We start from the raw sequence: 72,089 nt of genomic DNA, 5'->3' as shown, positions 1-72,089 counted from the left end.
TTTTCTGCCTCTTGTTATTATTAGCAGCCCAGAGAATGCTTATTTGCCTTAAAGGGAATTAGAAATTTAAAAAACAAAGAAAACAACCCCCATTTCTGGAAAGTATTTAAATATTTTGCATCTAAAGACGGAAAAAGGGTCTAGAGCTACCCCACAATTGAACTAATTACCCATAACCATGATTGGAAATATTCTTTTCAACCAAATTGTTATCAAGACCAAACTTCCATCAAAACCGGCATATTTTCAACCAGATCAGATGGCGCCAGTATAAACAAGGCTATGATAGGCCCTTCTTGTAATTAAATTTTTGTACACATCTGGAAATACTTCCTAAATTCTCAGAAGTAGGAATGCTGAGTCGAACAATATATACATTTTAAAGCTTGAGGTCTATTATCCTGCCTATGGAATTTTATTCCAATCTATGCGTTTATTAGACAAAGTTTTTGAGCACCTTCTAGGTGCTATGCGCTGTGCCTAGGACAGAGACAAATAAGCTGCCTCCTTGGCTGCCAGGGGCTCATGGTCTGGTCCCAGCAGCCAACAGGAGGCTCAAGATATTGTTAAATGAAAAACGGATGAATGGATGAATAACTGAATGAATACCAGTTGACTTGTGCTATGTAACACACTGCCTCACTGGCTTAAAACAACAAACACTTATTATCTTTCACGATTCTGTGGCTGCGTTGGGCTGTTCTTTTCTGAGCTGACCTGGCCTGACTGATTGTGGTCAGCTGGTGGCTCAGCTGGGGCTGCCTGCCCTAGGATGCCCTCACTCCCAGATCTGGCATGAAGCAGACAGCTGGTCTCCGAGGGCCTCTGCTGCGTTGGCTGAGCTCTGCTCCGGACATCTCATCCTCCAGGGGATTAGCCCCGGCGTTTCCAGCTGATGGACTCAGGGTTCCAGCGAGGGGGGAGAGGCCAGTGCTGAGGCACGAGCACCTCTCACATCTCCGCTCGGGGCACGTCACGTCTCACGGCTGAGCCCGGAGTCAGTGTAAAAGAGCTTGGCGGTAGGGAGGGCAACATGGCAGCCACCTGCGCAAACAGTCTGGAAAGTAGCTTCCGATGCTAAGCTTGTGGTCTGTGTCCATTTACTTAAGGGCCTGGGTCATCGCTTCTGAAAATACGCTTTGGGCCTGGGACTTTTTGCCAACACGTGTTCGGCTATGCCTTCAAGGAAAGAACCTAACGTGTCTGATTCTGGAGGCAGGGCTAGAAAAACCATTTCTGGGAAGGCCTCGGATGCCTGATCACGGCTCGGTGTTCTGACCTTTACCTTAACAAGTAGAGAATGATAACTAGGTGTGTGCAGACCACCAGTGACTTATCTGATCTCTCCTCACGAAGGCAGAGAAAGGTGAATCGTTCCTCATGCCCCACCTCAAAGTCCAGAGGCACCCCTGACCCACTGTTCCACCTGCTCAGCCCCTGAGAGGTGATTTAATGTGAAATTCCTTAGCACCAATTAAAAATTTGCCTCAGGACAGCAACAAGAGAGACCACTTGGGAAGAAAAAGGGTGCCTCCCATAAAAATCTTTGTGCAGATCTTTAAAGAGTGGTTGCCAAAATGATCCCTTCGCTACCACTTCCAGCCTGGAAATCGCTGCCTGCTTTTAAACACACGGGGCATGTTTGAAACAGGAGAAAAGAGTTGGTGGAAATCTCGTGCATTCTTTACTTAGAGGGCATAGAGGTTAATTTGGGAAATAGTTCTCTAACGGAAACCAGATTTGGGGAAAGTTAAGAAACAAATTTAAAAATCTTGTCTCCGGTGGGTGAGAGGGACACAGCTTGAGGGTGTGCACCGCGCCCCGCCCCCCCCAACTTTTGGGGTCAGTTAGGCGAATAGGTTCATCTTCATCCCAGCAGTTTAGCTCTCCCTTCCTCCTTCTGGACTCAGGGTTCAGAAGACTGTTCTAGGGGTATGTGTTGTCTGGATTGTTTGATTCTGAGAAAGTTTTTGACAATATTATATAGAATATTTGACAATATTATATAGTTTCCCTGGAAACGCAGATTCAACCAGGTGTAGTTTCTAATCTTTCCCTTTCCTGCCCACCCCCCATACCCCCCACCATCCTACAAGCACCCCCACCCCCCAACACAGCACTGCTGCATTGTCACCTCAGGAAGAATGTAGAAAAGTGCTTCTCTATGTATGAGTGATATACTTCAATAAATTAAAAAAGAAAAGTGCTTCTCAAATGATTAGGGATAAAGGACCAGTTTTTTGAATTTCCAATCCACTGCAGAAGAATACTTTCATAAAATACAATACAAATAATTAGAAATACTCTATATGTGTATATATGTATATATATGAAGACATTAATAATACAAGTCCAAAATTTTTAGTATTAGATTTAACAGACATAAAAATACTCTGTTAAATTGCTATAAAAGTTCTTAATACTTCCTCTCAATTTCTATGCTTAATTTGTTGCAAACAGTTCACAGTCTGGCAGAACATCATTTCAGTGGTGGAATGAAGGGCTTAATAGAGGCTCATTCATTCATTCGCCCATTCATTCATTCGTTCATTCATTCATTCGCCCATTCACTTATTCTTGCACATTTATCCAGCCTCTGCTCCGTACCAGGAACCCTTTGAAGCACTGCCAGTTAAAGATAAGACAAACAGTCCATCCCTGGGTGCAAGGAACTCCTGGTCCGGGGCGGACGTGGAAATAAGCAGGCCCTGATAGTGGGGTGAGACAGTCATGTTGGTAGTGGACGTGAGCAGGGGGGCCCACGGGAGGAGCAGCTCATCCAAGTGTAGGGGGTCAGGGAAGACTGGCTGGAAGAGGTGGTATTTAAGCAAAGTCCACAAAGACGAGAAAAAAAAATTAGTTTGGTGAAAAGAGGGGTTTGGGAGGGTCCAGGGGATAGGAAGAAGTACCTCCCTGGGAGAGGGCGTGGCTGGGTGGTCTGCCTGGCTGGAGCTCCGGAAGAGGGGAGAGGGGGCGGGGAGCTGGAACGCGGGGCGGGGGTTTGAAGGCTGGGAGCCCCTGAAGGCCTTAGGCAGGGAAGCTCCCATGACTGGATGTGCATCTTACAGGGCTCTCCAAGACCGCTTTGTAGAAAGGCTGGAGGGAACCAGGGCCCGAGGCAGGAAGCCAGCCCGGGGCTGTCTCTGCCACGACGCTGAGACAGGGCCAGCTTGGGGGGGAGCCGCGGAGAAGGGCCCGGTGGGCGGGCAGAGGAGGGGAAAGCGGCACTGAGTCGGCCTCCTGAGCCAGGCCGGAGTGGAGCTGGGCTGCCCGGGGCCCGGGGCTGCAGTTAAGGGCGGGGCTGAGCACGCCTCCAGGCAGCTGCTTCCTCCCGCCAGCCCAGTGCCCTCGGGAAGCCGCCACCCGCCAGGGCCGAGAGCCTTCCTGGGGCTTCTTAGTGAAACCGCTGGCGGGAGCGGATATGGCTCAGGCACTGGGCACTGCCTCCCACGTGGGAGGTCCCAGGTTCGGTCCTGGTGCCTCCTAAAGAAGACAAACAACAAGCAGACAAGGAGCGAAAACAATGAGCAGACAACAAGCAAGACAATGAGGAGACAGTGAGCAGGGAGCAGATGTGACTCAAGCAGTTGGGTGCCCACCTCTCATATGGGAGGTCCAAGGTTCAGTCCCTGGTGCTTCCTAAAAAGGAGAAACAAGCAAAAAAGTGAGCAAACAGATGAGGGAGCCGTGGGGGCTGGGGGGGTGGTGACCTGCTAGGAATTACAGCAAAACAGTAATGGCCTGATCGAAAGAAAAAGATTTGCTACACACTGCATTGGGGGGGAATAAAAGGTCAGAACAATAGGTTTGCAATCCTCAAAGCTGGAACTCCAGTCTCCCATTTTTTTAAAAATTATTTTTTTGAGGTACCGGGGTCAGGGATTGAACCCCGGGACCTCTTATGTAGGAAGCCACACTCAACCACTGAGCTATACCGGCTCCGCCAGATTGGTTTTCTTGTTTGCTTGCTTGTTTGTTTTGTTTTGAGGAGGTACCGAGGGATCAAACTTGGGACCTCGTTCATGGGAAGCAGGTGCTCAGCCACTTGATCTACATCTGCTTTCTCTTTTTAACTTTTAAGCACCTGCTACAGCCACCCAAAGTGGAGTGTCTGAGTCATAAACTTGAGCCAGGCACTTATCTCTGTCTTTGTTTCCTGAAAGAAGCTTTGGCCCAAGAACAATCTGTTTGATGCTAGAACCACACAAGTACTGCCAGCATCAGTTAAATGATGAATCTTGCACCGATAACTCATTTGGTGTTTATGAGAGAATTGAATCACTCTACTGATTTATTTTTAGATGATAAGAGGACAAAATTTGGGACTGTCGAAGGTAGCACAGCAGAAACGGGTAGGGGTGGGGCTGGGGTTCCCACCGGTGGACCCTGCCTCCCCTTCTCCCCCTGCGCAGGGTGAAGCAGGCTCCTCCCTGTGTCACCTATCCAGAAGAGCCAGGGTTTGGCGAGTGCAGCTGAAACTACAGAGTGCTCCTGACTATCTGCTCTAATTGTTTCAGGAGCAAATTCAGTTCCTCGAAAAAATTTCTGAGTCAGTTCACGGAGCCGAGCTAGCACCACTGGAGAGCCATGGGTGGGAGAGGGGCTTCTCTAGCTAGATGTAAGCGATGGGCCCATTAAGTGTCTCTGCAGCTGGGTTTCAAAGTCTTAGCACCCATCTGGGGCAGAAAGGATTTTGACTAGACTTTTTTTTCCCCTTTAAAAAAAGGTCCATGAATTGCTTGAGTATGTTTTGGGTATGTATCCCCTGTCTCTAGATTTAGGACCAACACATAATAGATGCTTATTAAAAGTTTGGCTGGGGGGAGTAAATATGGCTCAAGCAGTTAAGCACTTGCTTCCTAAACAGGAGGTCTCAATTTGATTCTAGGCGCCTTCTGAAGAAAACAAACAAGTAGACAACAAGCAGACTATGAGCAAAAAACAACAAGGAAGTGGATGTGGCTCACGTGACTGGGCTTCTGCCTACCATATGGGAGGTCCCAGTTCCATCCCTGGGGCCTTCTGGTTAAAAAAAAAATAAAAACAAACAGGTGTGCCCAGTAGTGAGCCAGTGCCCAAGGGGCAAGCCACACAGCAAGATGATGACACAACCAAAAAGAGAGCCAAGGGAAGAGTTAAGGCTAGACGCAACAGAAACCAGGAACTGAGGTGGCACAAGTGACAGGGACCCTCTCTCTACATCAGAGGCCCCGAGGATAGAATCCCAGTGAATCCTAGAGGAGAAAACAAAGAGAAGACAAAAAGAGAAACATGCAGAAGATCACCCAGCAAATGGACACAGACAGCAAAAACAGCGGGGGCGGGGAGGGGAGAGGGGAGAAACAACAGCAACAACAAACAAAACGATCAGACAACAGTTTAAAAAAAGAGTTTGGCTGGATAAATAGATGGATTGCAATTGGTTAAATGACAATGGGCAGGTGATGACGTAGCAGGTGCCATGGCTGCGCCCGGCTGGCTAGCTGACCAGGGGGTCTCTCTGGCTGCCCCAGTTTCTCCTGCCCACACCCAGGGGGAGCCCCCACTCCAGGCTGAATGGTGGGAGTACCCCAGCTCTCACCTGAGACACGCTCCACAAGGCTCCCAGGGCTCCTCTGACAGGAGAGCTCCTTACTTTCACAGATGGCTGGCTCCAGCATGCTCTCTCCGTCCACTGCTGCTGCCCCCTGTCTCCATCCCCACTGGAGTTTCTTGAGATCATCTCTCAAACCAACCATGGGGACTTGAACCTTTATCTCAGGAACCCAAACTGAGACAGACGCACAATGTCTTATCTCCCAGTGATGGCAACCTCATTGGAGAGGACGGTGTACTCTCCCTCCCAAGGTTTTCATTAAAAAATTTCAAACATGGGAAGCAGACGTGGCTCAACTGATAGTGAGTCCGCCTACCCTACGGAGGGTCTCGGGTTCAAACCCAGGGCCTGCTGACCCGGGTGGTGAGCTGGCCCATGCACAGAACTGCTGTGCACAAGGAGTGCCCTGCCACGTAGGTGTGCCCACCCGTAGGGGTGCCCCATGCACAAGGAAAGCCGCCCCGTGTGAAAAAAGTGCAGCTCACCCAGGAGTGGCACTGCACCCATGGAAAGCTGACGCAGCAAGATGACACAACAAAAGAGACACGGTTTCCAAGGCAACTGACAAAAATACAAGCGGACACAGAAGGACACACAGCAAATGGACACAGAGAGCAGACAATGGGAAGGGCGGGGAGGGGAGAGAAATAAATAAATCTTTAAAAAAAAGTTTTTTTAAACCAAAGAAAAATTGAGGGAATATATTATACATGTATATACTTCAGCCAATTTCACCAAACAATAACATTTTTCCCACAATAGCTTTATGTCTATCTATCCATCAAATAATGTCCTTCATCGTCCTCAGAGAGAAATATTTATAAGACAAACATAATGCCTTTCTCTTACAAAACTGTGAGGTATTTTTATGTAAATATATACACAGTTTTTCCACTGTTTGAAAGTAAGTGGAAGACTTCAAGAAACTTCCTCTTTAAATCCTTTAATACTATTAGAACAAGAGGCAGCCTCTTAGATAACCACAAATTCCATTATCATACCCAAGAAGTTTAACACTGATACAATAGTATCTAATATACAGTCCACACTGATATTTCCCCAGTTGTTCCAGCAGTTCCCTTTATAGCTGTGGGACAATGTACCTTTCTGTGTACCAATAGCCCCTCCCCTCACTGGGTCTAACACAGTGCTCTGTTGGATATGCTGAATATCCATTAAATTCCATGGGAGTGGATGTGGCTCAAGTAGTTGAGCACCTGCCTCCCACATGGGAGGTACTGGTTCAGTACCTGGTGCCTCCTGAAAAACCAAAAATAAACAGCAAACAAAACAAACAAAAGACCAACTCAAGGAAGTCAATGTGGCCCATTGGCTGAGCGCCAGTTTCCCACATATGAGGTCCTGGGTTCAATCCCCAGGAGGTACCTAAAAAAAAAAAAATCCAGTAAAATTGAACAGAGTGCAATGGATTCCCTAAGAGCAGGAGGTGGAGAATTTAAATCATGGGCCTCTGGAAATACCAGCCATGAGAGTGTGGAACCTTGCAAGGCTCTGTCTCCTAGTTAAAATAGAGGAGGGTGCAGATTTGGACACCTTCACAGACCCCCACCTTCTTACCCTTTCCCAGAGAGCCCTGTAAAGGAAGAGCTAATTACCCTTATCTGGCAGCCTGAGCTTGCACCTCTCAGCTCAGTTCCTAATTTCTGATGCTCCTGCTATTACCAGGAACAGACTTGGAATTTTGTTTTAATTGAGAGGAAAAGAGAGGGCAACCCGGAAGCGATGTAGAAATTCAGTGACTGACCTTGCTATTCAGTACTGGCTATACAAATTGTGGGACCCAGTACAAACCTTGTTGAAAAATTACCGAGTTTCAAAAACAAACAGGGCGGTGGACTTGGCCCAGTGGTTAGGGTGTCCGTCTACCACATGGGAGGTCCGCAGTTCAAACCCCGGGCCTCCTTGACCTGTGTGGAGCTGGCGCATGCGTAGTTCTGATGAGCGCAAGGAGTGCCGTGCCACGCAGGGGTGTCCCCCGCGTAGGGGAGCCCCAAGCGCAAGGAGTGCGCCCCGTAAGGAGAGCCACCCAGCATGAAAGAAAGTGCAGCCTGCCCAGGAATGGTGCAGCACACACGGAGAGCTGACACAACAAAAAGAAAAAAAAAACAGATTTCTGTGCCACTGACAACAACAGAAGAAGACAAAGAAGACGCAGCAAATAGACACAGAGAACAGACAACCGGGGTGTGGGGGAGGGGAAGGGGAGAGAAATAAATAAATAAATCTTAAAAAAAAAAACAATAACAAAAAACCAAGTGTGGGGAAGTGGACTTGGCCCAGTGGTTAGGGCGTCCTGCAGAGGGGAGCCCCATGCACAAGAAGTGTGCCCTGTAAGGAGAGCCGCCCAGTGAGAAAGAAAATCCAGCCTGCCCAGGAATGGCGCCGCACACATGGAGAGCTGACACAACAAGATGATACAACAAAAAGAGACACAGATTCCTGTGCCACTGACAAGAATACAAGCGGACACAGGAGAACACACAGCGAATGGACACAGAGAGCAGACAATTGGGGGGAGGGGAAGGGGAGAGAACTAAAAAGTAAATCTTTATTTAAAAAAAGACCAAGTGTGGGACCCTGATGTATTTGTGCGTTGGGTGGATTCCCTGAAGCCTTTTCAAACTTGAAGGTTTCCACAGAAGGTAGTGAAGAGTGACCAAAAGCTTGATGATCTTGTGGCCATTTGAAGAAATTAAAACGGAGAGATTTAACCCAATGCCAAGCAGGTCAGCAATTACAACGTGTAGCTTCCTGAGGATAACTGCATTCCCAGTTCTTATCAAGGCAGCTGCAGCTACCACCTATCCGCTGTCACCTTGTGGCAGGATGTCGGGTCTGGGAGGTGTTTCCTGCCCTAACCTTACTCTTTATATATTCAGACATTCCTGTATGCCCTAATCCCTCCTTGGACAGGGCTGGTTCCATGGAGGTCACTCTTCTTCCTGGTTAATCAGGGCAAGTTGTGTCCTGCTCTGCCTCAGTGTCCCCCCTTTAGCTCCTCTGTTCACCTGGCTATTGCAGAAGCAGTATCAGGGGAAGATGAGGTTTTCCAGCCCCGGGATTCCTTTTCTACACTGATACAATTACCAGAAAAGGAGAGTACAGGCTGAGGCTGTCTTTGCATAGTAACGGGTCACAGTTTTGTAAGAGAAAGGTGTGTTTGCCTTGAAGCTGCTTCCCTCCAAAGCCGCTGAAGAGCAGAAGAATAGCTGCTGCGATTTCAGTCCGGGAGCCAGGTACCTGGGAGGAGGGAGAGCAAAGAGGGGAAAAAATGGTGCAGGGGACCTGGAAGGAATGGGGGTGATGGGAGGAGAGAACCAGGGAGACCAGAGCAATAAGGGCCTCCGGGGGCCTCTGTTTTGCACCAAAAGGGACTTGCTGGGCAAGAGAAGTAAATGCTTTGCATCTTCTTTTGTACTTGACATCTACACTCATATCTAATTGTAGAACTTCTTCTCAGCTATTGGTCTATCTGCAAATTCCCTCCCAGCCTAGATGGGCGTAACTAAAAAGATAAAGGACATATCCTTGGAGGCAGCAAAAATAAACTTGAGGTTGTGGTCGGAACTTGACAGCATCCTGTGAAGAGTTGGTGGCCAGCAGTGTGCCCTGCACGGTGGTGGAAACCCCCTGATGGAAGTGTGAGGTCCAAATCTACTGTGAGGCCATGTCCCAAGTCACCGTGGTAGAGATACAAAGCAGAGATTGGGAAAAAGTAAGAATTGCCATAGGGAGCAACTAGAAATTTCTCTTCATCAACGAGGAAATGAATCCCTCTTGGTATGTCTGAGAAGCAGCCATCTACTGGAAGTGTCTGGAGAGGTCATTTTCCTTCTCCTGGAAGGCAGCACACACAGCCATTCTTTGGCTGTTGCTACATCCCCGCCCCCTTAAATGATCATCACAGTTTAGAGCAATAGCCAGGACTCAACGCTTGCGTGAGCTGGACTGGGCAGGGACACGCTGCTTGTCCCTACTGCAGGGAGATTTCCCATGTGTTGTCCTTCTCCGTAAGGCTGGGAGGAATTTAGGACTAGAAAAGAGAAGAGGAGGGGTCCAGGGTTTTGGAGTGAAGAAAGGGGCTGGGGCACAAACAGATGTGATCACTAGATTCACAGCAAGACCCTCTGAGGCCGGAGCTGCCTTCCTCTCCGAGCCTGGCTCCTAGAGCTGTGGTCAGAACTTGACAGCATCCTGTGACGAGCTCCACGATACCTGGGCGTGAACTGCCTCCAAGAGCCAGTTGACCTCAGGAAAGGTGGGCAATTAAGCCCAGGGGAGTGAGAGAGAAGGACAAATTCACAGCCAGTGAATGAGTGATAGCCATGACGGTGGAAAAGAGAGGCAGGGCAAACCCACAGAGTGACAGCAGAAAAATACCATCCTACAAAAGGAGAGGCACGCTTACCACCTGAACTCCAGCTGAGAAACCAGACAGCTCTCAGAAGGGCTCGGGGGTACCAAGGAACAGGACACAGGCAGGGAAGTGGGCGGGGGGGGGGGGGGGCAGGACAGCCGTTACTGGAAGGCCCCGTGCCCAGCCTTAGCCGGGGACCCCCCCCCCCCCCCCCCCCCGCGTGTAACCAGCGCCTTACTCTGAGCCGGCTGGTGCCCTGGGGTAGACAGAGAAGCCAGCCAGAATCGCTGCCCTCAAGGTTCTTACACTCTGGGAGGGTGGAGGGAGGCGGCCTAAACCACATGAAAGAGGAAACCCAAAAGTAAACCTGCCAGTTACTACAAGCTTGCTCACCCCTACTCGTGCTGCCCTGAAGAGGACACTCATGGAGGATGTGGGGACAGATAATAAGTGCTTAAACTTTAAAAAGGAGGGGAGGCAGATGACTATACCTGCAGTTCACCTGGAGGGAAACGCCGTGCCCGGTTGTCACGTTGTGGGGCGGATGGGCCCCAGAAAGTCTAGAAATGGACGCAGAGCTCGCTTTGAGCCAGGGCTTCCTCGGCAGCCTGAGCTCTGGGGCAGAATTCCCGTCACTTCCCAGACCTCCACCAAGCTCTGTGCTTGGGGGCAGGGGACAGGCAGGTGCAGAGCCAGGAGAGATGGAGAAGGTCCCTGCACTATGGCTAATTGTTGCTTGGCTGTGTTTTAGTTTTTATTATCCTGGATGGATCCCGCAAACCTCTTCCTTTCTCCACCTGGCCTTTGCAGGGAACCAAGTGGAGGCCAATCCAAGGACACGCAGCTTATGCTCACTGAAACCAAGGGGTCTGAAGACCGAGGGGCCCCCCAGCTTTGCTCCTGGAGGGTGGTGTGGCGCTTTAGGCTCACCGCTCAAAGGGTGGTGGGCAGCCCAGCACCAGCTCCAGGGAGCTGATTAGACCTGGAGTCTCTCATGCCCGGCCCAGAACTACTGAATCAGAGTCTGCATTTGACAAGACGCCCCAGTAATTCAGCACATTAAAGTCTGAGAAGTGCTGGATTAGAGCACAGCCTTACAAGTCAAACAGACCTGAGGCCCTTCCAGGGCTGTGTGCCCTCAGACAAGCTGTATAGCCCCTCTGAGCCTGTTTCCACATCTCTAAAGTGGGTGTAGAACAGAACCTATCAGATAGGGTTGCCTTCAGAGTTAAATAAAACCATCCTCCCCGTACACCTCGTAACCCAGAGTGCAGCCAGAATCAGTGTTTATCAGATTAATAATGGTGTTTTAATTACTTTCTGGCCATGTGCACTTGAGGCAGTTATTTTATCTTTTTCTTGGGTTGGACTAAGGACACTGTTTACTGAGCTCTTATATTAAGTTCTTGCTTCATCATGACCCATTTTCCTTGGCTTAATAATTGGTAGAATTACAAAGAGCCAAAGGTGGAAAGGAAGCTTGTGATTATCAAGTGAGCCTGCCCTCTTCACAGCCCACCCGAGGCCCAGGAATTGCCTTGCTTGGGATCACAAAGCTAAGAGCTGGCAGAGCCAGGTGAGAACAGCATTGCTGAATCCCCTGTCCAGAAACTCTCCACCAAAAGAAAAATCTAGGTACTCTGGACTCCAGTGTTTATCAAAAGAATCATCTCGTTTAACCTGCACAAAACCCTTCCATTTCAAAGACCAGGAAATGGAGGCTCACAGAGCTAACTGACGTGCCCCAGGCCACGGAGCAGCAAGGGGCAAGTGGGGTGAGCTCTGGGTGGAATCTGGTTTGCTGGCCCCTCCGTTCCCAGTGGCACGTCGGCTCTCTCCCCTCCCCCACCCCCACCTGGTACTACAAGCACCTCGTAGGAGAGGGAGGCAGGTGCGTGGGTGCTTCTGGGTATCAAATGTTCTGTTCCTTGGACTGGATGGTGGATGCAGGAGTGTTCATTTTATTATTGCTCTTTAAACTGTACAAATAGGTTTTCACACACACAGGCATTGTACACCCACAACGAAAAAACAAACAAGAAAGAAGAAAAAGGGGATTCACTCAGGTGTTTTGAATACAACCCAGGAGTGGTCTCACAGCAGGAAGAAAGGGACTTGGGCTTGACAAAAGAGCAGGAAGGAAAAAAAAAAACCCACAAAAAAACACTTTAGGGATTAGCCTAGGAGCCATTCCCTGCGGTTAGGGCTTTACCTCAGGATTAGAGAAACTCGTGCCTGGCAGCGCCAGAGGGGCAGGGAGGGTGGGAAGGAGGGCTGGGTGTGGAGAAAATGCTTTCTAAAACTGGGCTATGAGTTCCAGGTTAGGGTAGGTGGGTTAACTTAATCTCTTAAACTGGTTTCCCAAAATAGCAGTGGAAAATATATATGATTGTATTAATGACAGGGTCATTTATTATTGAAAAATTGGAAACCACCTAAAAGTCCAACGATAGGGACTAATTTAACAATGCAGGGCACCTCCATGTGATGGAAGATTAAATGGCCATTAATAACCTATGACATTGGGAAGCAGATGTGGCTCAACTGATAGAGCATCCACCTACCATATGGAGGGTCCAGAGTTTGATCCCCAGGGCCTCCTGACCTGTGTGATGAGCTGGTCCACGCACAGTGCTGCTGTGCGCAAGGAGTGCCGTGCCACACAGGGGCACCCCCGCATAGGGAGCGCCACGCACAAGGAGTGTGCCCCGCAAGGAGAGACACCCCGCGTGAAAAAATCACAGCCTGCCCAGGAGTGGTGCTGCACACACGGAGAGCTGACGCAGCAAGATGACACAACAAAAAGAAACACAGATTCCCAGTGCTGCCTGACAATGCAAGTGGACACAGAACACGCAGCAAATGGACAGAGAGAGCAGACAATGGGGGTAAGGGGAAAGAAAGAAATAAAAATAAATATTTAAAATAATAATAACCTTTGGCATTGTGGTCGTAAGGACGACGGTAACTACAGGGCTGACCCTCGTTTCGGTAAGAGAAGCAGAATACCTTACGACATCCCTTGCTGTGACATGGAAAGATGTTCACGACAAGTTAGATTGTAAAAACAGCTTATGATGCGAAGGGTGCAGCATGATTTCAATTTTATGAAAAATGTCCAATAATGGGGAATTGGTGAAATAAATTGCTTCACGTGTGAGGCTACCTGGAGAAGCTCTGCATCCATCACACACAATGGTGTAGATTTCTACTAGGTGACGTGAAAGATGTTCATGGCATGGGACCTTTTTAAAGAAAAGGCAATATTTGCAATATGATTCCATACAAACATACACTAATACAACCAGAGCAATGGTTTTCAACTAGGGACAATTTTGCCCCTTAGAGGACCTTTGACAATGTCTGGAGACATCTTTGCCTGTCTTACCTAGGGGTAGAGATGGTGCCTCCCATCTAGTAGATAGAGGCCCCCCACAACAGAGAATTATCCAGCCAAAATTGTCAATAGGGCTGAGGGTGAACAATTAGAAATTACACACATATGTAAAATATACATACACCTACGTGCAGAGAAAAAGACAAAATTTAGGAGGAGGGACCTGATGCTGCTCGAGGACTTGGGTATCTGCTTCCCACACAGGTGGTCCCGGGTTCAGTTCTTGGTGCCTCCTAAAAAACCAAACCAAAACAACAAACAACAAGCAAACAAATGAAGGGACCAACCCAGGGGAGCCAATGTGGCTCAGAGGTTTGAGTGCCAGCTTCCCACATACCCCAGGACCTTAAAATCAAACAAAAATGTAGAAGGAAATACTTCTGAATGTTAATTGCTTTTCTTTGGCTGTCGGGTGGATTTTTTTTTTTCATATCTTGATTTTCTAACTTTTTTTAAAACGAGCATGATTAAGTATGGGTTAGGGGGCGGGGAGAAAATTATATAGTTACAATTGTCTTAGAAACGGTTCCATTAAAGACAAGCAGCCGAGGGGAAGAAAGTTTGGGAGGGGAAGGCTTTCCTGGGGCTCAAGTGGATGTCACGTCAAACTGGGCCTCTCGGGGAGCGATTTCTCTGATTCTGCAGCTGGGCTAAACAAGCAGTGCTGACACCCCTGCGGGGACTCGCTTAGGTCTGCGGGTCCCTGCAGGAGAAGCCGCAGGGACCCCGGGCAGGTGGGCCGTGAGCAGGAATGTGAACCTAAGGGGGCAGGTGCAGGGCGCGCTCGCGCAGGCCTCAGGCCGACTTTGGCGCGGATATTAACGGCGGGGCCCTGATACCCCTCACCTGCTCCTCAGGCTGCTGGAGGGCTCTGTTTGCTCTTTGCCCTTTTACAGGCCAATAACACTGCAGTCTCAAGTCTTCTGTAGCCACCTGGGTCACGGCGCCTTATGGGAAATAAAGAGATGGACAATAGTGTCCCCGCTTCAAAACAAAGGCTCCAGCAGCTGCCTAGCAACTCTTGTATAAGTTCCCTCCCAGGACGGAGGAGCAGACATAAACCATCCCATAAAAAGAGGGCAAGAGCGGCCCAGACAATGGCTGGAAACGCACAGAGAACCTCCTGGCCAGTTTCCTGAAAGCAGGGATGAAGAACCAGACAGAGCAAAACAAAGGGCCACCTCCAGGCCACCTCATAAACCCTGGCTCCTCAGGGAGGGGAGGCCTGTGCCCTCCTGCTCAGCCCTTTTCTAAAGGGTTCCAACGTTTGAAAGAGCCCGGAAGGCTCCCGGGGGTGAGCGCTGGTCAAGTCCCCCAGCCCCCCTTCCCGCCCCCCGACACCCCTGACTATAGAGAACGCAAGAGCTACGCTCAGCTCCTTCTCAGTGCATGCTGGAGAAATCTCTTTGGGTCCCGAATTCTCCAAAGCAGTGCCATGGGAGGCAAGAGGCTCTGGACTGAACAGTTCCGTGGACGTGTGGCTTAGATCAAGGATGGCAAATGGCTTTCAATTTCCATGACAACTCTGAGCGGCTGGAGGAGGTTGTTTGGATTGCTGTGCAGAGAAGCAGCCTGCGCTGGGCTGACTAGTGTCCCCGCCCCTCTCCCAAATTCACGGGCCCCTGAAACCTCAGAATATGACGTTTTTGAAAATAGGGTTTTTGCAGATGTATTGAGTTAAGATGAAGTCAGACTGGATTAGTGAGTTTTAACTCCAACATGACTGGGGTCCTTGCTGAAAGAGGGACGTCTGGACCCAGAGGGAAGAGGCCATGTGAAGAGGGAGGCAGAGATTGGAGAGTGTGGCCACCAGCCCAGGAACTCCTGGAGCTCCAAGGGGCCAGGAACGCTGCTCGCTTAGAGCTGTGGAGGGAGCTCGGCTCCGCAGGCACCTGGATTTCAGACTTCCGCGCTCCGGGTCTGTGAGGGAGCACGTGGCTGTTGGAAAGCCTCCGGGCTTGTGGTACATTACGGCAGCCCTGGAAACTAAGGTAGCCCTGGAGACTCCGTCCAGGAGCCAGGGAATCTGCTGAGATTGCTTAGCTCTGGCTGAGCTGAGGGTGTGCCTGGAGAGTTGTGACCTGGTGCTAATCCCTTACTGCTTTAGAGCTAGCTGTTCACCCGGTTATTTCCAGTTACATTACTGGTAGTATTTTTACAGATTACCAGCATCTGAATAACCTTGTCAAAATGCAGATTCCCAGCCCCCATAAGCTGCAATGCAATACCTCAAGGGACTTATCATTAAATGCACAATTCAACAGGGAGACCGATGTAGCTCTGTAGTTAAGTGCCGGCTTCCTACATACAAGGTCCTGGGTTCAATCCCCGGCCCTAGTACCTCAAAAAAAAAAAAAAAAAGGAAGGAAAAAGGAAAAGATATTTAGACCCCACTCTAGAGCTCCTAATATAGAGTGTCATAGAGCTGGCACAGGAATCTCCATTTCCAACAAACACTCCTAGGTGATGCATATGCACCCCAAAATCTGAGAACCACTAACCTGGAAATATTGTTCCTACCAGGACTGTCCCAGCTGAGAACGCCCTTCAGTGCACCATTCTAGATTGCGTTTTGGTGGCTAAAAAAATATGTCAACACATTTTTTGATACTTCTTCCTTCAAAGGGTGGATCCTAATTCCCCTCCCCTTAAGTGTAGGGCGGGCTTCGAGAATCACTTAAAATGAATAGAATGTGGAGGCTATGACGGTGTGTGACATTCACAAGCACGGCATAAAAAGCATAGTGTCTTCCTCCTCTTAGATCGACTGTTGGGGGAAGCCAGCTGGATGTTGTGAGGACACTCAGGCAACCCTATGGGGAGGCCCATGTGGCCAGAAACCGGCCATGTGAGTGGACCATCTTGCAAGCCCCGGCTGGTATCTTGACTGCAACCTCACAAGAGACCTGAGCCAGAACCACTCTGCTCAGCAGCTCCTGAATTCCTGACCCAAAGAAACTGTGAAGTAATAAATGTTTGTGGTTTAAAGCCTCTAAGTTTTGGGGTGATTTGTTATGTAGCAACAGATAACTAGTGCAAGAGTGAAAAGTCTGTTTCCATTGATTTCTCACAGAGCTACACTGTTAATTGAGTAAGTTACTCTTGGACCCGCGAGCTTAATTTCTCTAAGAAGGTGGCTTTATGTTCCTCCAGCCGGACCTCTGGGCAGAGCTACCGGGAGCCTGCAGGTAGGCTGTCCCCAAGTCATTGGAGTCAGCCAGGCTGTCAGTCTTTCCATGAGGCCCAGAGCTGTGTTTGCCCAGGAAGCTTTGTCTGATATTCCACCTGTGTGTACATACCCTCCGCCCTGCCTCTCAGTATGGGCTCTAAGTCCTCACAAAGCCTTGAAAATCAGCCCCAGAGCTCTCCCCAGCCTCATCCTCCACCATTTCCCCATCCTAACCACAGTGACTACTTCCCAGTCCCTCCCAGCACCCAAATATCCGTGCCTGCATGCCTTTACGCCTGCTCGCTGCCCGTCCACAATGCCCTTCCCCTCCCATATATCACTGCCTCTAGAGCTCCCACATCGCGTCTCCTCTAGGGTCTTCCTTGTGTCCCTTCTGTGTGGTATTGATGTCTTCTCCTCTACTCCACCCGCACTTTGTACACTCTAGGAATGGTGTAACCCTTACTTCATATTGTAGTTTTGGTTTGGGGGTCTAGGTCACAGTTCTTTTAAAGCTAGAGTGGTTCGAGTACCCAAATACCTGCATGTAGAATTCCTTTTTGTTTCTTCTTTAAATCTAGCCTAGTAGCTCTCAAAGGACAGCATCTTAGTTTTCTAGGGCCACCGTAACAACTTAGCACAAACTCCATGGCTTAGAGCACCAGAAGTGTATTCTGTCACAGATCTGGAGACTCGATGCCTGCAGTCAAGGCGTAAGCAGGAGCCACGCTCCCCCCGAGGTGCAGAGAAGGAGCCCTCCTCACCTCTCTCCTGGCTTCTGGTGGCTGCCAGCCATTCTTGGTGTTCCTTGGCTTGTAGCTGCGTGACTTCAATTTCTGCCTCCATCTTCACACATCTCCTTCCTCTGTGATGTGTTTCTGTCTGTCCAAGTCTGTCCTTCCTATAAGGACACCAATCATTGCTGTAGGACCCACCCTAATCCAGCGTGACTTCAAGTTCACTTGGTTTCACTGGCAAAGAACTTTTCCAAAGAAAGTTACATTCTGGAGTTCCAAGTGGACATGAATTTTGGGGGGACACTATTCAACCCCCTACAGTTAATATATCTAAGAGTTTCTAAGTGCAGGGTAATGTACACAATCTGAATTTACAAATAATTCTGAATTTTATATACACTTGAAGAGCCTGAAACAATTTTGACCCCATGGTGTGTTCTTTTGGCTTCTCATAGTGACTCCACTGTAGTCACGCTCTAGAATTACAGAATGCCAGTGCTAGAAAGAACCTTTGAGATAATCTGGGCTAGTTCTTAAAATTTAGGGGTTACAGACTCCTTTGAAAATCTGATGAAAACTGTGGACATTTTCATTAGAAAACTGAGGCCCCTGAAATGCCTACATAAATTACAGGTTCAAAATCCCTAATCCAAAAACATTTCTTAAAAAAATCCCTAATCCAGTTAAAACCCATTTTACAGATGAGAAAAAGAAGGCCCTGAGAAGGTGAGCAAAGTGGCCAAGAACTCACAGGCCTTTTGGGAAGAGCTGGGGCTAGAATTCAGCTCTCTTTGCTCTTACATTGCTGGCTCCTTCTCTAGGTCAGGCTGTGTCTCCTACAGCTACCTGGATCTGTGCCAGCATATTCATTTCCTGTGGCTGTCAGAACAAATTACCACAAACTTGGTGGCTTAAAAGAACAAAAGGTTATTATCTCCCAGTTCTGGAGGCCAAAAGTGGGGAAATCAAGGTGTTGGCAGGGCCATGCCCTCTCCGATGGCTCTAGGGGAGGAATCCTTCCTTGCCTCCTTCTAGCTTCGGGTAGTGGCCAGTGAGTCTCAGCCTTCTATTGTATCCTGGGTGTTCTATTATAGCTGCGTGGCTCCAGCCTCCACTTTTACTTCTCCCTGTGTGGCTCTGCCTCCGTGTCTCTTTTCTTCTTCTAAGGACACCTGTCACATCAGATGAAGGGCTCACCCACTCCAGTATTACCTCATCTTAACTAATTACATCAGCAACAACCTTGTATTAGTCAGCAAAAAGGGGTACTGATGCAAAATACCAGAAATTGGTTGATTTTTATAAAGGGTATTTATTTGGGGTAGAAGCTTACAGACACCAGGCCATAAAGCATAAGTTACTTCCCTCACCAAAGTCTATTTGGAGCAAGATGGCTGCCGACATCTGTGAGGGTTCAGGCTTCCTGGGTTCCTACATTCCTGGGACTTGCTTTTCTCTGGGTTCAAGGTTCCTTTCCTGGGGCTGACTTCTCTTTCGTCTGTGTGCTTACTTGCCGGGGCTCCAGCTTAAGTCTTCAACATCAAACTCCAACATCGGAAGCCCTCGATTCTGTCCTTTGCCATGCCTTTTATCTGTGAGGCCCCACCCACACCCTAATGACATGGCCCAATCAAAGCCCTAATCATAACTTAACCACGCCAAGGTACAGACCAGTTTACAAACATAATCCAAAATTTTTGGAATTCATAACCTTATTAAACTGCTACAAACTCTATTTCCAAATAAGGTCATATTCTAAGACACTGGGGGTTAGGGCTTCAAAATACATTGGGGAGGGGGCTACATAATTCAATCCCCAATAGTCAGTCTAATCTTTGTTTGGTAACGTTCAATGATGGCGAATTCTTACATCGTAACGCCAGCCTGCTTGGCACATCACCAAGTTTGGGCTGTTGAGCCACATCCTCTGCCCTGGGGCCACTGGATTGCCCAGTAGGGATGGTATTCCTTCCCCAGACTCCCGAGAGGGGCAGGAGGAGCCCAGAGGTCCTGACCACGAACGACTAACTCTCAGCGGAGGCTGCAGGCTGAGCTGAGGTTGGCACATTAGCCCCGCCAGGATTCATGATGACAGAATTCAAGATGAAAATGGAAGCCATTGGTAGGGCATTGAGCAAAGACATTCAGGCTGAAATAAAGTAGGAAACTTGTTCCCAAGATGAGCTGACCAGGATCAGACTCAGACCAGGTGGGTCAGGACACAGGAAGCTATTGCTGTTGAGGTTGTTAAGGTTAGAGGTGTGAGGAAAAGAGATTGCTAAGAGCCAGCTGATCCTCCCAGGAAGCTAAACTGGGTTAAAGATTGAACAGAGCTTTTGAAAATAGCTCAATTTTGTCAAAACCTATAAAATTGTGTGGTGCAAAGTGTAAACCATAATGTAAACAAGAGACCATGTTTAGTGGTAATACTTAAATATGTGTTCATCTAATTGTAAAAAATGTACCACACTAATGAAAGATATTAATGGAGAAAAGTGTGGGAGAGAAAGGGGGGGGGGTATATGGGAATCCCCTATATTTTCTATGTAACATTTACGTAATCTAAAGCTTCTTTTTTTTTTTTTTAATTTTTCTTTAAGTAAGTCAAGGTGGTTGATAGTGTTCATTTATTTATTTTCGGTGGTACCAGGGAAGCAGGTGCACAAACCACTGAGCTATACCTGCTCCCCTAAAGCTTCTTTTTAAAAACTAATTTAAAAAATGGCTTAGATTTCAGGAATAGTTTGATCAAGGATATGGCTCTTTCTCTAAGTATTTCATCTCTACCCTTCTCTGTGTGCTGGTTTTGTCCTCAGACTGGTTTCTCTCATGGTGTAAAATGGCTACAGCAGTCCCAGACCTCATACTTGTATTCTCCACCCTCAAAACCAAGCCAGAGGCAGGGGAGAACCTTGTTCCCTCCAGCCATTGAACAAAAATCCTGGCCATCATGCTCATTGCACCTGAACCAAACACTGTGGCCCCGGGAGATGAGATTACATTGATGGGCCTGCACCAACCACAGCCCATCCTGGGGCCGGGGCTGGATCCATTCTATGCCAGCCACCAGCCACGTGCTGCAGAGGTGAATAGATGGATGCTGGGGTGGTACCCACAGTGCTCGCTCCGTGGATTTAAGAGGACTGAGAAGTTAGCTGCTAAAATTTGGAGAAGCTTTGTCTTCTCAAGGCTCTAGTTTGATATGGTCCACATTCATTTACAGAGATTTCTTTTGAATCCTTCTAGAGGCAGAAACGAGCCTTTCTGAGTCTTGCCTGGTCTTCCTGTGAGTTTGTGAACCAGGCACTGAAATATGGTGTGTCAATGTTTAAAAGTCATAGAAAATCAGAACAGGAAGAGAGTCTTTGAAGTCTTCTGATCCAACTCCTTATCCCCATTTTTTCAAAAGTGCTTCTTGAATGTCAAATCCAGTGCTCTCTCTCTTTTTTTTTTTTTTTTTAGCCATAAATTACTATATAAAAAATTAAGGACATGGGAAAATTCAGTATAGCATTAAGTAGAAAAAGTAACAGAAAAATAAAAATGAAGAATGACCCAAACATTGGTTAAAATTCACACACAAATACCCCTAGAACATACAAGAAGAAAATACATACAAATGTGAAATGGCAATCTCTGAGTAGTGGGATTATAGGCAACTTTGATTTTTCTTTCTATGACTTTGAATTTTCTAAATCCTCTATAGTGAAAATACCATAATATCTCTAACTTTTGTACTACTTTTTTTTTTTTAAGATTTATTTTATTTATTTCTCCCTACCCCCTCGTTGTTTGCACTTGCTGTGTACTGTGTCCTTAGGAGGCACTGGGAATTGAACCCAGGACCTCTGATGTGGGAGGGAGGCACCGAACCACTTGAGCCAACTCCATTCCCTGCTTTACTGTGTCTCTCATTATGTTTTTCTTCTTGTGTCTGTTGTCATGTCAGCTTGTTGTGTCAGCTTGCTGTGCCTGCCTGTCACGCCAGCTCATTATCTTCTTTAGGAGGCACCAGGAAGCAAACCATGGACCTCCAATGTGGTAGGTGGGAGCTCAGCCGCCTGAGCCACATCTGCTTCCCAATCCAGTGCTCTTTCTCTCACCCAGCAGGAGGGTCTACAGTGCAAATTTTAGAAGACAGATTTGATCAGATTCTGCCACATGACATCTATCTGAGCTTCAGTTTCCTCAATATGTAAAATAGAAATGATGAAAATAGTACCTACTTTATAGGGTATTGTGAGGCCTCAGAGCTGTATTACTTTCTTATTGCTGCTGTAACAAATGACCACAAATTTAGTGACTTAAGACGACGGCAACATATTCTGGTATAGTGCGGTCACCCCTCAGGCTGAAGTGTGGTTTGCTGGCCTGGCGGGGGAGCAGCCGCGGCAGGCCAAGCCGCTGCCCCCATAATAGGGTGGCTGGTCGGACTCACCGCCACCCCTGAAGGAAGCTCGGCATGGGCGCAGAGTGCCCTCGGGTCTCCCCTTCTCGGCAGCCATGCTTCCACGGCCGCCCCTCCTCCCAGATGGCGCCACCCGATGCCTTGTGGGGCGGCACCCTTCTTCTTCTTTCTCCCTGCGCAGGCGCAGGGCGGAAAATTCCAGTCTGCCCTTTTCCCTTCCCCCGACAGCAGCAACAGCCAGGTGTGGGCGGAAAAATCCAGCCCGCCCTTTTCCCTTCCCCCGACAGCAGCAACAGCCAGGCGTGGGCGGGAAACTCAAGTCTGCCCTCCACCCCAGCAACAGCAGCCACCAATCCCTAAACCCTGCCCCTTCCCCCAGCAACAGCGACAGCCAATCCCTAACCACCACCCCTCCCCCGTCCAGTACCGCCCACTGACCTTTCGCCAGCAACCAATCAGAACAGGGCATGGCTTCGACCAATCAGCCTTCCCCAGCCCCTATAAAACTGTTGCCTCTCCCTCAGTAAAGTGGACTTGCGTGTTTACCTTGTCTCCGCGGTAGTTCTTCTGCCGTGCGCCCTCCAGTCCTGAGAGCCCCCGACAAGGGCCTGGCCTCCCTTGTCCCCAGTTCGTCGCCTGCTTCTCCGGGCGACCCCTTCGTCGCCTGCTTCTCCGGGCGACCCCTTCGTCGCCTGCTTCTCCGGGCGACCCCTTCGTCGCCGGCTTCGCCGGGCGACCCCTTCGTCGCCGGCTTCGCCGGGCGACCCCGTCAGCCGAACCGCGCAACCCCTTGTGAGACCGATCCCTCGTCTGCTGCCGGACTGACCCCTCGTCCCAAGTGGGACCGACCCCTCGTCCAGAGCTGGACCGACCCCTCGTCCGCAGCCAGACCCCACCTCTACCGACCGAGCAAGCCGCCGCAGTATAGTTTGATTAAGGATGTGGCTGTTTCTCTGTAAGTGTCTCACCTCTGCCCTTCTCTGTGTGCTGACTTTGTCCTCAAACTGGCTTCTGCCTGGGCTTGGCTAATCTCAGCAGGGCTCACCCAAGCTGGTGGCTGAGACCGGCTCGTTTATGATTGGTTGGCTGGAAGGCCTCTGAGGACTCTCTCCCCATGGTCTCTCATCAGCCATGGCTACCCCAGGCTTGTGTGCATGTTTGGGGAAAGGAGCAACAGAAGTTGAAGTTGCAAGACCTCCTATGTCCTTGACTTTGATCACATCTGCCACTTTTCTATTGGCCAAAGCAAATCAAATGTCAGCCCAGAGTCAAGGACTAGAGAAAGAGATTTCATCTCTGAGTGGGAGAAGTTGTAAAAGAATTTTGGTTGCCTTTGCAATCTACCACAATGATATTGGGGGGAAGTGAAGGCAGGAAGGAGGTCGCGTCTCGATGGGAGTGTTATCCGAGGAGACTTATCCCCTGGAAAGTTCCCCAGGAAGGGAGGCAGCGAGACTCAGCCTGTTCAGGAGTGGCCCTGGGGTGACCATTTGTCTTGTGCTCCCAGAGACGGACAGCACATTAGCATATTTCTTCCTCTATGTGCTCAACGCCAGGCCCCAAGATCTCTATTATAAATGACACAATTAATTCCCTGGCAAGAAAAAGTCAAGTTCACCAACCTCTCTTCTCTTTTTCCGGAAGCTGGTAAGGACAAGCAGGGCAGCTGCACCAACGTACAAAGTGACAAAAGATATATAAACATGAGAAATTAAGAGAGGTCGTCGGAATACTAAATCCCTTTAAAACAAAGGCTTCTATTTAATGTCATTGGCAAATTTCAGTGAAAAAAGCAGGATATAAAACCGTTGATCCTGCCTCATCCCAATTTTGTTAAGAAAGATGTTTACTTAGATGTGTATAGAAAAACAACTTGAAAGCTATATATTCTACAATGTTAATGGTGGTCGGTCATTTTTGTAGGGATTAGAGGGGATTTTTATTTTCTTTTTCTACTTTTCTGGACTTTTTCAGTTTTCTGTAGTAAACCTGAATTACTTTAGTAATCAAGAAAAATATATGTATATAAAACGATTAAAAAAAACTAACAATGCATTCTAATTATCCTAACATTTAAAAACAAAGCTCTGTTTTATCTGGTTGTGTTGCTAATGGCATTTGCTGGAACTGGGGCTTCTGTATTTTTCCTTTAAAATTATCCTGGGGCACTAATTTGCACATTGGGGTCACAAATGCCTAATTTCAAGTTTATAAAATACAATGTTTTAATCAGTGCAAGTACCTTCCATTTGTACCTGATCTCTCACTCCTCTGGATGCTGGGAGCTCAAGCTCTTTAACAAGTGGAACCCAGAGGCCATTACACTATTTTGCACAAATGACTGTATGGAACTGTGATTTAATATTTTGCTCCTGGCTTTTATCAGGGGTCGATATACAGAACAGGCTTGCAAAGGACATTTCTGCATCTTGTACAACTGCTGCAGAAGGTCTCGTTATCTGGTTCAGGGAACTTTCTGTGGAGATCCCCTCAATAGATTTCCCTTGTGCATGATATAAGGAAGTTTGGTTTCCGTGATACACTGGCATGCTTCCTGTTAGCAGACAGTATGATGAGATCGTTCATCTTGGTTTCTTTTTGCCTTTGCTGCTGGGAGGTGTAGAATTAAATTTAGTGCTCAAATAAGGTATCTTCCTTTAACCAACATTTTCTAGCTTGGTGAATAGTATCACCATCTCTCCATCTCGCTGAGGCTACACATCCCAGACAACATTCTAGAGTTTTCTATCTCTTCACTCCAGTTTCCAATCCTGCCACCTTTATCTTTTCTTTTCTTTGAAGATTTATTTATTTATTTATTTCTCTCCCCTTCTCCCCCCCACTCTGGTTGTCTGTTCTCTGTGTCTATTTGCTGTGTCTTCTTTGTCTGCTTCTGTTGTTGTCAGCGGCACGGAAACCTGTGTTTCTTTTTGTTGCATCATCTTGTTGTGTCAGCTCTCCTGTGTGTGGTACCATTCCTGGGCAGGATGCACTTTCTTTCGTGCTGGGCAGCTCTCCATATGGGGTGCACTCCTTGTGCGTGGGGCTCCCCTACGTGGGGGACACCGCTGCGTGGCAGAGCACTCGTTGCGCACATCAGCACTGTACATGGGCCAGCTGCACAGGGGTCAAGGAGGCCTGGGGTTTGAACCGCGGACCTCCCACGTGGTAGACGGATGCCCTAATCACTGGGCCAAGTCCACCGCCCCCCACCTTTTTCTTTTAAATCTCCCTCCAATCTAACTACCTTTTCATAGTTCTGTGATCACCTTCTTAGTTCAGTCTCCATCATTTCATGCTTGGATCTCTGCAGTAGTCTCTAAAACACTTAGGGAGTAAATAAGGGACATCATGAATCTTATCTTAACCCTACCTCTCCAGCTTATCCTTCACAGACTCCCTCTTGCTAAAAAAGTCCATCTTCTACACTGACAGAATAAGTCAGTCTAATGTGACAGTCTAATCTTGTTATATGCCAGCTGAAAATCTTTCCATATGAAAAGCTTCTCTTGCCTCAATCTTCACCTGCCTCTCTCAGCTCTTGTCTTCCAACCCATCATCCCAGCCATATTGAATAATCAAGTCACACTCTATTTTGCTCCTGGGGTTCTGCACATACTCTTCCTTTTCATTGGATGCTTTCCCCCAGCCACCCTCCATTTTGCATTGTTAGTTCCATGGGCTGTGCTTCAGAGGCTATTCCTTGAAGACCCCTTGTACCTTTCCCCACCTCAGTCTGGTTAGGGCCCCTCCTGAGTTCCCACAGTTTCCCATCGTCCCCTTGCATTGAAGAGCCTACGTCCTTTTATCTGTCTCCTCTAACCACAAGCTCCAGGAGAGCAGGTCCCAGGTGGTCCTCCCATTGCATCCCCACCATCGGCACAGCACTGGCACTCAGTGGATGCAATACAGGAGTACTTGCTAGAAGAATGAATGAATGAATAAACTGGTTTTCTGGGGTAGAAATCTTTTCCTTCCCCTTTTCCTTCTCCCTCACTTTCTTACTTAACCTCTTGCTTAGCCCTATTTTGTATTGAATGTTTCTTTGTACCTTAAGTGAACCTGTGGAAGATTTTTTTTTTCCCCAAAAATGCCTACAATGTCCCTTTCCTTGCAATAAATCCTCTCAAGAGGTGGGAGTCTATTTTCCTAGCCCTGAATCTGCACTGGTCCTGTAACTAATAATACGCAGCTGATTGACCGTGGCTGACTCCGTGTCCAGTCAAGCAGCCTTACGTGCTCCCATTCCCTCTCTGGGAATGCTGCTGGTGCGGTGGGAACAAGCCTGAGCTAGCCTGCTGGAGGATGACAAGGCCCAGCCCCATCAGTGCTCCAACCGACAGCGCATGGTGAATTCAGAGATACGTAAGTCTTAGATTTAAGTCATGTCAGGCGGGTCAGCGCAGTCAACCTGCCGCCACTGCTGACCACAGAGCCCAGGGCCAGCCCAGGGGAGATCAGCTGAGCTTGGCCCAAATCAGCAGACTCGTTTAACAAGCAGACTTGCAAGCAATAGCAAAGGCTTATTGCTTTAAGCCCCTTCCTGCTAAGGAGGCTGATGACAATACACCTTTGGTATCTTTCCTGGGAGGTGACCTCAGGTGACACCATCTCCATGTGACACAGGGGTAAAAGCTGCTAAGCCTCCTGAGGATCAGGGGCAGTCTGGTCTTTATTTCTCCAGCAGTTTAGGGTACAAACCCCAAATCTGCTTTGAAGGACAGAAAAATAATGTGTGCCCAAATTTTTAGGTGACCAAAGTCCTTTTCATCCTTCTAATTTCTGTTCTAATTCTTTGAGCCTTTTTTCCCTAAGAACAAAATCAAAAGAAAATATGCGTAATTCCTTTTCACTGGACTCTACTCATAGTATCCGCCTTTGCTTGTACTGGCATCCCCTGAACTAGCCCAGTGATTGGCTCTGAAATCTGTACTGGTAACTGGCTCCCCTGTGACTTTCAGCAAATACTTCACTCACTGAGCCTCGATTTCCTCACCTGCAAAATGGGTGCTCTCATTCTACTATTTTCAAGGATGGTGAGCGTTTCTTCATTTGCTCATTCATTCCAGGAATATTTACTGAGGCCATCTATGTGCCAGCCATCATTCTAGGACTGGGAACATACCAGCACACAAAAAGGGGGCGCGGGAGTCTCTGTCCTATGATGCTTCTATCTTAGCAGGGGGAGATAGACAATGAACAAAAAATAGAACAAACAGGAAACGGAATAGACTGGTTGAGGGTGAGGGCAATTGTGAGAATTAAAGTAGGATAAGGGGGTTGGGGGGAGGAGGTCGCACTACAGGGTCTAGTTTTAAGCAGAACCCTTAGGGTAGGGCCTGTTGAGAAGATGACCGTGGAGGCAAGACATGGAAGGAGGGGGGAGTTAGCCTTGCAGGGATCGGGGGGAAGGGCGTCCAGGCAGGGGGCACAGCCAGAGCTAAGGCCCTGAGATGGGATTGTGCCTGGGCGGGGTGCAGCAGGAGAGGCCGTCAGAGAGGAAGGGCACCGGGCAGATTGTTGGGTGTCTGCAGGGAGGGGAAGGCCTGAGGTTTTACCCCGAGTGAGATGGGCGGCCAGGGGCGGGCTTGGAGCAGAGACGTAAAGCTTGCGGTTTGGTCAGCACGATGACTGGCGTGGAGCACAGGCTCGGTACTGTCAGGTTTGGGGGCGGCGGTGATGTTTTCAGTTACTTCTATCTAGAAGTAGACGCCAAAGCCCCTCGGAGGAGTGTACAATTTGGTCCCACTGCTCTGCCTGAGGGTGGACCTGCAACTTCACGGGCTGCCCTCTCAGTACCCTGGTATGCACAGCTCTGGGGGGTGGGTAGACGAATTCCTTAAGGGCGAGGGAGCTCCCAGAGAACAAAAGGACGGGAGGATGGCACTCGCCCCTGTAGGCACAGCAGTGACCGGAAGTCAGCCACGAGGGAAGACGCCGGGGGCCTCCAAGGGGGCTCCCTTGGGAAGAGGGAGTGTCACCTACCCCGTGAGTCAAACGTTAAGCTCTAGAAACTTAAAGCTCTAATCCTGGGGCACTCTTGGCCAAGATGACTGCGATATTCCCTCTCAAAAAGTCATGGAGAAAGAAAGAAAATAAGAAAAAATGAATAAATAACAACAGCAAAAACTCCCCCCCAAAGAAGTCACAGAGGCCTCTGTGGGCCCCTGGATCTCGAGGGGCTTTGTGGGACAGTAGCCAAGGAAGCAGCACAGCGGGCAATTTTCTAGACTAGTCCTATGTGGAAAAGCAACCCCACATGGGGCTCTGCAGTCGCTGGTCAGTTTCTTGTCCTCTCTGGCCTGGTGCTTGGACACAGGCGTGATCTCTTTGGAGTGATAAAATGTGGAGGGTTTTTGAAGACAAGAGGCAAAGGTGGGGCAAAAGGAGAGAGACTGCCACGGGCAAGCTGCTAACTAGACAGGTGGGGACTTGGAAGCAATAACGTAAGTATTTAGAACTGATGTGACCTTTGACCCCTAAGCTGCTGGCGAGGTCAAGCCACTTCAGCTGACCCTGGCTGCTGTCACTATTACCCGCCACTTCATTACACCTAGGCCTCCCTCTGTCAAAAGCCCATGCCATGGGGTCTCCAGGCTTCTGCCCTCCACACCGGTCAGGACACAGACGATAGGGACCTACTGAGGTGGGAGCCAGTCGCCCAGGGGAGCCTGCGTCTCACTAGCCAAGTAACCTTGGCCACGTCATTCAGAAGCAGTCAGCCTGGAGGACTCTTAAAGCAGCCCTTCTTAAACTCTGACAGGCATGTGAATCCCTGCGGATCTAGTTCAAATGCAGACTCTGATTCAGTCGATCTGAGGTGGGACCTGCGCGCCCTCGTTTGAGCCAGCTCCCAGGGGAGCTTGATGCCGCGGAGTGTGAAGATTCTAGAGCATCTAATGGAACGTTTGCAATGCGGGCTGCACGTTAGAATCCCTGGGAAGTTTGAAACAACTACATCAAACCCTATCCCTGCAAATTTCCTGACTTAATTGGTTTAGGGTGGGGTCTGGGCATTGGCAGCTTAAAAAATCTCCCCCAGTGATTCCCTTGTAGGACCAGGATAGAAAAGCTTTGGTTTGGTCCAAGTTCCTCATCTTCTAGGGCTTTAGGTAAGGCGGGGAGGGGCATGTACTTATTGTCCAAGGTGGGATGCATTTCAGAGTGAGAGGTAATAGTCATGCAGGTTCAACAGGTGTAAACCAGGGTTGTCCTGGGCAAATCCAGATGGGCGGCTGACTTGGCTGGAGGCCTGGTGGCGTCACAGCCCTGCCCAAGGTCATGGCGATGATTCATGATGGAGCCTGGCCGTGGAACTCCGGCTTCTGCCTCCTGAATGAGTTCTCACAATCTGAATTAGTCTGTGAAATGGGAATAAGGACTCTGTCGACCCTAATTTAGGGTTACCATGACTGTAAAAGGAGGCCCTAATCTAGGTAAGTGTGCCTTCAAAAGTCGAGCAGCTCTGTGGACTTGGAGGCGTTATCAGGGCCAGCCTGGGCTCTACCCACCTTGGGTTAGAGTGACTACAGCTGTTTGAATAATAGAGTACATCAGGCCTTTTAGTAAAATAACCTTGACAAAGTGGAAAAGAAGGGAGATGGGAATCAGAAAGGCATTTAATAGAGATGAGTGCCATTCCCTGGATCCAGACTGAGCAGAGGAAGGCTCTTCTGGCAAGGGAAGATAAGAATCTCAGAGTGGCCCACAAGCTAAATGGGAATCAATACTGTTGTCTCTAAAAATAATGAAGTTAGTGTGATACAGAAATAGAAGCATGGTATATTTAAACCATGAGCTCATTGCTCTGGGCCTCGTAAATTTGAGACTGGTGTGAGCAGGATTGTAGAGGTGACACTGGGATTGAAACTCTCAAGGGGAGAGCAGGGTAGGGGGTCATGGATGACGACCATTCCAAACTACACATTTTTCAGACGAAAACCTGGCAAAGGGAAGTGAGTTAATTGACATTCAGCTATTTACTGGTGGAGCCAAGTCTGGGCTCAAGGTCACTCCAAGTCTCTCCAAAGTCTGTGTCCTTTGCACTAATGGCAAAAGAAATTCTGGTTAGGACTTTTAGAATCATAATAAGCACAAGGTCATTATCATACCCCTCCCCCAAAAACTAATGATAATCTTCTCTTATCATCTAATATCTGATCCCTGTTCAATAGTCTCCCATTTGTCTCAAAAAATATTCTTATGGTTGATTTGTTCAAATCAAGAGCCAGCATTCCCCTCCTCCTCCCACCACCATCACCCCCAGTTGTTGCATTTGGTTAGCAGGTCACTTTTCCCTTCCTTTTTTTGTGACATTCTTTGGTTGAAAAAAAACTGGAGTTATTCGTTTTGTAGAGTTTGCCATATTCTGGATTTAATCACCTTGTGGTGATTTTTACCATGTCCCTCTATCCCCAGTATTTCCTGTGCACTGGTTGTTAGTGCCACAGGCCTGATTAGACTCAGGTTCAGTATCCGCAGGCAGATTCCTTTGTATGGTGCTATGTACTTCTCAGTGTCATACCAGGGGCACATAATAATGTCATAACTTCAGGTTCTATCAGAGATATACACTGTGATATTTAAAAGTGAAATGACTGCTTTACAATACTCCAGAAAAAAGAGGGGGCATGGGTGGTGGTGGTGGGAAGGGCAGAGGGATGAAATAAGAATGGCAAAAGATGGGTATGTGGCCTGCCTTGTACTAGTCTCTCTACTTTTGTTTACTTGAAAATTTCTATTAACAAAAACTAAATAAGGGGCGGCGAACTTGGCCCAGTGGTTAGGGTGTCCGTCTACCACATGGGAGGTCCGTGGTTCAAACCCCGGGCCCCCTTGACCCGTGTGGAGCTGGCCCATGCGAGGTGCTGATGCACGCAAGGAGTGCCGCGCCACGCAGGGGTGTCCCCGCATAGAGAAGCCCCACGCGCAAGGAGCGCGCCCCGTAAGGAGAGCTGCCCAGAGCGAAAGAAAGTGCAGCCTGCCCAGGAATGGCACCGCACGCATGGAGAGCTGACCCAGCAAGATGATGCAACAAAAAGAAACACAGATTCCCGTGCCACTGACGACAACAGAAGCGGACAAAGAAACAAGATGCAGCAAATAGACACAGAGAACAGACAACTGGGGTCGGGGGGCGCGGCAGGAAGGGGAGAGAAATAAATAAATAAATAAATCTTTGAAAAAAAAAAAAACTAAACGAAATGAAACATTGCTGAAGAAGGCCACTCAGAAGATTTGGCAGATACAGTTGGTTGCTTCTAACTAGGACTCACCCTTTGCCACCTGGTTCTTTCCCTTTTTCCAGGGAACTCTCATTTCCTTCACGTAAGCACGCGCTCTGCCTGGCCAGGCTCGGCAGCTGGCTTCAAGCCCGGGAGGGAAGCCAGTGCCACAGCCGCCAAACATAGTGCTGCCTGCTTTACGAGATGACCCATGCGAAGCGTCCTGCAGAGGAAATGCTCCATGTGCATGCATTATGTTTATTATTGTCTTTAACCTTCATAACAAGCTGAAGCAAATATCATTGCGCCCACTTTCCAGATGAGCGTGAGGCTCAGGGCAGTTGCCTAGCCCGCCAGGTCCCCAGCCAGAAAGCTTAGGTGTATGTAACACCACATCCCATGTTCGTAGCCTCACTTATAGGTAGGTTGTCATGCGTTTTCACCACGTCTTCTCTCTAGGTTCGACAGAAATTTGTAACTAGGGACAGACTTCTTGGGAACAATGAAACAGCATCTTTGACATTGGAATGGCACTGTACTAGGGAGGTATTTTCCACATTTTTCTGATTATAAGTATCACCTAAGGTGCTTGTTAAAACGCAGATTCTAATAGATAAATGGGTGGATGGATGCATGCATGCAATGATGTGGCAAATGTGGAAAAATGTTAAAAGTTGGTAGATCTGGGTATCTGGGTGGGATATGTTGGAGTTCTCGGTATGAGTTTTGTATTTTTGCAACTTTCCTATAAGTTCAAAGTTAGTTCAAAATAAAAAGTTAAGTGGGTAGACCTGGCTCAAGCAGTTGAGCACCTGCTTCCCACACGAGAGGTCCCGCGTTCAGTTCCTGGTACCTCCTAAAAGAAAAAAGAAAACAAACAAGCAAAGAAACAACAACAAGCAAACAAACAAAGAAACAACAACAAGCGACAAGCAAACAAGCTCAGTGGTTGAACGCCAGCTTCCCACATACAAGGTCCCAGCCCTGGTATCTCAAAAAATGAAAAATAAAAAGTTAAAAAAAAGAAAGAAAGAAAATGTAGATTGTAGGAAAGGTGTCTGATAATCTACATTTTAACAAATACTCCCCTCCCCCACATCAGAATCAATCACACAAACTAGAGAAACTGCCTTGTGTTACTGAATATAGGAGGAGGCCTATATTTTTTATAGTTGGTATTTAAGGTCTAAGCGGAGAAAGGATCTTCAAGCTCCATCTGTGCCCCACCCTCCTGGCCGCTGGGCAGTGGGCCCCCATGGCAGATGTGTCGATGCATTTGGGGGCCGGCCAAGCAGGCCAGCCTGCCTGCATCCAGAACTAACCGTGCCCCCCTCGCCCACAGCTGATGGGACCCACACGGAACCTATTGAATCCTTCCACCCAAGAGTTTTAAATAAGAGAAAAAGTCAAGACCAGCTGTTGCTGGGCGCCAGAGCTATCCTCTCCTGGAGGGGTGGTCACTGCAGGCTGGGGGTGGGGGTGGGGCACAAAGCAAACGCCTCCTAAAAGCCAGTGGAGGGAAGGGGACTTGGCCCAATGGATAGGGTGTCCGTCTACCACATGGGAGGTCCACGGTTCAAACGGGTCAAGGGCCTCCTTGACCCGTGTGGAGCTGGCCCATGTGCAGTGCTGATGCGCAAGGAGTGCCATGCCATGCAGGGGTGTCCCCCACGTAGAGGAGCCCCACACACAAGGAATGCGTCCCACAAGGAGAGCTGCCCAGCGCGAAAGAAGGTGCAGCCTGCCCAGGAATGGCGCTGCACACACGGAGAGCTGACACAACAAAAAGGAACACAGATTCCCGTGCCGCTGATAAGGATGGAAGCAGTCACAGAAAAACACACAGCGAATGGACACAGAGAGCAGACAACTGGGGGCGGGGGGAAGAAATAAATAAAAACAAATAAATCTTTAAAAAAAGCCAGTTGAGGGGAGGAAAGGATGGTGTGGGGGAAGGGCGTGGGGAGATAGAATGGTGGGGGGAGGGTGCAGTGGCTTGAATAGCGGCCCCCAGTAAAACGTGCCCATCTGGAACCTCAGACTGTGAGCTTACTAAGGATCTCGAGATGAGATCCTCCTGGATTACCTGGACAGGCCCTGAATCCAGTGACTGGTGTCCCTATGAAAGAAAGGAGGAGGATGGACAGACCCGCGCGGAAGGCCGCGCAGAGGGAGGCAGGAATGGGCAGTGATGTGAACAGGAGCCCAGGGGGGCCCCGGCTCGCGCAGCTCCCAGCAGGCAGGAGGGGGCCGGGCTGTTCCGTGGGAGCCCCCAGGCGGGAGCAGCCTCCAGGCCCCGCAGCTGAGTCAGGATACTTTCCGTTGTTTTAAGCCGCCCAGTTGGTGGGAAATTGCTAGGGCAGCTTGGTACAGGGGAGGAGAGAGAAGGACAGGGAGGGTCAGGGGAAGGAGAAATGGAGCCGCGGTGCGGAGAGGCGCAGAGAGGACAGGCCCGGCCGGCTCGCCCCGCCCTGGTACAGCTGCCCACCCCGGGTTCTGAGGCGTCCACCTGCGTCCTGACCTTCTACCCCCCTCCCACCCAAACTGCCTTGAGAGGGCGACTTCTTGCACCTACCAGGCCCCATAGTGAGGGGTGCAGAGCTGGGACTGGTGCCAGGGATGGGGAGGGGCTGGCAGCGGCTGGGTGGCCCAGAGCAGGGTCGTGGTGGCTGAGGGGTGCCCGTGGGAAGCCCGCGGAGGAGGAGCGGCGGGCGCCGAGGGACACGGGAAGGCTCTGGGCCCCCCACCTCACTCCAGCAGAGTGGCTCCCCGGGGCCCACTCCCATCGTGGACGAGCCTCGCGGCTCGGTCCTCCAGCCCCATCCGTGGCTGCCTCTGCAGGCCCGTGCTGCTGGGCCTTCACGCTGAGGCTGCGCTTTAACACTTTAACCCTCTGCTCCCCTCCCTCTCTCTGGAATTAGCGTTTTCACACCCTCGATTGGTACTTAGTTTACAGATTTTTATCAGGGTTTTAGTTGGCAAAATGAGTGACTGAGCTTCTCAGCTTCTCAGACCCAAGTGCCTTTCTGGTCCCAACCTCCGGATCTCCACAGGAGGGCTAGGATGGAACAGAAGGGAAAGGAAGAAGAGGGAGGCTAAGAGGGTCTCAGTTCACTCTGCTGTGAAGGTCTGGAAAACAAAGCCCAAGTGCAAGCTTATTTATTTCCTCCCCATCCTTCGGTGCTTTCTTTCCCCAGGCCTCCTCCAGTGAGTGCTAGAATTCAGCCCAGCCCAGTCCTGCCCGCAGGCCTGTAGCTCTCCCAGCCCACCCTGCCTGGGGCACCATTAGCTCAGTGGGTGGTTTAGGGCCTGGAGCTGGCGGGACTGGGTTCCAACTCCCCAGGCTCCAACCTACTCTCCTGGGCCCTGGCCAAGTCAGCCTCGCCTCTTCCGGTTGCACTGTCCTCCTCCAAAAATTTGAGACAATAATGCACCCTCAAAACTGTATTTAAATATGTGCTCTTTTTGTATATCAATTACACATTATTAAAAAAAATTTTTTTCTTCCCCTCCCCCGCCCTGCTGTTTTTGTTGTTTGTCTCAATTCACTGTGTGATCTGCTATATCTATGTCTCTTTTTGTCTTCTCATCTTTCTCTTCTAGGATTCATCAGGATTCGATCCTGGGGAACTCTGATGTGGAGAGAGGTTCCCTGTCAATTGCGCCACCTCAGTTCAGTTCCTGGTCTCTGCTGCTCTTCACCCTGACTCTCCCCTTCATCTCTCTTTTGTTGAGTCATCAACTTGCTGCATGACTCACTTGTGCAGGCACTGGCTCGGCACACAGGCACTCGGCTTGCCATGCAGGCACACTTTCTCTTCTTTTTTCATCAGGAGGCGCCAGAGATCGAACCCAGGTCCTCCCATATGGTAGGTGGAGGCCCTATCACCTGAGCCACAACCGCTTCCCTTTAATTTATTTTTAAAACACGCCACTCTTTTGTTTAAGGATGCATATGTAGGTGGCTTCAACAAAGCCAGGAAGTGATTGCTGTAGAGGGAGGGAGAAGACCGACCTCAAGAGGACCTGGAGGAGTGATCAAACACGTGCTTGTTGATAATGCTTTGTTACACTCTATGTGTATGCTTTCAGTGCTTGTCTATACAAACCTTAGGCTTCATGACTTTAAAAGGATTAAAAATAACCATTTGTTGAACAGATTTGTCAGAGCTTTCATTGAACATACATTTGACATCCTTACACATAGCAGGTGCTCAACGAGCAGGTTGCTGGTCCTTATTCAGCAAAGGAAGGGCTCAGTGGGTGGTGAGGCCCAGGTTCCTGAGAAGCTGTAAAACAGAAGAGGGAGTAGGGTGACTGAGGGGAGAGAGTGGGGGGTGGCTGTGGGCTGAAGAAGAGAGAAGTTAGTGCCAAATGCATGGGATGTTGAGAAATTTGTTAAGAATCATCTGTATCCCAGCCCCATGGAGCTATTCTGATTGTTCTTATAATCCATGTTTGTTCATTCATTCCACAAACACTTACTAAGCACCTGTGTGACAGGCACTGTGCTTGCTAAGGATATATCATGGTAAACAAGACAGAGCCCTCATCCCAGTGTTTCCAGGCTAACAGAGAAGTACAGAGTCCATCCACGTGGTCAGTGCGGTAATAGAGGAAGTACAGAGAGCTGCCTGGGTCCATAGGAGGTCACCTCATCTACTTCTTTTTTGAGGCTCAGGTGGGGATCAGTTGCCAGAGAAGGCTTCCTGAAAGAGGCAACACATAAGCTGAGCCCTGGAATTGCTCTGGTACAGCACATTCCAGATAGGGAACCAGTGGGTGCCAAAGTCCAGAGGTGAGAATGACAGGGTGATGCCTTTGAGGAACTGTAAAAATATCAGCCTGGCTGTCATGCAGGGTGAGAGTGAGGGAGTGAGGGAGGAGCCCAGAAAGGTGGGCTGAGGTCAGCTCCTAGAGGATCTTCTCCGACCTGGTGAGCAGTTTGCATGCAATGCTAAAAGCAGTGGGGAGCCCTTGCAGGGGGCTGAGCAGAGGTGTTCCTTTGGAAGGTTTGAGTCTTAGTGGAGGCATGGTGGCTGGCATGTCTACTAGAAATGGATGACTACTCTAGCAGATCATTGCCAGCTTCCCACTGCTGGAACAAGAGCTGGTCGCCTATGTGGAAGTGCCTTCACCCTCCTACTACTTATTTGGTCAGAGGTCCATTTCTTTCCAACGCAGAAAGACCAAATTCCTGATTCTCAGGGAGCCAGGGATTATACGTCTTAGAGGAACAGGGACTCATTTTTACTTTGCAGACCTCCCTGTAGTGCCTGGCCCTGTGCCTTGTGTATCGCAGGAGCTCAAACAATGCTTGTTGACAAGGTACTAAGGTCGCCTGCACCTAGCTTTAGTTTTCATTATTTCTAGGGCTGTGATGACTACAGAAATAAGACTTGTGTTTTCACGGACGCCTTTGCACTATTGAAACCTAAAACTCCAAATGTCTGGCCAACATTCAACTTTTGACTGGGGAAAGGTCCAATTTCTCAAAGGGAATATATTTGCTGGTATGATATGAGACCGGGGGTCACCCTTCCCTAGACATTTTGACTCAGAAGGTGTATTGGTCAGCTTTTGCTTGGTTCTGCTGTGGTAACAAATAACCCTTCAAATTTCAGTGGCTTATAATAAAAAAAGGTTTACGTGTTAGTGGTGTGTCAGCTCTCCCAAACTTCCATAATTTAATGGCCCAGACTGAAGGAACAGCCCCATAGGGGACCTTCGACTTTTGTATCAAAGATGTATAATCATCTTATGGGCAAGAAGGAGCAAATGACTGGGATCTGTAATACTGCCTACCACAGGAGGTCTGGGTTCCCAGGACTCTGCATTTTTAACAATATCTGCAGACGATCTGTTGTAGGTGGTCTAAGGCCACACTTTGAGGACTGCTGGGCTACAATCTATTAAAACAGAAAAAGCCATGGGCATGCACAGTATTTCAATGTGCACCATTGGGCAATTTCCTGCTTTTCTTCCTGACACCTGGCTCTTCACTTTCATTGTTCCCTTATTTTTCTAGCTCTCCCCTGTGGGTTCTTCATTTGGGCCTCTTGGTCTTGGGTCTTTTTCCCATACCCCAGCTCTATTTTCTGCTAAATGCACAAATAAATCTTGTTTCAAAACATAAGGCATGCAAATGGGCATGCATGAGTTTACATGTTTGCTCTGCCTGAGTAGGTATTTGCATTTTAACCAGGCTAGTCTGATGACCCAGAACTCATTGAATGATGAGAATTTCAGGCACCCTAATCAGTTGTAATGAATGGTAATGGGCTTGTATTCTCCAGCCACCCTCCCAGGCTGATGGCCCAACTCTCTGCTCCCTTGAGTTTATTTCCGGCATTGCGTATTCTACCTGGTGTTATAGTAGTCTTTTCATGTCTGTCTCTCTTGCTAGATCATGAGATCCTTGAAAGTAGAAGGTTTGAGTTCTTCTTTCTATTCCCTGCAGGCAAAAATGTTTCACGAATGAATGTCGGTTTGCTACTTGGATGTTATTGTAACCTACTCTTGGATCATTTAAAAATTGGAATTTTTTTTTTGCTCCTATCCTGGCACCTCTTCTTGATTCTTTAGAACTGCACTGGCCAATATAGGAGCCACAAGCCACATATATTACTGAACACTTAAAATGTGACTGAACTGAGAATGTGAAATACCAGAGGCAAAACACCAGATTTCAATGACTTAGTATTAAAGAAAAATAAAATAGCTCATTAATATTTCATTAACAATTTTATATTGATCACCTGCTGAAATGGTAACATTTTGGATATGTGAGGTTAAATAAATTATTAAAATTAAAATACTATTTAGTTTTAATTGTTCAAATGATTCAAAAAGAAAAAGAAAAAAAAAGATTCAAACCTGTTTCTTGTTCCTTTTTAGTGTGTCTACTAGAAAATCACATATTATATCAAGTGGCTTACATTATATATCTCTTGGACAGTGCTGCCTTAGAGACTTTGAAGTATCCCAGCAGCAGTTTCCCAGTTGCACCTGCAGACTTTCTTCCCATCCCTGGAGAGTAATTCCGATGGGACCGGAAACAGTCATTTCAAGGAGCAAAGGAGTAGTTTTACCCCTCAAACTGTGACTCCTTCGGAACGTTTTTTTTTCCCTTCTGATTCTCTTATGAGCACAATGCCATCAATCTGCAAATTCCAGCCTCCGATGGCTCAATCCTGCTTGAGCCAGAGCATCATCTCTCTCTAGAGCAAAGGTTCTTCTTATCCTAGTTGGCTGAACAGGCTAGTTCCTAAGCCCTCAGTCTGTGTTCTGGGATGCCTTCTTAAGTGGGGTCAGCAGACACGAGAAGAGTTAGAGGAGGAAGGAACAGTTTAAACCATGCAGGCTTGCCCAGAGAGGGGACCTGCATGAGGGCACGGGAGGCGGACTGTGGGAGAGACCTAGGCACTCGCACAATCTGGACATGCTGATTCTCGATCAACGTGCTGGCTATGTGGAGGTGGTCACTTTAGGAAAAGGCAGCAAACTGCGCACATTTACAATTTTGCTCTTTTCTACAGGCTTATTAAAAATCATTGAGGGCGGCAGAGTTGGCCCAGTGGTTAGGGCTTCTTTCTACCTCATAGGAGGTCCACGGTTCAAACCCCGGGCCTCCTTGACCCGTGTGCAGCTGGCCCACGCACAGTGCTGATGCGCGCAAGGAGTGCCGTGCCACACAGGGGTGTCCCCATGTAGGGGAGTCCCATGTGCAAGCAGTGCGCCCCGTAAGGAGAGCCGCCCAGCACGAAAGAAGGTGCAGCCTGCCCAAGAATGGCGCCACCCACACGGAGAGCTGACACAGCAAGATGACGCAACAAAAAGAAACACAGATTCCCGTGCCGCTGACAACAACAGAAGCGGACAGAAAAGACCACGCAGTGAAGAGACACAGAGAACAGACAACCGGGGTGGTGGGGGAAGGGGAGAGAAATAAATAAATAAATAAATCTTAAAAAAAAAATCATTGAGAATCTTACCTAAGACAAACGGGATATGAGTAAAACTCACAAAAAATAAGGAAAGGAAAAAGAATAAATTTCCAGAAGTTTTTTCAGGGAACAAGCATTAATCCTCCATGATTTCATTTTTTAAAAATGTGTCAAATATAATAAAAAAAATAAAACAGCATTTGTGACAACTGTAGAAGATACCTTCCACGGTCCTCCCATGTGTATGCCCTTGTGTGATTCGCTCCTCTTGGGCATAGTTGGGATCCGTGACTTGCCTCTAACCAATAGAACATGGCAGAACGCCCGTGATAGTGTGTGTGGCTGTATTACACTGGAGGTAGCTCCTGTCTTGCTGTTGTCTCTTTCCTTCCTGGCTTTGAGGAGCGAGCGGCCATGTTGGGGACGCCTACATGGCAAGGAACTTTGCGCACCATCTAGCCAACAGCCAGCAAGAAACTGAAGCCCTTGGTCCTAAATCATGAGAAACTGAATTCTGCCAACAACCTGAGAGCAGACCCCTTCTCCAGCCGAGCCTCTAAGAAGACCTCCGCTCTTACTGACACTTTGCACCTGGCGAAACGCTACACAGAGGACTCCTTTGTGCCATGCCAGCACTCTTGAGCCATGGAAACTGTGAGGCAATAAATGTGTGTTGTATTAGGCTGCTAAGTTTGTGACAGTATTATTTTGCAACAGTAGAAAAACTAATAGAGCACTAAAGAAAAAAAATGCAGCCTAGCACCTGATTTGTAGTGGGGTCAGTTGGAGTTTGTTGTATGAAAGAACCCAAAAATATGGACTTCCCAAGTCTCTCTCTCTCTCTCTCTCTCTCACACACACACAAATAGGACTTAAGGCCTCCCTCATAGATGGTTTACTATGTGAGGGGAAGATCTCTTTGAAAATAACTTTTTAAGAAATTGATAGATTTTTAGTGTAGAAACTTTGTACAGATTAGCAAAAAGAATATAAAACCACCAATTTCTTCAGTGAATGTATATTAATTTTATAAAACCTGTAAGTAACCATTATTGACATAGATAAAAATGGCATTGACTTTGGGTGTTTATGACTTAGATTCCTGGACTGCTCAAGCAAATACTATGTAAAGGGGTATCTTAAACAATGGGAATTTGATGGCTCACAGTTCTGCGGCCAGGGTAAAGTCCAAACCCATGCTTTCTCCCCAAGGCCTGCGGAGTTTTTGGGCTGGCTGCTGGCGATCCTCGGTCCTTAGCCTGTCAAAGGCAAAGCAGGTGGTGGCATCTCCTCGTCTCTCCCTTCTCTTCGGAGTTCCGTTAATATTTAGCTTCTCACTACTCCCTCTGTGGCTTTTTCTCTTTTTAGGTCTGAATTTCATCCCACTTTTAAAGGACTCCAGTAATTCCATTAAGCCTCATCCTGATTGAGGTGGGTCACACTTTAGCTGAAGTAGCTCAAAAGGTCCTACTTATAAGTAGCTCAAAAGGTCCTACTTATAATGAGCTTACATCCACGGGAGAGGATTAGGTTTAAGAACATGTTTTTCTGGGGTACATACAGCTCCAAACCACCACAGTTTATAAAAAAGCATACTTACTCATTGTATAAACTTTGGAAAACATAGAAAACTAAAATGAAGAAACTTCAAGTCACCAATAATAGTGTCCACAAATATAATACTTGTTAACATTATATGTCTTCTATGTGTATGTGTATATAATTTTTAAAAATTAAAAGAATTTTACTGGTTTCACTTAGCAATATTTCATGAGTATTTTCTCACATTATTCAATATTCTTCTACATCATTTTTTTTCATTCTTATATTTTTATTGACATTAAAGTATCTTTCTTCATGCTTTGCCAATAATGTATGATGTCTGCTTTAAATGTGTTTTACAATATGTATTAATTTTTATTGTATACAGTTCTTCAAAATACAGAAGCACAAATGTCCTTTTTATCATCGTCTTCACTGTGACTGTTAGAGAGTTTTTATTGCAATTGTCACCTTTAAATTTCGTGTGAAATGATGGGGGAAACACATCAAACCTGAACTCAGTTTCTAACTGTCTTTAAGATGGTCTTTCTTCCCAACTTGTCTTCTACATCATTTTTATTGGCGACATAGTGTTCCTTTACAAGAGCTATATAATTGCTATATGAATGTATCATCAGTGGTTTAACCAATCCTGTATGGTTGGATATTTAGATTGTTTCCAATTTCATTCTATTATAAATGACACAAGAGTCAATATAGGGAAGTGGATTTGGCTCAACTGATAGAGCATCCGCCTACCATATGGGAGGTCCAGGGTTCAAACCCAGGGCCTCCTGACCCGTGTGGTGAGCTGGCTCATGCGCAGTGCTGATGCGCGCAAGGAGTGCCCTGCTACACAAGGGTGTCCTCCACATAGGGAAGCCCCACGCACAAGGAGTGCGCCCTGCAAGGAGAGTTGCCCTGTGCGAAAAAAGTGCAGCTTGCCCAGGAGTGGTGCCACACACACGGAGAGCTGATGCAGCAAGATGACGCAACAAAAAGAGATCGAGATTCCCAGTGCCGCTGACAAGAATGCAAGCGGACACAGAAGAACACACAGCAAATGGACACAGAGAGCAGACAATGGGGGGGGGGAGAGAAATAAAATACAAAATAAATCTTTAAAATAAAAAAGAAGAGTCAATATACTTGTAGTTAAATCTTTGTATATATTCATGATTACTTCATGGGTGGAAAGGATTGTGAAGACTGTGTGAAAAAGGAGCCCCTGTATCTTTCTTACCTTTGTTCTCAGCTATGCCACAGCAGATGACAAAAAGCCGAATATTATTTGAATTTGAGCTCTTGGGCACAACTGTAGCTTTGGAAGCCTCAGGCTCAAGGAAGCCATGTTATTAGGGAGCCAGGGCTTTACCCAGGAGGCTCTGCTCTAAGGAGTAGCTCCCAGAAGGCCTTGGCGTGCATGTGCTTTGTGCCGCGATGGTATGTGTGCACGACACAGTCGTCAGCCCCTTTGGAGAGCTGACATGGAGGCTGATGATTCTCACAAAGCAGAGGAGGAACTGAGCAGGGTATGACAGGTCCTTACACTAGGATCGCTTTCTACAGTTACAGGAGGAAGTGAAGATACAAGAGAAACCCTCCCAGCAACCACATACACAGGTGCAAGGGAACTGGGAATCATCGGTGGTGTAAAAAAGATGACTTTGGTCAAGACATTGGAACACCCAAATCCTGCTTTAGACCACCCTTCCCTGGGAAATACATAGGCAGGTAGAAGGAAGCTACGCAGTACATTGTGGTAGACATTTTTTTTTTAATTTTGCCTGCTCAGCATTCATTCTCCATTCACTCTCTTTGGGGACCAGTCCTCACCCACTCTTTGTCCAGGGGTGGGCACAGAACCCAGGCCTGGCCAGTCCAGCCATGGATTCAGTGAAAGGCTTGTAACCCAGGGCTGGCCAATGAGAGGCTGACCAGCACTCTTGCCTGACCTATGAGGAAAGAAGGGCTCCACTGATTTCTACTGGTAGAATGGAAGCCTCACTTGCTGATAATGGTTGTACTTACCAACCAAGAATGAAGAGACAGAGAGGTGAGCAATGATGAAATCTGAGTCTTGATGAGATTATTGGAGCTCCTGGATCCAGCCTTGCCAGAAGCTACTAAAAAGCAAAGCATATTCCTTCTCCTCCCTTTTTTCTTAAGCTATTTGAATTGGGTTTCTGCTTCACTGGCAAACAAACAAGTCCATATTTAAGGGGGGCTCCCACTGCATCTCCAGTGACAAACTCTGGGAGAGCTATGCCACAGAACCTCTTTACTTGAGTTCATGTGACACCTGTGACCTAGAACCAAAGCAACCCAGATGTGAACTTCTGATCTTACCACTGCAATGAGAGGAAAGAGCAGAACCCGCCCACCTTGAGAAGAGTGAGAGAGGGAGAAGTTTAATCCAAAGACAAGGTGAGGAGCTTCCGTATGGGAGAAGCAAAAGTATCTGAAAAGAGCAAAGGGCCGGGGTTGCCCCTGTCCCCTTGCTCAGCCACATGGATGGAGGAGACAAGGAGAACCCATACCTGCGTGTCCATGACATTTTGAGCTCAATGAATGCTCTACCTTCGGGGACTAAGGCCCATCAAAGTCTTTGACTGCACTCAGCTTCCATCAAGATAGGGTGCTGGACATTGTAAGTTCCCCTTAGCCAATGAGCTTTATCGGGAAGAGGCCAGTACAGAATTGGGGTCAGGTATTTGTCAGCCAAAGAAGCGCTGATGCAAAATACCAGAAATTGGTTGGTTTTTATAAAGGGTATTTATTTGGGGTAGGAGCTTACAGATACGAGCCATAAAGCAGAAATTACTTGCCTCACCAAAGTCTATTTGGAGCAAGATGGCTGCGACGGCTGTGAGGGTTCAGGCTTCCTGGGTTCCTATATTCCTGGGGCTTGCTTTTCTTTGGGTTCAAGGTTCCTTTCTTCCTGGGGCTGGCTTCTCTTTCCTCTGTGTGCTGACTTGCTGGGGCTCCAGCGTAAGTCTTCAGCATCGAACACCAATACCAGAAACCCTCAACTCTGTTCTTTGCCATGCTTTTTATCTGTGAGTCCCCACCCACCAAGGGGTGGGGACTCAATGCCCTAATCATAACTCAGTCATGCCCAGGTAAAGATTAGATTACAAACATAATCCAGTATTTCTTTTTGGAATTCATCAATAATATCAAACTGCTACAGGTCAGAACACATCATCATGGAGTCCACATGACCCAGTTTACGGCAATTCAAGGGGACAATGTCCGGCTTCTTTCCTCAGAACAAAAAATACCAAGAAAGTTCCAGAGCCTGTTTCTTGGTTCATCTCTCCCAGACCAGGTTGAAAGAACATAGAATATATACTTGTGTCTGTGTGCATGTGAATGTACATGCAAATGTCTAGAACATTTGATACCGAGCTTCTCTTCTCTTACACATTGTAATTTCCTCCCCACTCTGCTCTCCTTTTCTAAGTATTCTTTAATCATCAGAGGCAGACTGTTACCTAGGCTACAGATGTTTTCTATTAGCCTCTGCCTCCCTTCAGCCATCAAATGTGGGGCCTCATCCTGAAAGGTCAGCACCAACCAGCAACAGGTTAGTCACACCTATTAGAGAAAATGCACCTGGCAAAAGATTGGATTGACTCCAGACTTTCTCACCTGTCTCATGGCAGGCCCCTGGAAGAGCCCAGTCTGGCCGTTTCACCTCAGGCTGGAAATATGAAAAATACACTGCCTTTCTAAGTCCCATGCCCTTGCTTTGTTTACAGAGCTGGCTCTCAGAGTGTGGTCTTTGGACAGGCAGCATCAGCAAAGGCTAGGAACTCGGCAGAAGGGCCAATGCTCAGTTCCCATTGCAGACCTAAATCAGCAGCTCCAGGAGTGGGGCCCATCGCCCTGTGGCCCATTAGGCCCCCAGGTGGTTCTGATCCCAGCCCCAACTCCCACACGTTTTAGCTGTGGGCCTAGGGACAAAAACCCAGGGACCCCCACCCCTGCCTGTGTTTCTGCATCTGTAAAGTACAGATGATCCCTGCCCTGTTTCACAAAAGATGTGAAATTGTTACCACTCGTAACATTGTAAACAATCACAACTGCCAGAAGGTGGAAGCAACCCAGTGTCTCTCACTGAAGAATGGATGAACAAAATGTGGAATATACATATAATGGAATATTATTCAGCTATAAAAAAAGAATGAAGTCCTGATGCAGATGACACGGTACACGGATGAACTCTGAAGACGTTATGCTGAGTGAAACAAGCCTGACACAACAGGACTAATGTCTGTAGGATCTCACTTATATGGAAGAACGGAAGCAGGCTGGTAAGGAAAGGAGCGAAGGCAGCTGGTCAGAACAAAGCCACAGCCGGCACAGCTCAGACCCCGCCCCGAAACTCCCTGAAGGAAGGCAGCCTGGTCATGAGCGAAGCGGAAACCGTCACAACTGAAAAAGCCCTCCAAGAACCTAGTCACGAGTTTCCATTTGAAATTTCTGGGCTCAAAAAAGCCCCAGATCATTTCAAACAGGGAGGCTTTCCATTGGTTCCCCAAAAGCTAAAGGTGCAACCAGAGTGGTCTATAGTATAAACCAACAGGAAGGCAGAAAAGCAAAACCAATCAGAACAGCAACTAGCTTGGATCTCTCCTGGACTTGGGGAAGCAGGAGGAGGAAAGCAGTGCTTTAAAGAGGCGTAGCTCCAGTGGGGGCAAATCAGGGCGCAGCCCGGGTCTTTCCCTGGAGCACTCAAATCCCCAAATCTCGGCTGTGTACTCCTGCTTTCTCCCGCTTCTCCATAAACCCTTTACTTGACTGCTTAATAATCTGGAGGTCTTTAATTCCTCCTCTAGAAGTAGCCAAGAACCTGGAAAGTCACCAGGGCAACAATTAGAATATGCAAATTCAAACTCAGGAATTAGAACACAGGTTACTGGAGGCAAGGGTTGGGGTGGGAAATAGGGAATCAATGTTTAACTGGTACAGAGTTCTCTTTGGGGTGGTGGAAAAGTTTTGGGTGATGGTAGCAGCACAATATTGTGACTGTAATTATTATACCACCACTGACTTGTATACCCAAAAGTGGTTAAAATAGGAAATTTTAGGTTGAATATGTTACCGGAATAAAAATGTAAAAAATAACACAGAACTGAACAAGAGAGAGAGAACCCTAATGTAAACTATGGGCTATAGTTAATAATGCATATCTGTAAACAAAATGGGCTTGAGCCCCAAAGCTCGAGTACAGTGAGGGAAACCCACCGTGTTTTCTCTCTGCAGCCTGGAGTGGGGCAGTGTGGGGGAGGCTCTCACCTGTCCAGCCATCTTTGGCTCTGAGATCCCCTTAGCTCTACTTCTTGCCTTACTGTACATGCTCTTTCCACATGCATTGCTCATCCAAATCCCACCCAACCCCAACTCTCCCCAAAATTTCACCAACTCAAGTCTGTGTGTGTGTAACAGACTTTGCTACAGGGTTGCAGCCAGAAAGGGGTACTGCACAACACAGCAAACACCTTACAACGCTATATGGCAGGAGTGGGTGTAGCTCAATGGTTGAATGCCTGCTTCACACACATGGGGTCCTGGGTTCAATCCCTGGTACCTCCTTTTTTTTTTTTTTTTTTTAAAGATTTATTTATTTATTTAATTCCCCCCCTCCTCTGGTTGTCTGTTCTCGGTGTCTGTTTGCTGCGTCTTCTTTCTTTGTCCGCTTCTGTTGTCGTCAGCGGCACAGGAAGTGTGGGCGGCGCCATTCCTGGGCAGGCTGCTCTTTCTTTTCATGCTGCGCGGCTTTTCCTCACGGGCGCACTCCTTGCACGTGGGGCTCCCCCACGCCGGGGACACCCTTGCGTGGCACGGCACTCCTTGCGCGCATCAGCACTGCGCATGGCCAGCTCCACACGGGTCAAGGAGGTCCGGGGTTTGAACCGCGGACCTCCCATATGGTAGACGGACGCCCTAACCACTGGGCCAAAGTCCGTTTCCCCTGGTACCTCCTTAAACCCCCCCCCAAACACACACACACACACACACACACACACACACATGCAAACTGTATGTGGAATATTCCTATTCATAGGAGTCTTTTCATCATTCCCACCCGCAGGGACTAGCCACTGCTCTCAACTCCATTTGGGCTCCAGCCTCTCACCATCTTGCTACCCCTCCCCTCTTCCTTAGCTTTCAGCCCCAAGAGATACTTGTTTATTTCCCCTGCAGTGTTCTTTATCTATTTCTTTGCCTCATTACTATCCTTTCCTGGCCTTACCTGGAAAGATAGCTTTCAGTGACCTAAATGTCTCATCAAGGGGTTTTGCGAAACAAAAACTCTTATCTCCTGGAAAAGGAATTCTGCTCTAGTTGTTGTTTTTTTTTTGAGGGGGGTCCCCTGCTTCTTCTCACTACTTAAACAGAACGAGGCGTTGGCTTGGGCAGTAGACGTTTAGAGTTGGTATCTTAGCGTTTCCCCTCGCGGCTCCTTGACCTTAGAGGGGTTAATCTCACTCCTCCCTATTCAAGTGTGGTCTGGGAACCAGTGGCGTCAGCAAGGATTGGGAGTTTATTTCGAGATACAGAATCTCAGGCTCCGTCCCAGACCTACTAAACAAGAATTTGCATTTTAGCAAGATCCCCAGGTCTTGCATGTTGAAGTCTGAGAAGCCCTCATCTAACCTCTCTGAGCCTCAGTTACCTTATTTACAAAATGGAGAGAATGCTTCACTGGGGGGCTGTGGAAATTACATGAGATAATGTATGCAAACACCAAGCATGGTGTCTGGAAGACAGAGCCTTCAATAAATGGTAGCTAATATTATTAGCTATTAAGTTGTAACAGCACTATGCACGCATTAGGAACTGTAATTCTAGACAGAAATATAACCTTTCAAGATGCTGGGATCCTCAGGGTACAGCAGTTGCTCTGGACTGGGGCTGTGGGGGAAGGGCGCGGGGGAGCAAGCCCTGAGGTTTCAGGACTCCAGAGCCATAGAAGTGAGGAGAGATCAGCCCAGCCTGCTAAACAATAGGCAGGTTCAGGTGTGCAGGCTTTTCAAACCAGCCTCTGCCCATTCTAGTGTGCCAGGAGGCACGGAGGGGAGAGGGAGCACGGGGAGGGAAAGCCACTGGATCCATGCAGTTTAACGTTTGGGCATAGCGTGTTTGCTTATGGCAAGCAATTGAGAACATCATTTGCTGTTTAAAAATGCATATATGGAGAGTACATACAGTATGAGTCCATTTATATTAAGTTCTAGAACAGACAAAACTAGGGTAATAGAAACCAGAACATTGGTTGCCTCATTGTGGGGGAGGGGGTGCGGTGTGAAGAGATTGACCGTAAAGGGGCATGGAGGAACTTTCTTGGGGTTTGGAAATGTTCTATGTCTTGATTGGGGTAGTGATGGTAATAAGGGTGATTACATTTGTCAAAATGCACTGCAATGAACGAACCAATCTTAATTCATTTTAAAAGAAGTTGGGGACAGAAAGGAGAGCCCACAGGCCCCTCCCCCCATTATCATGGTGCAGGAACTAACCAGCCCCCCAACAATGAAGACCCCCTCTGCCCTAAGCCCAACCTTAGCCATTGCCTGGGGACAGGTAGGCAATGCCCAGGGCCAGTGTGGACTGCAGCAGGGCTGAAAATCCTTAGGCTTCCCCAGGGGCCTGGGGGCAGAATTTCCAGCTCTCCTGGATTCTGGCTCACCAATCTCAATGAGATTCAAAGGGCATCCACTTGAACACTCACTTTTTACATGGGACCCTTATGTCCCGGGTCCCAGCAGCCTGTGGCCAGGGAAAAGGCACGTGTTTTTTATGGCACAAGCCCACAGGGATTCCTGGCTAGAAATTTGCTCTCCTTAGTCTCCCCTGTGGATTCACAACATTGCTTGGGGTACTGCTTCGTGCTTCTTTGGGCAGAGAGCTTCAGGTCTGTCCAATCTGGGTCACAGGTCTTGCTCCATCCCTCCGTAAACTTCCCTAAGTCACTTCTATTCCTTGGCCTGGAAAAGACCACTGAATTCCCATGCTCCCCTCGCCTTGGACCTAGGCCCTCACACCCCAGAAACCCTACCTGAACCACATATATCCATCAGGCCCCGCTTCACTCTTAGAAGCTCGGCCCCCAAAATAGAAAGTGTTCTTCTCTTTTAGTCTTTATTTCCTGTTACAGGATGAACCTCTGCCTTGGAGGACTGACACTGGGAACCTCTCGTTTTTCTGGGGAAACTCCACTCCCCGCTCAGCGGAGAAAAGCCCCTGAGGCTGGATTGTTCAGACAACACATCACACTTGAAAGTGCAAAGGAGGATATGACTTCTACTCTATCAGCAGTTAATGCCAGAGCCACCCCCAGAACACAGGTCCCCTGATTTCAGGCCATGCTAGTCCCTTTGATTGGGGACTGAAAGCCCAGGCGAGAGCTTGCTCTGCCTGCCACTCTTGTGCTCGAATCTGGCAAGCCGCTTAATGCCTCCGCAGCTCAGCTTCTTGACAGTAATTGGGGACGATAATAGTTACCTACTTCATGGGGATATTCAGCAGCTCAATTAGTAAAAAGCTTCTAAAGTGCTTGAGTCCCATTATTAGTTGTAATGGAGTATGTCTGCTGGTGTTGGCCAATCTGTGAGCTCTTGGTGGGGACTGCTTTTTCCAAGAAAGAACCATAAAGACGTAAGCCCTAAGAGGAATAGCAATAGAGCCCAATTCCATAGGTGTTCCCAGACCCTCCTTGTTGTTTGACTTCTAAGAGAAGTCATGCTCAGCTGAGAAATTTCTGCCTCTTCTGTGATTCTTGAGTTTATAATCATGGACACATCACCCAAGTGATGGCATTCTGTGGATTCTCAGATAAATTGGGACCTGAAGGTGAATGTGAGGGACTATCTCAGATACTTGGAAATGAAGTTGGGCTGAGAGTTGACCAAGTGATATTCATACCCAAGCATTTGCAGTTAACCATCTGTATTAGTTAAGATATCTGTTAAGCTGCTGTAACAAAGAGATCCCAAATGATAGAGGCTTATACAAGATAAAAATAATTTCTCTCTCATGGTCCAGGTCAGAGGCAGATGGTAATTCGGGGCGGGTAGGATCGCTCTCTTCTCACTATCTGCTTTGTGCTCATGAGTCCAGTCTCATCATCTTCCAAACAGTAGAAAGGAGTAGAGGACTAGGAGTGCACATCCGCTGTTTTCTAAGGACATGATTCAGAGATGGTGCCTTCACTACTCTTTCCAGCCTGTTGGCAAGAACATAGTCTAATGGCCACACGTACCTGCAAGGGAGATGGGAAAATGTAATCTATATGGGCAGTCTTTACATTAGAAAAAGGAAAGGATTGATACGGGGGAACAACTAGTAGTCTACCACACCGTCCTTGAGATGTGCGGAAGACTTTGCAAGTGAACAGTTGAAGAGCATCAGAATACCCAAAATTCTAGATGACTCAGTGGAAATAAGCAGAGGAGTTGAGCCAGCATGTAATTGTAATTTCTTTACTAAGTAGAAATCAAAACAGGTGGTAAGGCTTGATGAAAGAAAAACTGGAGAGTCTGGTCCCATGCCACTGAGAACTTTAAATCTCTTTGAAAGACCTGTTCTTAGAAAACAATGCTTACTGGGGCCCTAGTGTCTGCCCAATACAAGAAACTTGCTCCCCCCTGAGGCTGGAGCTTCTAGCTCTTGATTCTGACTCATCATTGGCAGGAGAAGGGGAAGGAGGCAGAGGGGCGGTTCTCCCAGAGGTGAGCATCAACTGTTTATTGAGGCTGGAGTTGCTCTATGTTTTGTTCTAAAAGAAGGAGAAGGAAAAGTAGGAGCAGGAACCAGAGTAGACTCTCCCTTGTACTTGAACTCCCCTCTAGGCCCACCTGCAAATTTCTGGAATAATGTCATTTGCATGTTACGTAAGCAATGATAATCTTATTAGTGGATTAGAATACCCTGAGAAGGGTATTGCTACCCTCAGCAGGAAGCAAAGTTTTGTAATCTGATTGCCATTTGGGGGGAAACTTTCAACTAAGATTTTCAGTTAAATAGCTTCCGGAAGTTTTCAAAGACTGATTTTTTCCCCTCAGAACACTCAAGCCTAAGCCCCTCAACTTGTCAAAATCAGACCAGGAAAATGCCAATCTGGAAAATTTATTGAAAAAAAGACTTTAGGATTGAGCTACGGAAGACACTGAGACTGAATGAGAGAGATGAACTTTTTATTATGAAAAATGAAACAGGCACAAAGAACCCAGCTATTGTAATCACCAACTCATGGCCAGTCTTATCTGTACTCCCACCTACTTCCTGCCTTCCCTCTTGATTATTTTGAAGTAAATTCCATCAACGCATCATTTTATCTATATATATTTCAGTATGTGTCTTTCAAAGATAAGAACTCATAAAAGTCATAACCACACTACAGAACCACACTCAAATGAATAATAATTCCTTAATATAACTGAATATGCAGTGAACATTTAAACCTCTCCAGTTCTCTCTCTCTTTCAAACACACAGACACAAACTTAACATGTTCAAATCAGGATCCAATCAAGTTCTACTTATTGCATTGGGTTGCTACGTCAGATGACCTCTATAGGTTCCCGCTCCATCTACTTTTTTCCCTTTACCCCAAGATCTGAATTTGCTGGTTTTATAGTAGCAATGCCATTTACAAGTTCCTCCATCACCCACATTTCCTATCGTGTGGTCCTAGAGTTGGCCGCATGGGTGTGTGTTCTTATGCCTAGAGGCCCATCATGTCTGGTTGTTTTTCTTTTGTGACATTAGCAGACATCAGTTATTTGCTAGATGTTATTTCTGTAGTGGTTTGCAAAATATGACATTCTAATTCTCTCATTCCTTCTTTGTGTCCAGCTGAAATACTTCTATAGAGAGAATCTTTTTCTCCTCGGCTGAGGAATAGTGCATATAGAAAAGTCAGGACAACTCTTGTGTTTCCCTCTCATCTTCCAGAGAACCTGAGAGTTTTTCTTTATTTTATATTGTCATTATGAACTCATCTCTTTTTGCCTATGTGATACAATTCAAGCCTTTGTAGCTACTATTCTTATTGATGCTCAAATTGTCCCATTGTTGGTCAGTGGGAGCTTCTGTCAGTCAGCTCCTGGGTCCTTTTGACATGATCCCATTAGTCTTTAATAGCTTCCTTGCTTTCTGATGTGATTACATGTCTAGGCTTATCTTATACATTTCTTGCCCTAGAACTAGAATCAGCCATTTCTCCAAAGAGCCTAGTTTCTTTTAGTGGTAAGTGGTATTTTAAAGAACACAATTTAAGCAGTTCAATCAGTTGGGGGTAGGGGCATTTCTTTTTATTTTGAAAATAAAGTATAAGCATTGCAAAGATCATTTTAATTCAGGGACAAAATGAAAAAGTTGAACGAGGACATTCCAGAACAGTGCTGTCTAATAGAACTTTCTGTGATGATGGAAATGTTCTCTAATAGAACTTTCTGTGATGACAGCAGTGTTCTATATCTGAGCCGTCCAATACACGAGCCACTAACTACATGTGGCTTTTGAGAAGTCACAATGTGACTAGTGCACCAGAGGAACTAAATTTTTCATTGGATTTAGCTTGAATTGATTTAAATTTAAATAGACACATGTAGCTAGTGGCTACCTTAATGGACAGCACAGGAAATGCAGAATCTAGTGATTAAATTCAACAACTGTGTTTTTTTTTCTTAAGCATCATCTGTGTGCAAGGCGTGGTGAGGGTACTCAAGAGAAAGAGACCATAGGTTTCACAAAGATTCTTTGAAAGTGTCTTGTTGTCTTTTCTTCTCAGCAAAGAATAAAGACAGCTCTCCTTGTGCACCTCTGAAGGGCCATTTCCCAGGAGGCTGACGTTAGGATAACCTTCCTCTGGGGTGGAAGGGAATGCTGGTGGTGGATTGCAGAGTCCATGAATGACGTGGATTGCAGAGTCCATGAATGACGGAAGACTCGGTGTCCTCCCTGCCTCTTGCGTGAGACTGCATACCCTCTCAACCGGAGCTTCTTAACCAGGAGTCCTCGAGCTTGAATTGAAACTAAAAAAACAACATCGTTCTTGTGGGGACTTGTTGGTACGGGTGTGATATATTTATTAAATAATACACAGTATGGTGTGAACTTAGGAAGGGGTCTGTGGTTTTCCCCTGAATGGCAAGGGGTCTGTGGGACATAAAAGATTAAGAACTCCTGCAAACCCTCACTCTAGCCCCCGAGCCTTTCTCCCGGCTACGGGGCTTTACCACCGCTGCTGCCTGCGTGTTCCCGGGCTCTCTAGCTTCTTTCCAAAGCCTTGCACCCACTCTCTACTCCTCTGCCCGCCCCTGTGAACTGCACTCGGTGATGCTGCCTGTTTGGCTCTCTCCCAGAGCTAATTACTTCTGGACAGCGTCCCTCCCATCTCCCTCCTGACCAGCCTTGGCCCTAGCCTTGGGCCTGGCAAAGGCTTCTTGGAGTCCAGTCTCAGTGGGAAGCCCAAGGCCTGTGTCGCTCCACGGGGCCCGGTGGGAGGAACCGTGAATTCATTTATTGCCAGTGTTATTTTCTGTTAGGCACTAAATTTCACAAAAGCCATTTAGGGATTGCAGGTCAGATTGCCAAGCTCTAGCTATACCCCTGCACCACTGCACATGAGTTCTGTGTCCTTGGACACATAATTTAAACTTTCTAAGCCTCAGTTTCCTCATCTGTAAAATGGACATACTAACGGCAATTATTCCATAGATTTCTTCATAGGCTTAGACGAAATGATGCTTGTAAAGCTCTCAGCACAGCACCTGGAGTGCCATAAGCATTTAATAAATGTTAACCGTTAAGAATAACGAAAACACCGATAAAGACATATGACGCTGGGTTTGGGAAAGCTAGAACAAATAACTTTGTAATTGGGTCACATTCTCTTATCCCACGTGTGCTTAGAGCTCTGAAATAAACCCTGAGAGTCTGGGTTCAAGGCCTAGATCTTTGATGAGTGCAGCCTTGGACAAGTCACTTAATTTTCTGGAGCCTCGGTGTCCTCATCCAGCCTCTGCACGGCTCCCTCCCTCCCTTCATTCCTGTCCCTGCTCAAATGCGCCCCCTCAGCAGTGACGTTCCCTGTCACTAACTCCAGCTCTAACCCTTCACAGTATTTATCACCACCTCACACTTACCCTACCCGTACCCTGGTCTGTCCCCTCCCCTCCCTTCCCTCCACCAGTTCAGTTCAAGGAGGCAGAGATGTCCCTGGCTTATTCATGGCTGCAGTCCCAGCTCTGAAGACGACACCCAGTACCCCAGCTGGCTCTCAATAAATGCCTGTGGGATGAAACTCTGTGTGAGAAAGTCTTTTCCAAGAATGCAGAGTCCCTAGAGCCAGAAGGCGTTTGTCCACAGAGGCATCTGGAAAACCAGTTGAAAAGGCCCGCAGGTAGAAATCACCAAGTCGAAAGACTACATTTTAGAGTCTAAGATATTTAGCTTTGCTGAGAGACGCTTCTGTTCAGAACCATCCTTATCCTGTTGATTTGTGATGGACTTAAAGAAACCCTGCCAAACTGTGGTAGAAGTGTCTCCTGGTGCCTCCAGCCACCCCCGCGACATTATCCCCTCCCCCCGGGGTCCCTCCTGCACCCAGGGTCCCTGCCTCTCATGCCACGAAAAGGACCCTTGAAGATGCTCAGGGAAGTCAGAGACGCACACCACGGCATGACCTGAAGCCAACCGCCCCTGCCAGAGGTTTGGCGTTCTAAGGCTAATCCCTCATTTGCAATGAGAAGTTTTCTCTCTTCGTTAACTGCCATTTATGAGCAACAATTTTAATCATTAACTTAGTCAATTATCCCAATAACTTCTCAGAGTTAAATTTACGTCCCTCCTTTACCAGTGGAGAAACTGAAGCTCTCAAAGCTTTGTAACTTGCCCAGGATCACACACTTGGCAGCAACCTCAAAGCCAGCTCCTTGCCGCCCCTGCGGCAGTGGAAGTGGAGGCTCAGAGGGAAGGGGGCTGGGAGCAACTGCACAGTCCTTCTCGTTGGCTATTCTGCTCACAGTAAGGGGATAGGTTTCCAAAATGCTGCTGGCAAATAATTTTGAGGGTTTGGCCAGCCTGAAATAACCAATCTATTTCGAGGTTTCAAGACCAGGCAACAGAGGCTAAATAAGGTAAAGTGTCTGTCAAGAGTAGAGGCCCAGGGAAGAGAATAGAATATTAAAAAAACTCATGGTTTATGTCATGTTTTTCTTTACCCAAGGCTCTTTAAAGAGTGTGCTATAAAAAATTCTGATACCAGGACTGGTAAAATGCATACACACACATATACTATATATGTATATATATATGCATGTTTTAAACCAATATATTTTATATGTTGCATATTATATATTTTTACATATTATATATTTTACATTTTTCAAACCATATAGTTATTTATCATAAGTATATGATACACAACTCTACAACTTTGGAAAAAGGTGGTTTATTACACACAATTTTGGAAAAAAAATATAAAATTCTTAGCCAAAACATCACGTCCAGATTGTGGCTATAGGAATTTTTTCCTATGGAAATGTTAAACTTTTGGTAGTAGTGGCTGTCACTTACTTAGCCTTTATTATATGCCAGGAATGGGACTCATCTCTCTTCATACTTTGTTATACTGAATCTTCACAACAGCTCTATTTCCATTTTTCCACTTTATTGGTGAAGGGATAGAAGTTCAAAGAGATTAAACAACGCATCCATAGTCACACGGCTGGTCAATGGCAGAACCAGGTTTTGAACTTGGTCTAAAGACAGCCCAATCCACAAGGGTCAGGAATACGTCAGTTGCATTGGCCCCCGTGTTCCCTTGTGCCCAGTGCTGACTTGGCCATGGTAGGTGCTCAATACTGGAATGAAAACGGAAGGAACCAATGCACGAATGAATGAATGAATGAATGAATGAATGAATGAATGAATGAGTGAGTGAACGATGGCTCTAAGGCCTATGTTCCCAGCTCCCTGCTGAAACGCCTCCTCACTCTGCTCTGCAGCCTGCCAGCATCGTGCGCTTGGTTGCTGAATTCTTCCTATCTACAGTAGAATAAATTGGAGCTAGATGTGTTCTCACTGTTCTCATCCTCTGATCAATTTTTGATTAGGAGGTGAAGGAATGGCTGGACCCTATGTGTCTGTATCTCTACAAACTGGCGGGGGAAGGCAGTGTACGTACATGGAAAGGTCTGCATACAGCGTGTCTACCAGCAAGTTCTGCAGCTCTGGTTGATAAGGAGCTGAGCTCTCTCGAACTATAATATCTGCTTTCAAGGGAGGGAAAGAGGCAGTGATGGAGTAGCTTTGAGGACAAGAGAGGAAAGAGAAATTCGACAAGAAACACAAGGTCCCGGGCAGGGTCTGGTTTTAAGTTCCTCAAACCTAAACTGAAAATCAGCAGGTGTCATAAAAATCTTATGGAGGGAATGGATGTGGCTCAAGCAGTTGGGCACCCACCTCCCAAATGGGAGGTCCCAGGTTTGGTTCCCGGTGCCTCCTAAAGAAGACAAGCTGATGCAATAAGCTGATGCAACGAACTGATGCAACAAAGAGACATAACGAGCAGGAAGCAGATGTGACTCAAGCACCTGCCTGCCACACAGGAGTTCCCAGGTTTGGTTCCCAGTGCCTCCTAAAGAAGACAAGCAGACACAGTGAGCAAACACAGTGAGCAGAGAGCAAACACAAAACAATTGTGCAGATGAGGGAGCCATCTCGGTGGGGGTGGGGGAGGGGATAAATAAATAAATAAATCTTTTTTAAAATCTTAAGGAATTGGAAACCAGGCAATTCAGGTCCAATCCCTGCTTTGCCACTGACTCGGATAAGCCATTTCTCTGCTTTGGGCCTTAGTTTCCTTATCTACAAAACAAACTGTTTAAGCTAAAACCCTGTCTATAGAACAGTATATGTGTGTGTGGGGGGCGGTATTTGTGCGTGGTATTTTTGGTGAAAATAACTATTGAAGAGTAACCCGTTTGTGGGTGTGTATGTGTGTTTGTGTATGTGTGAACTGGGATGCTAAATTTATCAGTGAGAAATTGTCCCACCTAGAATTCAGAATAATTAAGAACCCCTTCATTGCTAAAATATTGTGATTCAGTTTCTGCCACACTAATCTGAATCATTTCAAGTCACATGATGAAAAGAAGTCAGGCTCTGCCTAAAAGAAATCAGGGGTAGTGGAAATTATATATATATATATATATATATATATATATATATAAAATACACACACACACATATATATATTATACACACACACACACATATTTTTTAAAGATTTATTTATTTATTTAATTCTCTCCCCTTCTCCTCCCCCCCACGCCCCACCATTACCAGCTCTCTGTGTCCATTCACTGTGTGTTCTTCTGTGCCCACTTCCATCCTTATCAGCGGCACTGGGAATCTGTGTTTCTTTTTGTTGCGTCATCTTGCTGTGTCAGCTCTCCGTGTGTGCAGCGCCATTCCTGGGCAGGCTGCACTTTCTTTCACGCTGGGCGGCTCTCCTTACGGGGCACACTCCTTGCGTGTGGGGCTCCCCTACGAGGGGGTCGCCCCTGCGTGGCACGGTACTCCTTGCACGCATCAGCACTGCGCATGGGCCAGCTCCACACGGGTCAAGGAGGCCCCGGGTTTGAACCTTGGACCTCCCATGTGGTAGGTGAACGCCCTATCCATTGGGCCAAGTCTGCTTCCTGAAATACTATATTTTTAAATAACTTCCAATGTAACCTTACTTTTTTTCTCTTTCATCCAGCATTTCCTTTTTTGTTGTTGTTGTAGGTTCAACGTACCTTACTTTTGTAAATAGTAATACAGTGTCTTTACCTGTAGCCCTTCCACCGTGGTTGCCCCAGTAGACGGAGGGATTGGCACGCAGAGAGGAAATGCTACGGGCAGTTGCTGTCAGGCTGGCAGTGAGGTGGAAAGCCCTCTGGCACTGGGAAGACACAGCCCCTCCTCAACATGCTCAGGTTGGAGCGGGCACCAGGTGGGTGGATTACAAATGACCGGAAGATATATCCAGGCAGGTGAGCCTAAGATCAGGAGCTGCAGCAATATCCAGCACGGAAGGGAGAAGAGGCTGAAAGGCTGAGAAAACCAGCAAACCAGAGCGGAGGGGCTGGCACCAGGAGCTCAGGGCAGGAGGTGAGGCAGAGAACACTTCCGCAGTGGGTCTCCTGAAACCCCAGGCAGACGAGCCACTTGGGAAGGAAGTGCCCCCACCAGAGAGGAAAGACCCCTCCCAGGAGACTGATGGGTGTCCACAGACGAGCAATTCTTTCTCCACTGTCTCAAGCTGGGTAAGCATCCCCCATATCCAGATGCCATCCTGGTGGTGGATGTTTCATTGAGCTAAACATATATAGGAGAGGAACAACTACTCCTAAGTAAACACTTACATACCCACCACTTAAATGAAGACAGAGAGTTGTGACTGAAAGGGGTAGCCTGTGGACATGAATGTCAATTGAAAGGAAACTAGACAATGATCTGGAGGATGTACGATTGCGGTTAATACTCTAAATATAAAAATGATCTTTTACAAAGTGCTAAGAATATGGAGATATGGGAAAATTACAACTAATTTAACTTAATGGATGGTAGTTGACAGTAATATTGTAATAATTTGCAGCAATGGCAAAAAGATGTTTCATTGCTAAGGGACAATGATGGGGGTATAAGGGAGTATAAGATTTTTCCTTTGGAGTAAAGAAAACATTCTAAAATTGACTGAGGTGATGACAGCACAACTCTGTGATGAAAATGAGAACTACTAAGCGTATACTTTGAATGGATCATACAAAGCATGGCACTTTATAACAGGGAATTCAGTGGTAGATGATGGACTGTGGTTGACAGGACAAATGCGAGAATGCTCTCTTATGAACAATGACAAATATTTAATACTGACATAGGATGTTAATAATTGGGTGAGTTAGGGGAAAGGTGCACTGAATGTAAGGTATGGGTTGTGGTCCGTAGTGGGATTTTGATGATGCTTTTTCATAGTTTGTAGCAAATGTTTCACAACAATGCAGAGTGTTGGTGGTGGTGGGAATGTATGGGAGCCTTGTATGATAATGTGCATGTTTGTTTTGCAAATTCACAAATTTTGCCATGTACTTATTGTTGATGTATGTTCATTTATGAATGATATACTTCAATAAAATTTTATTTAAAACAAGTGTCAGCATCCTGGCAGGCTCTAAGTGCCAATTAATACCCCTTGCCAAAGTTAACCATTTTTGCCCTATTCCCATAGGTTAATTTTTTTTTTTTAAGATTTATTTATTTCTCTCTCCTTCCGCCCCACCAGGGTTGTCTGTTCTCTGTGTCTATTTGCTGCATCTTCTTTGTCCACTTCTGTTGTTGTCAGTGGCACAGGAATCTGTCTCTTTTTGTTGCATCATCTTGTTGTGTCAGCTCTCCGTGTGTGCTGCACCATTCCTGGGCAGGCTGCACTTTCTTTCACGCTGGGCGGCTCTCCTTATGGGGCACACTCCCTGCACGTGGGGCTCCCCTACGCGGGGGACAGCCCTGCGTGGCACGGCACTCCTTGTGTGCATGAGCACTGCGCATGGGCCAGCTCCACACGGGTCAAGGAGGTCCTGGGTTTGAACGGCACACTTCCCATGTGGTAGACGGATGCCCTAACCACTGGGCCAAGTCCGCTTCCCATAATTTTTGAACATTATGTAAGTGGAATCATACAATGTATACTTTTTGTTTGCTGGCTTTTTTCATTGTGGTAGCTCGGAGTAACATACCCCAGAAAAACGTGGGTTTTTTTCTTTTTAAAGATTTATCTTTATTTATTTCTCTCCCCTTCCCACCGCCCCTACCCCCCCATTGTCTGCTCTCTGTGTCCATTCACTGTGCATTCTTCAGTGTCTGCTTGCGTTCTTGTCAGGCGGCACTGGGAATCCATATCTCTCATTCTGCTGTATCAGTTCTCCGTGTGTGCGGTGCCACTCCTGGGCAGGCTGTGCTTTTTTTTTTCATGTGGGGTGGCTCTCCTTGCTGAGTGTGCTCCTTGTGTGGGGGGCACCCCTATGCAGAGGGCACCTGTGCACAGCACGGCACTCCTTCCATGCGGAGCACTGCTCGTGGGCCAGCTCACCACATGGGCCAGGAGGCCTTGGGCATCGAACCCTAGACTCCCTATATGGTAGGCGGATGCTCTATCAGTTGAGCCACATCCGCTTCCCGTGTTCTTAATCTTACTCCATTCCTGTGGGTGTGAACCCGCTGTAAATAGGACCTTTCGATAAGGCTACATCAGATAAGGTGTGACCAACTGAATCAGGATGGACGTTAATCCTCTCACCCGAGGCTTTAAAGGGAAGGCCACAGAGAGAGAAGTGACCACCATGGCCAGAAGCTGGAAGTCAACAGAACCTGGAAGAGAAAGGAGAAGATGCCTCTAAGTGCATTGCCATGTGACGGGAAAAGCAAAGGACCAAGGAGTGCCAGCAGCCAGCCCCAGGACACCACAGTCTGGAAGCCTTGATTTTGGTCTTCTCCTAGCCTCAAAACTGTGAGCCAATAAATTCCCATTGTTTAAGTCAATGCACTCTATGGCATTTATTTTAGCAGCTGGGAAATTAAAACAGTTTTTGGTGCTGGAAAGCAGGAATGCTGCTCTGACAGCTACCTGAAAATGTGGAAACAGCTTTGGAATTGAGTAATGGGTAAAGGATGGAAGAGTGGTGAGGTGCTTAATAAAAAGCCTAGATTGCTTTGAAGGGACTGTTGCTAGAAATACACATGTTAAAGGTACTTCCAGTGAGGGCTTAGAAAGAAATACATTATTAGAAATGGGAAAAAAGGCAACTGTTGTTATACAGTGTCAGAGAACTTGGTGAAATTGAGTTCTGATGTTGGGTGGAAAGCAGAACTTGAAAGTGATGAACTTGGATATTTAATTGAGCAGATTCCTAACCTAAGCAAAGAGGATGCAGCCTGGTTTCTCCTTGCAGCTTATAGTGAATTGAGAGAGGACAGAGCTTAAACTGATATTGAACTGTTTCGCACAAGGAAACCAGCAACTGATATTTTGGAAAATTCTCAGGCAATCCAGACAGTGTGTTCTGAATCAAGGGCCAGAGCAACTCTGTCAGGGAACTCGCTGAGCTTTTGGGAAGAAATCTCCAGTGAACAGAACTCATGTGAGGCCTTAACTGAATAACCCTTTGCTAAAAAGGGTGTGGCTGAACGTGCTCCCACTCAGACATCTCAGAGGAAGTTAGGGTTGGAAATACAGTTATCCAGGAAGGATCTATTGTCTGATGGCTTGGGCCCACTTGAACTGCAGGCAAAGCCAACCAGTTTTTGCAAAATTTGTATGAGCAGAACCACCCCCAACCTGACCAAAAGGGACAGAGAAGGGACAAATTGAAGGAAGAATGATTTCAAGGGCATGACCACGGAAGCAAAAGTCTGGACTACAAAGATCTCCTTGGATTAAGAGAGTAGACTCACTCACATGTGTGGAAAGAGTGGATCTGCCCCTGAGCTTGGAGGGGGTGGGCCTTCTGTGCTGTTGATCAGCAGCAATGCTGCCATCCCAATGCTTAGAGATGGGACTTGTGCCCCAGCATTTGTGCAGACCCTGGCTGTCATCCCAATGCTTGGAAGATGTGGGACTGCTGCTCCATCAGGCATGGCGGACAAGGCAGAGTTGACTCTTGGACCTTGAAATCTAAAGGAGTTTGCCCGGGAAGCGGACTTGGCCCAATGGATAGGGCATTTGCCTACCACATGGGGGGTCTGCGGTTCAAACCCCGGGCCTCCTTGACCCGTGTGGAGCTGGCCCATGCGCAGTGCTGATGCGCGCAAGGAGTGCCATGCCACACAGGGGTGTCCCCCACGTAGGGGAGCCCCACGCGCAAGGAGTGCACCCTGTAAGGAGAGCCGCCCAGCGTGAAGGAGGGAGCAGCCTGCCCAGGAATGGCGCCGCCCACACTTCCCGTGCCGCTGACGACAACAGAAGCAGACAAAGAAACAAGACCCAGCAAAAAGACACAGAAAACAGACAACTGGGGGAGGGGAGGGGAATTAAATAAATAAAAATAAATAAATAAATAGATAAATAGATAAATAAATAAATAAATAAATAAATAAATAAATAAATAAAATAAAGGAGTTTGCCCTGCTAGGTTTTGGACTTGTTTGAGATTATGACCCCTGTTTCCAATTTTCCCCTTCTGGAATGGAAATATTTATCCTATGCCTTTCCCCATTTATGCTGGAAGCAGATAACTTGTTTCTAGGTTTTACAGGTCCACAGGTGGAGAGGAATTTTGCCCCCAGATGGACTACAGCCATAACTGATTTTGATGAGATTTTGTACTTAGCATTGTTCTAAAATGACTTAAGGCTTTGGGGATTTTGTGATCATGTGAAGGTATTTTGCAGGTAGGAAGAATATGTCTTTTGGGGGCCAGAAGACACACTGTTGGGGATTGAATCATGACTCCCACAACAGTCTTGTTCAGGTTCCAAAACCCGGTCGTGTTGGTGTGAACTCATTTGTAAATAGGACCTTTGAGAATATCATTAGTTAGGTGGACCCAAACAGAATGAGGGTAGACCTTAATCCAATATGGCTGAAGTCCGGCAAGCACAGGAGATCTGACACCAAGAGAATCCACAGGAGCAGCCCGAAGCCGGAAGTCAATGGAACATGGGGAGAAAGGAGAATATGCTGTCATATGCATTATCACGTGATAGAAGAGCCAAGGAACCCAACGATTCCCAGCCAGCCAGAAGTTACCTACCCAGGAGGAGACAAGCCTTCTAGCCTCGGAAACCGTGAGCCCGTAAATTCCTGTTGTTAAGCCAACACATCCTTTGGCAAGCTAAAACAACTGCCCTTAGAATGGGTATTTTGGTCCAGGAAGAGAGCGATCATTTAGTTTCCTGGTAATTCTTGGCACCCCTCTTCCTGAATGCCTTTGTACATACAGTTTTGCCAGTAAGACAAGGGCTTCTCACTGCCTCCATGGTACTCATGAATGTCTTTGCCCCTATCAAACACCGAGCAAGGGGTGGAATCAGGTTTCGAAAGAGAGTAGTCTGGCTTTAGAATCCATATGTTAAACCACTGTACTGTAATTAAGTCTTGAATGTCATTGGTGATAGTTTGCTACTTATGGAGTGCTTGAAATTCTGCTTCTTGCAGTTTAAAAAAATTTAAATTATTCTTAACTATTTTAGGTGTGATAACAGTATTTTAAATGGAGTCATTATCTTTTAGAAATACATACTTAAATATTTATGGATAAAATATGTCTGTGATTTGCTTTAAATAAGGAAGGGGAGAGGGGAAATGGGTAGGTGTCTAGATGATTATTGAGAGAACCTGCAAACCAGAGACTTGGGGCTGAGAAGAGAAAATGAGTATCATCCACTGGCTACCCTTTTCTAAAATTTTCCCTGTTGTCTCTTATTGTACCTGTTGACACATTGACACCTGCTCAGGTAAAAGTTAGGAATGCCTTTCTCGTGCCTGATTATACAAGGAGTGTAAGCCATAACAAGGAAACAATGTGAAATGGTTTGAAAGAGGCCATCTGGAATCACACTGGATTTATTTTTTTATTTTTATTTTTTGTGTTTTTAAGATTTATTTTATTTATTTCAACCCCCGTTCCCTGTTCTCTGTGTCCATTTGCTGTGTGTTCTTCTGTGTCTGCTTGTATTCTCATTAGATGGCTCCGGAAACCAATCCCTGGACCTTCCGGAGTGGGAGAGAGGTGATCATTCTCTTGCGACACCTCAGCTCCCCTGTTCTGCTACATCTTCTTACTTTCTCTCCCCTGTGTCATCCTGCTGCACCAGCTCTCCACGTTGGCCGGCACTCCTGCACGGGGTAAATTTCCCACGCTGGGCAGTATTCCCATGCAGGGCGGCTCTCCTGTGCAGGGCTGCATTCCCACCTGGGCGGGCACTCTGCGTGGGCCAGCTTGCCCTCACCAGGAGGCCCTGGGCATTGAACCCTGGACCTCCTATATGGTAGACAGGAGCCCAATTGGTTGAGCCACATCTGTTTCCCTCACTGGATTTAAATTATAAATCCACATTGCATCTCCAAACTCCTTTATAGTAAATTCTAGTAGGAGGACATTGTAGGGACCATTTAATTTAGAAATGAGAACAGATATTCAAAGTGGGAATATACTTTAGAAACTAACTTAAATTTCAAGTATGTCTTAGAAATTTAGTGATGCTAAGGGTTTTTATCATAACCAAGGAAGCTAGAAACTTTAGCAAGAGAGAGTTTAATTAACTTAAAGAAATCTCAAGGATGAGTGACTATATTTAAAGGTGATTCCTGCTGAAGGGACAATGTGGAGTTTCTGGGTTGGGACTGAGTTTGCTTCTATGTTTAATGGTTTAGGAATAGATTTGCCTTGGAAAACAGGGACTTGACTCTTCCTGTTCAATGATTTTATAAGGAAAATCATTTGTCTGAAGGAAAAGTCAGCACTGCCTTTAGTATTATCATTGGTCTTACTTTCCATTACTTGCATGTTGCATGACAATTCTTGTTCCAATAATGCTTGGGGACTATGGTGTTACCCACATCACTTTAGGACCCACTGTTGGCCCAAGGAAGGTATTGAGCAATTCTCCGTCTCACGTGCTCAGCTCCTTCAAGCCACTGCGTAGGTGAATGGTTGTGGGGTCAAATTAGCTAATAACTAAGAGGCATGTTGCAAAGGTGGGAATTACTGGCTCAAGGTGGGAACACCCTGGAGCTTCTTCCTGGTGTTGAGCTGCATCCATCCATGGCTCCACAAACTCCAATTTTCACCATAGTTGTAAATGGAGGTGGAAAAGGTCTGCCCTGTGTGTGGTGAGGTGGAATCATCTGGCAGCTCCTGATGGGAAGCTGAGTGACCAGACTCTGATGATTGGTTTGACTAAAAAGTGACCCCTGGGTAGACTGGCCTCTAGCCAGTGCACCCTAGGCCAGTTGCACCCGTGAATTAAGGCCAGTGTCCATTCTAACCGACCAGCTGATAAGTCTGATTGGTCGATGCCCAGCTAGCCAGTTGTTAAATATTTCTAAAATAGCCCCTCCCAGGAACGCCCTTCAAATCAGTGTTTTTTGGCAGCCTCCAGTATCAAAGAGACACCACACATGGGTCAAATTTTCTGACAACTTTGCTTTAAAAAAGCAGAGCAACCTCTTAACCAACCCTTAGTTCCCTCACAGTTGAAATGGAGTCTGCATTGGGTTTTCTTGAAAATATTAAAGGATTTGTTCACCAGACCACAAATATAATAAGAGATATCATTTCTTGGATCTCTACAGTTTGCTGCCCACTTTATGTATATCATTTCTAGTTGTCACATTGAGTTAGGTCTGTTTCTTATTTTACTCATGAGAAGCTGAAGTTTAGAGAAGTTAAGTGACTCACAAGGGGTCTTTCAGCTCACTGATATGAACTCAATACAATGAGTAGACTTATGGAGTTGGACTATGAAGTATAGTTTAGTGGGAGATGGAATGTGGGTGAGATGGGGAGAAGATGCTTGGTGTATGTAGAGTGTTTAATACACTCAAACATGGATATGTGGTAATGGTTGAACTTGATGGTGCCACACTATGATGAGTGTAACAAACCCTGTTGATTTGTGGATGTGATTGCAGTAGAAGCAAGCGGTCTAGGAAGATTGATATTGGGTGGAGGACAGCTGGAGGATAATCTTGAGAAAGTATAACAATGATTTTGGAAGTAGATGCGGATTGTGGTTAATGGTATAAGTACAGTAATGTTCTGCTACAGGGTGTTGGGAATGCAGTAATACATGGGAAAGGTATAGCTAATGTAATTTATGGACTAGTTCACATTGCAATGTTTTTGTAGCAAAAGCAAATTTGGTACTGTATCAATTCTAGGGGTAATAAAGAATTATGTAGAGTTTCCTTTTGTGAGACATGAATATGATTAAGCATTTTTCCCTTCATTTTTTTCATTAATAAGGAGACCTTGACTATATCATTTGACTGATCTATGTTCATCTGTGCATCTTTCTGAATACTAGAGGAACAACTGCATTGGTAGTTGGAATTAGAGGAGGTAAAATCACCTGAAAAAGAACTTTTTAGGAGTGGTATTTCCATGGCACGTTGAGCTGCCTTTTTCTGTTCTTTTGTTTTTGTGAATTTGAAATAGAAGTTATTAGTAAAATTTTTTAAAAAGATTTATTTATTTATTTCTGCCCCCCTCCAGTTGTCTGTTCTCTGTGTCTATTCACTGCGTATTCTTCTTTGTCCACTTCTGTTGTTGTCAGTGGCAAAGGAATCTGTGTTTCTTTTTGTTGCATCATCTTGTTGTATCAGCTCTCCATGTGTGTGGCACCATTCCTGGGCAGGCTGCACTTTCTTTCGTGCTGGGTGGCTCTCCTTACGGTGCGCACTCCTTGTGTGTGTGGCTCCCCTACACAGGGGACACCGCTGCATGGCATGGCACTCCTTGCATGCATCAGCACTGCACATGGGCCAGCTCACCTCACAGGTCAGGAGGCCTTGGGTTTGAACCCTGGACCTCCCATGTGGTAGGTGGACGCTCTCTCCATTGAGCCAAATCTGCTTCCCCCTAGGCATTCTTTCTATGCGTAAGATGGTTTGAGTCAGGTTGTTTGTTACTTGTACCAGAAAAATCCTGGCTCATATAGTCTAACTGCTGCCTGGTGTGAGTGCCTTTTTTACTGCAGGAGGTGTGAGTACGTTACAGACAGAGATGATGATGACTGGATCTACCAATAGTAGCTGGGGAGTGGAGTAGCCTCCTAGACAGAGAAAGACAAACATCAGTGCTTGCCCATGCCTGGAGAAAAGAACTGGAAAGACACACACCAAACTCAACACAGTGAGCAGTGCAAAAGAGAGTAGAAGAGGGTTTCACTTTTTACTTATCAGCTTCTGTAATGTTTGAATTTAAAAATAGACGTGACACACTTTTAAAAACACTTACATTGTAGCAACATATGTACAACACAAAATTTCCCATTTTAATCGCTTTCATGTGTATAATTAATTCAGTGGTGCTAATTACATTCACATTGTTGTGTTACCATCACCACTATTCCTTACTAAAACTTTTTCACCATCCCAAACAGAAACTCTGTATCCATAAAGCAGTAGCTCCACCTTCCACTGCCCCCCAGCACCTGGTAACTGTAATCTACTTTCCATCTCTATAGGTTTACTTACTCTGGGCATTTTGTATAAATGGAATCATGCAATATTTGTATATTTGTGTCTGGCTTATTTCACTCAACATAATATTTTCAAGGTTCATCCATGTTGTAGCATGTTTCAGAACTTCATTCTTTTTCATGGTCGAATAATATTCCATTTATATATACCACGTTTTGTTTATCCATTCCTTTATTGATGGTCAGTTGGCTTGCTTCCACTTTTTGGCTGTTGTGAATAATGCTTCTATGAACACTGGTGTACAGATAATTGTTCGAGTCCCTGTTTTCAACTCTCTTGAGCATTACCTAGAAGTGGAATTGCTAGGTCATATGGTAGTTTTATGTTTAAATTTTTGAGGAAACGTCAAACTCTTCTCCACAGATATTGCACCATTTTACCTTCCCATCAACAACGTATGTGGATTCCTGTTTCTCCACATCCTCACCGAAACTCGTTATTTTACATGTTTTCCTTTTTTGTTTTTTTGATAATAGCCGTCCTAGTGGACATGAAGTGGTATCTCATTGTGGTTTTGATGTGCATTTCTCTAATGGCTAATGATACAGGGCACCTTTTCATGAGCTTATTGGCCATTTGTATATATATTTTTTGAGAAATGTTTATTCAAGTCTATTTTAGTTTGCCAAAGGGCTGCTGTATTAGTCAGCCAAAGGGGTGTTGATGCAAAATACCAGAAATCAGTTGGTTTTTATAAGGGTATTTATTTGAGGTAGGAGCTCACAGACACCAGGCTATAAAGCATAAGTTATTTTCCTCACCAAAGTCTATATTCACGTATTAGAGCAAGATGGCTGCCAACGTCTGCGAGGGTTCAGGCTTCCTGGGTTCCTCCCTTCCAGGGTCTGGCTTCTCTCTGGGCTCAGGGTTCCTCTCTTCCTGGGCCTGGCTTCTCTTTCCTCTGTGAGCAGGTGTAGCTCAGTTGGTTGAGTACCTGTTTCGCAAGTACAAGGTTCCAGGTTCAATCACTGGTGCCTCCTAAAAATAATAATAGTATTTCTCTTTTTGGGATTCATAAAAAATAATTTCAAACTGCCCCAAAATCCTTGCCCTCTCCCCATTTCTTTTCCCAATGATATTGTATTGTACAGCTCCATGGGCTTTTTTTCTGTTTGTTTGTATGTGTGGTACCTTATATACAACCCAAAATATTCCCTTTTCCCCCCGTTTGAATATACAATTCAGTGGTGTTAATTACATACACAAACTGGGGCCTTCATCCCCATCAACCTATTTTTTAAATGGGTTGGTTGTCATTTTGCTGTTGAGTTGTGAGAGTTCTTAGCACACTCTAGACCAGGGATTCTTGACAAGGGGTCCATGAGCTTGAATTGAAATTCACACAAATATTATTCTTGTGGGGACATGCTGGTGCAGGTATGATATATTTATTATGTAATACACAATATAGTGTGGACTTAGTAAGGGGTCCTTGGTTTTCACCTGACTGGCAGAGGGATCAATGGAACAAAAAAGGTTAAGAACCCCTGCTCTAGATATTAAACTCTTATCAGATATATGATTTCCAAATATTTTCTCCTATTTCATAGGTTGTCTCTTTACTTTCTTGAGAATATTGTCCTTTGATGCACAAAAGGTTTTAATTCTGAGAAGGTCCAATTTATCTTTGTGTGTGTGTGTGCTTTTGTTGTTATGTCTTGAATTATGTTTTTTAAAAAGTGATTTATTCATACTTATATAATTATTCAGAAACAATTTATATATACTTATCCATGCATGGTTTATGGTTTACATTATGGTTTACACTTTGCACCACACAATTTTACAGGTTTTAACAAAATGTTTAATGGCCTGTATCCATCATTGCAATATCATACAAAACTACTGAATCACTTTTTTTTTTTAAGGTTTATTTATTTATTTTCCCCCCTTCCCTTCCTCCCACCCTGCTGTTTTTGCTGTCTGTGTTGTCTTCTCTTCTCATTTTCTCTCCTCCAGGATTCACTGGGATTCGATCCTAGAGACTCCTGATGTGGAGAGAGGTTCCCTGTCAATTGTACCACTTCAGTTCCTGGTTTCTCTTGCACTTCACCTTGACTCCCCCCTTGTCTCTTTTGTTGCATTATTATCTTGCTGCAGGACTCACTTGCATGGGCACTGGCTCACCACGTGGGCACTCATGCTCACCGGCTCAGCACATAGGCGCTCATGCAGGCACTGGCTTGCGGCACAGGCACACTTTCTCTTCTTCTTTTTCACCAGGAGGCCCCAGGGATCGAACCCACATCCTCCCAAATGGTAGGCAGAAGCTCTATCCCTTGAGCCACATCCGCTTCCCTATTGAATCACTTTTAATATTTAAAAAATTACAAATCAGGAAGGGTTCAGGAAAAGAGCCCCGTGGAATAGGAGTGCACTCTGTCCTCAACAGCATCCTTACAGCATACACAGTAAGGTGGTGGAGAGCTGTTATTCAGAGGAACTACCAAGAAAATGGTGCAAAGGAGAGGCCGTCTTGCTCTTTTTCCTCTGGAGCTTCCTATGTAAGGACGGCTAGAGGGTGATAATATCTGTCCAGCTAACTAGGGTAAAGAAAACATGGCTGCATGAAGCCAGGGCTGCTTTCCTGGGTGCTGTGGGCCCCAGAATCTTCCCAGTTGTCCCCCCTGCCTAAGGGGATCCATTTCTTGCACGTGGAACCCATTCACTGAACAACAGCAGGCCCCGATTACAGGCCAGGGGCTCTCTCTACTGAAAACATATGGTTCCTAAGTGTAATTCTGCTTTTCCTTCATGCCAAGGGAATTGCATCTTTCTCAAATTTCAGAAGTTTAACCAACATCTTATAGGTTTTAATTTTAATTATTCAAGGAATTCATAATTATGCTCTTGTGCCTTAATTTTGCTTACACTCTTTAATTTATCAGATTATCTTTTTAGACAACAACTTTGGTAATCATTTTGGGATCTCCTGTGTCTTGGATAGATAATTTCACTAGGTCATCAATTGCTCTTGGATCGTAATCCCAGGTGAATGCTGTTTCTTAGAGTCAAAACCCATGTAGATTCCAGCTTTGCTGTTGTTCAAAGCAAGGAATGCAATTTTACGATGATCTTGTCTGAAAAATCTTGACAATTCTATGATAAAATCAGTCTTTATTTTTGCTCCTTTCAATTTAGGAAAAAAATAATAATTACTTCTATGTAGCAGATTCTATTTAGACCTAAGTAAATTGCATGCTAAAACCTTTTAAAGCTGCAGCTACTGAACATTCCTTTTGCAGTTCAGCTTATTTTATTTTACTACTTTGCCCAGAGGAAGTGAAAAGGCAAACTTCAACACAGGGAAAGTTAAATAAACACTAATTCCAAATTTAAGGGATCAGAATTAATGAGATTTCACTGGATTTTTCCAGCCAGGAAAGAACTTCCTCCCTGCCCCCATGGGACCGTGATGCATGTAACTTTACTTACAGGCACACAATATCATCCCCCAGAGAAAGAATTATGGTCAGACTTTAATTTGGATCTACATATAAAATTAGAAAATCTCTTGAGGGAAATGTTATTCATTATTTACAAATGTATATAATTAAGAGAAGAAGGTCCATACAGAAGAAAGGCTGTACTGTCTGCACAGCCAACGCTTCAATCCAGGTAGAGTTCCCTGGGATCTCACCAGGTACAGGCCCTGACCCCACACTTAAAGTACAGGACCTGGGGGTGGGGAAGGCTGAGGTATACAGATCAAATCGTTATCTATGCTTTTCTCTGTGGATTGGGGAGAGAGGGGGTTTTGCGAGATAATATAAATTTGATATAAAAGACTGCTGTGATATTTGACCATCTCAATAATGAGTGTACTAGATTTCAGTTAGGCTTTTTAGGCACTCAGTAGCTAGAATGCCTTCCCTGTATTTGGAGAATTTCCCATCTTATGGATTGGACCTTATGGGTCTGAACATGCCTAAGCCAGAAACTTGCTTTCCCAGCCTCTTTTGTAGCTAGGGTACAGACTTGTGACCTAATCTTTAGACAGCACTTTGGTTTGGAAGTAAGGTAGACAAAAAGCAGGTGCCATGTGGAATCCATCTTTCAAGAAAAGAAGTAGCACTTACAGAGTCAGAACGGCAGTTGGCCTGGTGGCAGCACCTTGCCACCAGAGTGTCTGGGGTCTCTGCCCAGCAATGGCAGCAGAAAGGTCTTAGCTGGAGGTGCTGTGGCTTTGTCCCTCCAAGCCTGATCTTCCAGTTCCCCGAGAAATTCAATGAACTACCTAGTTCCTTCATACGTTATTTTTCTGCTATAGCTAACTAGAGTAGATTATCTGTTAGCAACTAAGAACCCTGAAAAATTCTCTAAGCATGCTATATTATCTATTACTGCATAACAAATTACCCCAAAACTTAGTGGCTCAAAAAAAAAAAAAAAACCCACCATAATTATTATTCCACATATTTTCTGTAGGGTCAAAAAGTTGGGAGCAACTTAACTGAGTGGTTCTGACTCTGAGCCGCTCATGAGGTCAACACGTCATCCAGGGCTAAAGTCATCTGAAGGCTTGACTGGGGCTGGAGAAACCACTTCCAAGGTGACTTAATCACGTGGCCGGCTGCTGGCGGGAGGTCTTGGTTCTTCTCCTGTAGCCTCTCCGTAGGGCTGCTTGGCTGTCCTCACAACATGGAGGCTGCTTGTCCTGCAGAGAGAGTGAACCAGGAGGTCACGCTTACATTCTTTCTTTAAATTTTATTAGCTTGCCTTTTGTGACCCCGTCTAGGAAGTCCCATGCCTTCCTTCCACCATATTCTATTTGTGACAAGGGAGTCACTAAATCTACCTCCTATTGAAAGGGAAGCAAGGTAGGCTCTACTTTTGAAGGGAGGAATGTCAAAGAATTCTTGGACATATTTTAAAACTTTGTGTGGCAGCCAGCCCCCACTGACCCCCACCACCTCACCTTCACACCCGTGTGTATTCCTCTCCCGCGTGGTATCTCAGTTTTTTCCGTGTGCCCATAAACACGTAGAAGTGATGGTATGTCCCTTCTGAAATTCAGTCAAAAAAAGCTGCAGCTTGTTGTTGGCACTCCCTCGCTCACCCTCGCTCTCCCTTGGCTCCCTCTCCCTGGGACAAGCAGGCCACCACGAGTGAGCAGCCATATCCGAGGAAGCCCACGTAGAAAGGATCTAACGCCTCTGCCTAACAGCCAGCAAAGAGCCGCGGCCAGCCAACAGCCACGTGAGGGTGCCTGGCGGCAGATGCTCCAGTGTCAGCTGATCCTCGATGAGATGCAGCCTCAGCCGATGGTTTGCACCTTATGAGAGACCCTGAACCAGAACTGTCCAGCTAAGCTGTTCCTGGATTCCTGATCCTCAGAACCTGTGTGAGACAGCACATGTTTACTGATTTAAGTTCCTAACACTTGGGGTATTTAGTTATGCAGCAATAGGTAACTAATGAACCACCACA

The sequence above is a fragment of the Dasypus novemcinctus genome, chromosome 26, assembly GCF_030445035.2.
Source record: "Dasypus novemcinctus isolate mDasNov1 chromosome 26, mDasNov1.1.hap2, whole genome shotgun sequence".
In the NCBI taxonomy this organism is placed as follows: Eukaryota; Metazoa; Chordata; class Mammalia; order Cingulata; family Dasypodidae; genus Dasypus; species Dasypus novemcinctus.
Note: the sequence above shows the minus strand (reverse complement) of the source record.